At 34.3% G+C, this 71,773-nt stretch overlaps 4 protein-coding genes and 2 long non-coding RNA genes across 10 annotated transcripts; all 6 read right to left on the reverse strand.

Moving 5' to 3' along the window:
- Positions 1-3,623: 3,623 nt before the first annotated feature.
- On the reverse strand, positions 3,624-6,147 carry LOC146900342 (uncharacterized). The gene is made up of 2 exons (XR_015024258.1): positions 5,376-6,147; positions 3,624-4,956 (listed from the first exon to the last, which is right to left on the reverse strand). It is a non-coding gene; the product is annotated as an uncharacterized LOC146900342 (long non-coding RNA).
- A 1,400-nt stretch (positions 6,148-7,547) lies between these two features.
- LOC146900343 (uncharacterized) lies at positions 7,548-8,457 on the reverse strand. Its single transcript, XR_015024259.1, has 2 exons — positions 7,849-8,457; positions 7,548-7,719 (listed from the first exon to the last, which is right to left on the reverse strand). It is a non-coding gene; the product is annotated as an uncharacterized LOC146900343 (long non-coding RNA).
- A 321-nt stretch (positions 8,458-8,778) lies between these two features.
- LOC146900344 (F-box/FBD/LRR-repeat protein At4g26340-like) lies at positions 8,779-14,355 on the reverse strand. Of its 3 annotated transcripts, none has more exons than XR_015024260.1 (5): positions 13,779-14,355; positions 12,828-13,276; positions 12,505-12,657; positions 11,677-12,292; positions 8,779-9,019 (listed from the first exon to the last, which is right to left on the reverse strand). XR_015024260.1 is itself a non-coding variant. In XM_085739498.1 (5 exons), the coding sequence occupies exons 1-4, from the start codon at positions 14,260-14,262 to the stop codon at positions 12,029-12,031; spliced, it is 1,350 nt and encodes a 449-aa protein (XP_085595624.1). In that variant the 5' UTR covers positions 14,263-14,354; the 3' UTR covers positions 8,779-9,019; positions 12,005-12,028. The 3 variants fall into 3 exon arrangements, 2 of the variants coding, with proteins under 2 accessions (XP_085595624.1, XP_085595625.1); XM_085739498.1 differs by having other exon boundaries at positions 12,005-12,292; positions 13,779-14,354; XM_085739499.1 differs by lacking the exon at positions 8,779-9,019 and adding an exon at positions 9,832-10,885 and having other exon boundaries at positions 12,005-12,292.
- A 1,485-nt stretch (positions 14,356-15,840) lies between these two features.
- LOC146900345 (F-box/FBD/LRR-repeat protein At4g26340-like) lies at positions 15,841-20,357 on the reverse strand. 2 transcript variants are annotated; one of them, XM_085739500.1, is made up of 5 exons: positions 19,761-20,344; positions 18,272-18,722; positions 17,959-18,111; positions 17,447-17,737; positions 15,841-16,126 (listed from the first exon to the last, which is right to left on the reverse strand). In XM_085739500.1, exons 1-4 carry the CDS (start codon positions 20,255-20,257, stop codon positions 17,471-17,473), a joined length of 1,368 nt encoding a protein of 455 aa, XP_085595626.1. In that variant the 5' UTR covers positions 20,258-20,344; the 3' UTR covers positions 15,841-16,126; positions 17,447-17,470. The 2 variants fall into 2 exon arrangements, with proteins under 2 accessions (XP_085595626.1, XP_085595627.1); XM_085739501.1 differs by lacking the exon at positions 15,841-16,126 and having other exon boundaries at positions 17,160-17,737; positions 19,761-20,357.
- A 6,550-nt stretch (positions 20,358-26,907) lies between these two features.
- On the reverse strand, positions 26,908-32,350 carry LOC146900346 (F-box/FBD/LRR-repeat protein At4g26340-like). 2 transcript variants are annotated; one of them, XM_085739503.1, is made up of 5 exons: positions 31,766-32,350; positions 30,718-31,165; positions 30,372-30,524; positions 29,869-30,159; positions 26,908-27,130 (listed from the first exon to the last, which is right to left on the reverse strand). In XM_085739503.1, the coding sequence occupies exons 1-4, from the start codon at positions 32,248-32,250 to the stop codon at positions 29,893-29,895; spliced, it is 1,353 nt and encodes a 450-aa protein (XP_085595629.1). In that variant the 5' UTR covers positions 32,251-32,350; the 3' UTR covers positions 26,908-27,130; positions 29,869-29,892. The 2 variants fall into 2 exon arrangements, with proteins under 2 accessions (XP_085595629.1, XP_085595630.1); XM_085739504.1 differs by having other exon boundaries at positions 32,030-32,344.
- A 1,771-nt stretch (positions 32,351-34,121) lies between these two features.
- On the reverse strand, positions 34,122-41,831 carry LOC146900347 (ATPase E1-E2 type family protein / haloacid dehalogenase-like hydrolase family protein). Its single transcript, XM_085738773.1, has 10 exons — positions 40,700-41,831; positions 38,427-39,781; positions 37,633-37,743; positions 37,256-37,532; positions 37,070-37,158; positions 36,723-36,831; positions 36,011-36,223; positions 35,683-35,808; positions 35,483-35,581; positions 34,122-35,382 (listed from the first exon to the last, which is right to left on the reverse strand). Exons 1-10 carry the CDS (start codon positions 41,132-41,134, stop codon positions 34,558-34,560), a joined length of 3,639 nt encoding a protein of 1,212 aa, XP_085594899.1. The 5' UTR covers positions 41,135-41,831; the 3' UTR covers positions 34,122-34,557.
- Positions 41,832-71,773: the final 29,942 nt, after the last annotated feature.

The following is a 71,773-nucleotide window of genomic DNA, read 5'->3' on the forward strand; positions in this document are numbered from 1 at the left end:
AACAATGCATACATATATGCCAAGTCTGAGGTTCGAACCCCGGACACCGTAAAAAAAAAATTCAAAGTTTGTACAATATTTTGCCAAACATTTAACTTAAAAATAGCTTTAAAACTAAAAAACAAAGAAACCAAACAACTTTAAATTCTTTCTTAAAGGCTTGTATTTTAACTTTGTTTTGAAGTAACTTTCAGACCATAAAAAACTTTGGTCAAACGGTATCTAAGTTCAGCTCATATGAGGTCATTTTCTTCCTTTTTTCATTGTTATGAGACCATGCATGACTTAAGTTGACTGATTTTATGGCTTGAAGGGTTCATTTTTTGACACAGTTTTAGTTTTTGCTTCATCATAGGTGGTTTTCTTTCTTTTTTCACGATTCTGCATTTTAAGGGGTTTTTTTTTTTAAATTGTTAGTGGATTATGTACCAGAAATTGTTATGTTGCATGACTGTAGAAAAATCTTCCTTTGTTATGTAGAGTATAGTAGAGATCATGATGATTGAATTTTAGCTCATGGTAATGTTTTGACACAATTGTTATTTTAGCTTCTGGTACTGTAGTTGAAAAAAATTGATGCATGTGGGTTATTTTAGTTTTTGTGAGTAATCCTAAAGCTGTAACAGTTTTCATATTTGGTTTATTCTTTCCTATTATATCATTGAGTCGTACGAAAGTTGATTGGTGTAAATTTGTTTTGGTCATATCATTGAGGTCCATAAAGTTGATGATACAGAAATTTGTACATTTAATGAACAAAGGGAATAAAATTAAATGATGTATTATTGTATTTCTATATATGGCTTTCAATGTCAAGGGATTATGACTACATTAAGGATCTCAAAAATGATTTGGACATTTGGAAAATAGGATTTGGAGTGCTGGATTCTTGGATTGTGACTAGTAGTAATGAGAATCAACATATGAAGCTCATTATTTGTGATGCAAAGGTTAGATGAGTTAGTTAAAATTTGTTGTAATTTCCTTTATGATTTATCAATGTTACTTATTAGTGTACATTTTGATTTATTTATATTTTTTGGTTTCTTTCTCAGATTTAGGGTGAACGAGTTCATGTAATAACTCGATATAGAGAATTGGAGCATTGGAAGACTTTGATCGAGGAAAAAAAGACTTATGCTTTATATAATTGTCATGTGTTTGATAATGACATTGCATTTAATCCCTTTAAGGTTGTTTTTGGTTCTGGAACAAAGGTGCAGAATGATGACAAGTTAACTAACGTTCTTACTCATGAGTTTCGCTTTAAGTCATTTAAGGAAATTCAAGATGGAATATTCAAAACTGACGTTTTATATGGTATAGTCATGTGTTTAATTTATTTATGTGTTTTCTCCGATTATAATGTTCTTATAGATGTAATTTTTTTTTAAGAAATCATCGGGCTTCTTCATGAGATTGTCAAGACAACGTCAATTGGGACTGGAAAGAAACCGTGTACGAACATTGTGTTGAAAGATAAAAGGTATTATTTTCTAATTTGTCAGCATTAGATGGTAGGATTTTGTATAAGTTTGATAATGACCTGAAAGATGTATGTTGATGTAACACTAAGGGAAAAATACTTTGTACCTTTATCATTTATCATCTATTTACCTTGAATTCTTTGCTTCTATTTTGTAGTCAATGGCAACCCAAATATATGTAACAATTGGTCAGGTTCGAGGCTGCTCATCAATATTTTGATAAAGATTTATAATGTTTGTGCAAGATTCATTAATTTGCTCATTTTTCCTTCGGAACTACTCTTTAAAAGTTAAAGATAACTCTTTTTTTATTGAGACTTTAATGACAATAAATAAATACTTAAAAAAATAGATTCGACGATAAGTATATTGAAGAATTTCTATCCATATTGTTTATACTACCAAAATAATAAGATTGAAGTCCTACACTTTATCTAAACGTTCTTTGGTTAGACTCTTAACTAGATACCCCCTCTGCTACCGCAAGGGTCATATATAGTGTGTAATAAAAGAAAGCAAGATACAAAGATATAATATTTCTGCTGTTGAAGAAAGTCAAGTACACAATAATCTCAAAGGCTCTCATATGTAGTGTGTTTTATAATAAAGCAGGGGATGACATCAAAAAATATGTGGATGTAGTGGAAATTTCATAAGATACATGTGTTCTTTAGGTGTGAAGCACCAAATGCATGATTCACTCATGGGTGAAGCAAGAACCATAGGCTCTGTTTGGTAACACCAAAAAAGAGCTTTTAGTTTTTAGCTCATAGCTTATAAGCTCGTCTGACAAAAAATAGCTCTGTTTGGTAACGTTTTTTACAACGAGCTTATAGCTTATTTCAGGAGCTTATAAGCTATTTTTCAGAAGCTACTTCAAGTAGCGTTTGAGCTTATAGCTTTTAGCTTCTCATTTTTTCTTCCATTTTTACCCTTATTTTTCAAAGCAAAATTCAACTTTATCCTTTATAATTACTATTTTGGTAATTGCATCTAACCATTGCATTAAATTACTCGATAATTCTCCAATGTTTATTTTTGTTACGATAACGTAATAACATTGTGTATAGATTTTTTCGTACTTTTTTTTGTCTTACGATAACCTTTTTTTTCACGATAACTTAACAACACGTGTTGGTAATTTTTTTTCCTCTTATGAAAGCTACATATTTTTAGATAATATTATTTATAGATAATACATTAGGTGTTATTTATTATGTTTAACATTTTTTATAACGTATAAACACTTAATAGAATATAAATTTTAGCTAAGAAAAATTAATTTATATTATAAATTAAAATGTCCTTTTAAAATAAATTTATATTAATTGATATAGATTTAATTATGATTTTTTTCACAGAATAAATTTTATTATGAATTGAAAATAAATTTATTAGTATGAACTAAGAATGCTCTTTATGTCATTTTACATTTATCAGCTAATTGAACCGCTAGTTTTGCCAAACACTTTAGTTAGCTTATCAGCTATCACTCATCAGTCATCAGCTATAAGCTATCAGCTAGCTTATCAGCTAAAAGCTATCAGCTAGCTTATCAGCTAGCTTATCAACTATCCGCTATTTTTACCAAACAGAGCCTAAATCTATTAGATCATATGAGATTATATTTAATAAAAAATGTGGTATGCCAACTTTTTTTCAAAATTTTACATATAAAATCATAGTCAATTTTCTATGCCATGAAAATATAATCGAGACTTGTATTTAAACTGCAAGAATAACCATACAAACCTCAATTGAAATAAATATTAGCTAGGAGTTAGGACATAACTGAAACTCCTAATGGTTATTAGAGAAAAAAATTGGTATAAATTGGTATGCATGATCCTCACCGTCTAAAAAGACCAGGAATTATGATAGTACACACGAATTAAAATGTTATATTTTATATTACTTCAATGTACAAAAATACTCATATGATATTAATTGCAATTATCATATCCTTTATCTCTATTAGTGATTATACATTTAAAAAAATTTCTGTATAGACAACATTTGTGGGGCACAGACCGGCCAATATGTATATTACAAAAACAAAATATATATTAGAAAACATAGGATGAGTACTAAAAGGTTTCAAAAGTGGCGTTGAATCCCTAATACCATTGAGAAAAATAATGAGGAATTTATTTTTCATTCTATTGATTAAATTACTGTACACTATTATATAGATTTACATGAGTTTAAAGTGCTATTACAGAGAGAGAAAACTGAAGCTAATAATAGAAGGCTATTACAGGGCTATGGCTATAGAGCAAAGACATATACGGCTAAAACATATTTACAACTTACGAATCCAAAATAATTAACATAAAGATAGAATAGCAGTAACTATATTGTGAGAACTACAATAAAAAGCAGTGATAATAACAAAATCCATCTGCAAAACTATGGACTTCATTTGAAGTGGGGATAGGAACCTGTTGACAAACTATTTGGAGTGGTCTGTCCAGCTCTATACATTCAAATTTGGTGCTTAGCTTAAGTAAGCAATCACCCAAAGCTGGCCATGAAAACTAATTCCTTTGTTTCATGCAGCATTGGAATCTAAAATTACGTCACTTGAGATGCCTAAAGTAAGTATCATAGACCATCAAAAGCGTCGGATGTGTGCAAGACCGTATAAATGTGCTTCAGAAATTGGAATTAGCTAGCTAACTCCTGCATGAACAAATAGAACTTATCTTTAACATAAATTTCATTTTTTCTCCCTACAAAGCGTCACACACATTTCATTTTGTCATTGCCAGCATATAATAGTTGTATCTAAAATTGGCAGCAGAATAAAACAAGAGTAAGACATAATCAGCTAGATAATATAACAAAATCAAATCCCAAAAATTTCTTTATTTGTTGCATGAGTAATTGTATGTATTGTAACGAATCTCACACTGAAATGTAAGAATTATATTGAAACAATTGCATTCCTCTTACATTTGCTTCATGCGAAACACCATACCTAGCTAATTTTAGTTCTTTTATCCCTTATCAACGTAGCTACATTTTAAATTTTAACTTTGAAAATTTTCAATACCTCTTATCCAAACAAATTACAATCTATCTAACATTTGCTATCAAATATTTTATCAGTTCTATCAGTTTACTCTTTTCCAAACCTGCAAAAGCTCATAACGATCAATACACGTGCCAAAATCCTGCTAATTCTTAGCAACACCAGTCAATTGCAATCAAAAACTATTAATAGGACCCTACTTACACATTCAGTCAGACATAGGACAGTTGATTGTATTAGCAAAGTACCTTAGTGAGAATACATTACCATACCATTGCCACCGAATGCCCCTTTAGCACAACTGTCGCTTGAACCTCTCACTATAACACATTGTGTAGCTGCTGTAGGAGAAACAATAATCAAAGAAGAGTACAGAGACTTGTGCTCTACATAAACTTTTCATTAGGCTTCTCTGAAAATTTGAGCAACTAATTTCTGAAAAATAACAAAGAAATGACTAAGAAAGTTATACTTAATGTGTATTTAATCGAAACAAACTAAAAAAGAACATTAAAACCTTTAAAATAAAATGCATTTGAGATATTTTTGAAATGTGTTGTTCTCTTCAGATTTAAATCATAGAGTTAAACAAATTTACATAACATTGCTTTTCAAGTTTCAGGAATCACTTTAGCAGCCACATTTGAAACAATATATCTAGTAGACCAAGCAAAAGCAAAATTAAAGTTAGAAGAAGAATAAGAAGCTACGTAAAGAAAACACAACCAAATGCAAAACTCACCAAAATCATGTAAAAAAAGAAGAGATAAAAATCAATTGAAAGCAAATTAGATCTACACACATCAATATAGATATTTTATGTCCTAAACAAACAATTCAATTCGAGTCCACACCTGACATTCTCTATTTCCACCAATCAATTCACCAAAAGTCGAATTCAACGAAATCCCAACATCAATTTTCCTGCACAAAACCTTCAAAATCCTCGTCCTAAACGGCCTCCACAAACGAAATGAAGATTCAGCCACAAAACCTTATATGATTGCATTACAGAACTACATATGCACCTTCAAAACCACCCCGATAAAATTCTGAAGTGCAATCCCTAGCCTCTAGTCGCGTCAAATTCAGTCCATATAATTTATATAGCATAACAATTAAGATCACAAAAGGAACACATGCAAGCTTGCTAGAGTGAAAGAAGATAATGGAGGCAGGGTAGAGAGGGTATCCAGAATTCGAAACTATGGGAGATAAATTGATATAGTCATCGAAGAAATGCTATACTATTAAAAGCAAGGTTTAGTTTCCAAACAATTCAAAGACTACTTCATACAGAACAATTAAAGCAATAAAATCAGATTAAACAGTGAATACAAATATAAAAACATGTATTAATCAGTAAATTAATACTATCACAAAATGAAATATTGAAACATTTCATGAAGCACATTTATTGAAGCAGCCTATAATGCAGTCATCTTGGACATATAGGCACATATAAGAATGAGTAGGGAAAACATGACTACAAGGAAATGTCGGTTGGCTTACAATAGTATCAGGTAGCATTATGTGTGCATTCTAAACAATTAGGCTTGAACCACAGTCTAGTATCTATTTTTCGAGAGAACCTTCAAAGATATTAACTCAAAGAAATCATCGTTTTATGTATAAGATGTAACAAAAGCCAAATTACTACCTCAATAATAATAATTTAATAATCTTAAAAATAAAAAGGAGCATATATTAATATGATAACACGCAAAATACATTGTCTAGATAGTTTAATTTTTATTTATTTTAGGGTCGTTTATTGTGTTTTGTATGTCTTCTGGCTAGTACTTTGATGTGTTTCAGGAACATAAGGTGTAAAAAGCAGAAGTGAAGAAAAAGGAGGAAAAAGAAAGAAATCATGTGTCACAAGCCCAACGACCTTTGACAATTTTTCTGCTCAAGAATTACACTTTAAAAGTTGTGATATCTTTAGCTACCGCAATTTTCAGAACCCTAGTTTTTAAGTTTCAGTTTTATTTTGTTATTTCTTTAAAACTCCAGCGACAGCACAATATTTTTTTTTGACGAACCTTTATTTCTCTGCAATTTTCATTCAGCCCTATGCACTCATTTGATTTCAAATACTATTCCAATTTCAATCACTATTCATAATTCCATTGCCACATCTATTTAATTCCATCGCTACTTAAATATTTGGATTCCCATCATATTGCTGTGACATATATACTTTGATTCCAATTCATTTACTTGTGGCTGCGTCACTCAGTTTACATTTCAATTACTATTTGCTTGCTGCTAGTTGCTGATTGTGTTCAATTAACCAATGCTGCGTGCTTGATGCTATTCTTGTTTTATCATCATTTCATTTGATGCTTGCCGTAACTTTTCTTTTTCTTTAACGTATCCAGCTTTTATACAGGTTCGGTTCCTTTTATTTATTTTCTTTAGTATGAATTCATCGAAGATAAATTTAGAGTATTATTTTAATATGTGTGAGTAGTTAAATTGAGTCCAAAACGAAGGTTCCGTCGTACCGACGGAACTCATGTAATATGCGTGCCTTTTTATTTTAACGAGGATCTAAATATTTGTTTTGAAAATTCTGTTTTGCACTTTAAAAAGTCTACTACGAAGGTAGAGACACAGAGACATCGTTTACGCGTCGAAAGAGCGAAAACGATATCCGACTTAGAAAATTCATATTTTTAACTGAAAAGGTTAAAGCGAAAGCACTTCTTTTCTTTTAATTAAGAATTTATTGAATTAAGAAAAGGGAATTTTTAAGCTTGTAATTATACACTACGAAAGTAGGGAGTTACGCGTCTAAAAATTCCGACAACGTATTGCGAAAGCAAACAGTGTCTTTTGTTCAATACTTTCTACAAAAGTTTTATCTTTCTCGTTACAATTTAATTAGCGCAAAGTTACGTGAGTGACGAAAGTCGTTGAAAACTGTCGTTTTGGTCTCTACCTTTAATTAATTAATTAAAATCCTTTTTTATTTTCCGCGCAATACCAAACTATTTGGTTTCGCCTTAGATAAACATAGAAACAACAAGAAGCGGTACTTGTTAAATTGGTCTCTGTGGATACGATACTTTTTATACTAAAACCGACATAGCCGTACACTTGCGGCCCTGTCATAATACCAAAATTATACTCCCAAGGCGTCCAATGTTCTGGCACATGCATTAGTTGAGGAAGAATGAACAAACCACGTATCTACATTTGAAAAATTAAATTATTATTAACAAAAAACACAAAATTAAGTACAGGATTCAAAGTCTAAATCATATATACATGTAATATATCAATGGGTAAGAAATTAGAAAGAGAATGGTTGGAACGTACTTGGGCTCTTGGGTTTCAAGAATGGGCGTGAAGAACATTAGGCTTAGGGTGTTCCGGAGAGGAAGTGATTTTATCCATGAGTTTGTTAACCTTTGAAATCAACTCTTAAACGACAGAATATAGAACAAACAGCGTTCAGGTGTGTTGTTATCAGATTGACGAAAAGCTTCACGCGAATCAGAACCGTTACCGGAACCAGAAAGCAGCGATTGAAGCGATTTCTCGAGTTTGAGATTGTTTAGTGCTTGAACAGCAGCATCGATGTCAGGTTTAGAAATTCTTGGTAACATTTGAGCTATCTTGGAAAGAAGAGATGGGCCACGTAAGATATTGGAGGCAAGAGCACCGCCCAAATTGACTATTCTCCATATAAATGATGTTGAGAGGATTTGAGAATATGAATGAGAACAGTCTTGAGCAGCACAATTTTAATGTTATTCACGTTTACAAAGGAGTAGTTTCCAATAAGGATATTTTCAATTTTCTTACATTTACGATGCATTGGCAGTGGGAGGGAAATTTGAACTACAAAGTGGAATGCTGATTAGGATTAACATATAGAGAGAGTTAATGCTTGCAAGGTGGAGGGAAAAATTAGGGGGTAAAATTAGGGTATTAGTTGCCGGTTATCTGGATCATGAGTAGGAGCTTTAATTATAGATAATATAACACATGGTTATGCATCATTTTCCTGGATGAAGAACATTACACAAGTTAATGAGATAATCTCTTCAACTCTCATCCAAAAACACTCAAGTCGGTAAGAATAAAAAGGAAGGTCCAACTGGGTTAGTTCCCTTCAATCTGACAACTGTTCACATAAATTGGGATATTAATCAGTTCACAGAAATACTGGGAGGATTTGGAACCAAAAAAGCAAAGATTTTTCATTTTTATTGGTGACTAGATACTTTAATAAGGACATAAAACTTGTAGGAAGTATCAACAGACTTCAAGTAATACATTATTCAACAACAGTAGAGATCATTGTTTTGTTGCAATTTAAACTAATGAAGTTTGCGAAATTATAAAATTACAAATTTTTTAAAACTTTGTCCTTAAAATCCTTGATAAACATTTGTCACTTAAACAATGGCCTTTCGGTGAATACAAAGTTCTAATAAGAAGTAAAGTTCTATCCCCAAATATTTGTCATAGATAGAGAAATTACCTGCATAAGATGATAAGAAACATAACGTTTTTGTTAATATATAACCAAAATCTGTCTAAATTTGAAACCAACAATAGAATATTAAGCACCTGCAGAGCCTAAATCTTGACATATTATGCATACAGGCTTTAGATCTTAGAAATCACATTGTACAATACTACAATATACATATATCTAAGGCTTAATACATGCTTTGGTCCCTTAACTTATTTTTGAATTTCATTTTGGTCCTTTAACTTTAAACTGTGTCAATTTGGTCCCATAAGTATTCCACCGTTTACCAAAGTGGTCCCTTCCGTTAATTTTTTTTTAAAAAAACGTTAACTTTGGGCCAGGTGTCCTTTAAGATTTGTGATCAACGGCTGGATTTAAAAATTAGGGGGCATACCGTGGGCTGACAACATATGATAATTTCTATTTTTCTTAATTTTCCTAAAAATAAAAATTAAAAATCACTATCAATCTTCATCTTCTTTCCTGTTCATCTCCTAACTTCATACAACAAAAACCCAGCAACACAAAAATTCATACAATTCCAGCAACACCTATCAATCTTCATCTTCTTTCCTCTTCATCTCCTAACTTCATCTCCTCTTCTTTTCTCAAAACAATTCCAACAAGATATTCAAGATTTAAGTAAATCCTCTCTTTTCAACAAACAACAACTTCTTCAACATCATCAACAACAACCTTTTCAACAACAACATCAGCAACAACCTCAACAATTTTTACTCTCTCAACCAAATCAAATAACTAAGAGCTTGCTAATATTACAGAATGAATAAATCGGTTACAAAAAATTGATTTATCCATCAACAACATAACCAAATCCAGTATATTACAAAATGAAAAATTATCAAAGATCTTTACATATAATATTCAATATTCATCTTCACCTATATGTATATGAATCCAATTGTCAATACATCAAGAAATTAACAAAAAAACAAATAGAGAAATTAAATGTTTTCAGCATTAGGCTTCACCACAGTACCAAAATTCAACGGATCTGAGATCAGAAACCGGCGGAAGGAACAACGGCAAAACCGGAAGTAGGAGCACAGAGGATGAGGGAGAATGGATTGGTGAGGAGAGAGACAACGAGGATTCCGGCGACGACGGAGTAGTAGTTCACACGGAAGTAGGAGTAGTTTTTGCAGACGCGGAGGGTGGCGTCGGAGAAGGATTCAGGTTTGCTGATAGCGGAGCGGTCGACGAGTTCTGTCCATGTACGACATTGTGCGAGGCCGTTGCGGAGTGATTCAGAGAGGTTGTTGATGAGGACGCGGACGACGGCGGAGTGGTTTTGTGATTTTGTGAGGAAGTGGTTTTAGAGAGAGAGAGATAGAATAGTGGTGGTGATTGATTTTTGGTTTGAGAGAGAGAGATGAATTTGAGTTTTAATTTTTTGATTTTCTGGGATTGTTATATGAAGATAATGGTCAAAGATGAAGAAGATGATGATGAAGAAGAATAGTAGCGAAGATGATGAAGAGAAAAAATCATGTGTTAATCATTCACTGTAGGCTACAATAGACCTACATGATCCAACGGTTTTCATTTTGAAAAAAAGATCAAACAGTTAAAATTAAAAAATTTATTATGTTTATGGTAGACCACCTGCAATGCTGTTACACATTAGACATTTATAGTTAAAATGTAACGGATAGGACCAAAATAGGTAACGGCAAAAGACATAAGGGACCAAATTGACACAGTTTAAAGTTAAGAGACCAAAATGAAATCCAAAAATAAGTTAAGGGACCAAAACATGTATTAAGCCTATATCTAAATATGAGTAAGCTTAATCAAATCTGAACATTTGTTTACACCACAAACCTACTCTGTATTGGCATCCATTCAGACCTACAGGAATTAAATCTTCACACTTTCTAATTCAACATTCATAGTTAGACTCGTAATGAAATCAAAATGGCACAAACAACTAACAAGGTCCCCATCATCAGCAGAACCTAATGTTATATAATTTGTGGCTCGTTAATTAAAGATCTTGCATGAATGAAATCATGCAGACAAATTTGATGATAAAAGATATTAACATAAAGGTAAAGTAACCGGGTTAGGCAACAAATCCTAACAAAAGAAATTAAAACAACTAAAAATTAAGACCAAAATTCAAAGTATTGACCTATTAGATTTAAAAATTTGTTAATAGTTAGTTGAAAAATAGTTATCCATGCCATCTTCTTCTCAAAACCAACTATATAGTTGTTATGAATTATAACATGCATTCCTTTAGTTTCCTTAACCTATGTCTTGCTTCGTGACCTTATAGAGTGAAGGATGCTTATCAACTAGTTATTGAAAAAGGTTAGTAAGGTTGGCTAAAAATACAAACTATGACAGTCCCATGTTTGGCCTCAAAGGAGATTTCTTAGTCCAATGTGTAGTCATCCCATTTGAAAATGGAAGGTTTTGAAGTATAAAAGAGTCCCTGGGGCATGCGCATGCATGCCCAAAGGCACAAAACACCCTAAACTCGAGATTCATGAATACGAAGTTTGTGATCAGCCTATAATAGAAAGACGGTAGTTCATTGACAAAGTTGATTTTGATCCATCAACATGAACACTAATGTCCCAAAATTAACAAAGCTTTAGTTTCAATGATAATAATATCACACAGTAATAACTCACCAAGTTAATTAACGACGACTGGCATCATGAAATCTTGTAGTTTTTCTTTTCAATTTCAGTAATCAGGCAAATATTGTAAATGTCTTCATTGTTATAGTTACAAATCTAGGAACTCTTGCTAAGCATGGAAATTGGAAATACAAGATCAAAGAAAATTTAGAAACTTTAGGTGTATCATGTAATTCAACCACAATATGATTGAAATCTGGTGAAATACATCTAAAAACAATATACAGCAACTAATAGTGCAGATTAAACCCAATGTTAGTCATTTTTATTTGATGCAGTACTAAGACAGAGAGAATGGATTGAGGGTGAGAGTTCACACCTTATATAAATAAGGAGATACAGCTCATTCAAATTTAAGTTGACACATTCCTGAGGCCCTTGGCACTTCAAATAATGTTTTGAGATTCTCGTACTTCTTCTTTAGGTCCAAGGAACAATCAGCAATAATCATTGTCTTTAAAACGAGTCCTTTTTGCAAAACATGCTCAACAAATGACACCTCATCTGGAAATCCTTGAAATCCTTTAAATTGAATAAAGGTCAGGTGGGATATGAGACAATTCGGAACACTTGGCTGGGTAGCCCATCCTAAAACTGGTGACTGTTCCTGCAGGGAACAAAGGACTTGAATAAGATGCAATATTCATTTTTTGAAAAGGAATAAGATGCAATATTCATAGTAATGAATTAATCTTGTTATATATTAAGTGGTATACTGTGCAATAAGATGCAACTTCTAATTTGTGTAATCTATTCATAAAAATTGGTTAATTTCAAATCAAAGTTATATAGACCAAATTCAGGTTGGATTAAACAAACCTTGTCATTCTGAATTATTAGAGCTTGAAGCATGGGACATTTCTGAAGCAAGGTGAGCAGAGAATTTGAGTTAAACCCGGGAAGATTGAGCTCTAGGCGAATCAAATATTGAAATTCTTGAAAAAGTAGATCATGGGGTTCACCAAGCAACCACTGTTTGTACACGTCATCAAGTAGTAATTAGTACAAAACAATATCTATCTATATATTAATAAATCATGATTATTGGAGATTTATTATCAGTTACTAACTAACTTACACTGTATAAATGATGATGTAAACATAAAATAACTTAAAAAAAAATAGAAATAAAAAAACTTAACCTTGGTTGTTGAAGGATTCAACACCAGATGTTTAGTCCCAGAGAGAGCGCCAAGAAGGTTGTGTAAAGGGGTGACAGAACCTAACGATTGGGGAAAGACATCAAGATAGGCTTCCACAACATTGTGTAAGTTGTACATGCTGAAAGCTTGGCCAAATGTGATTCGGGTAATGTTAAGGTACTCAAGATCAGGCGCATTTATTTCAAGGTAAAGCCCAACTTCACCATCCTCATTGGTGATTTCCAGCCTTCTTAAGGAAGATGGGACACAAACTTTGTCCAAGCTTTGCGGATAAAAACTAAGATTCAGAGATTCAATGATGGGGCAGCCACAAAGAAGTGCATTCACGTTAGACACTTCCACATAATAGATGTTGATCAGCAGCGTCTTTAATGATGGCAAACTAACCACCGTTGAGGGTTGGATGTATACATCAATTTCACCAGAGACTGAGAAACAAAGAAGTAAATGTTATATCACATTTCAGAAAGCAAAAAATCAAATATGCTATATTTTTATTTTTTTACTTATAGTCCTCTAAATTTTATTTTATTTTTAAGAATTTAGTCCTCTAAATTTGTTCATGTCTAACTACTGCTTAACTCATATTGAAGGAACTAAAATCAAATATTCTAGTACACACTAGAAGAATCAATTTGAATGTAAACAAATATTTAGGACTATAGCACAAAATTGGTCCGTTGGATTGAGATCATACCATTCATAATTCAAAGTATTTCAGTCAGTTGTTTTTTTTTTTAAAAGAATCATGATATACATCAAAATTAGGACATCTGATCTTGGTCTAACAGCCACATGCAACAAATCCAAATCCCGTAAAATTGCGTTATTATAAACAAAACAAAACAAAACAAAAATACTAGCTCACGTTTTATATACAAGAGAAAATTAAATCAACAAAAAAAAAAAACAATTAATTCAACGTTATACATGCATGCCTGAGTGAGACGAGGTTAGTGGAAGTGAATAGTGTTTGAGGTAGGTTGAAATTGGGTCCTGAAAAATCAGAATATAGATTAAGCTCGAGTTCCTCAAGGTAGGGCCCAATGGCGGCACGAACCCAAGACTTGACCGATAAAGTTCGGCACGTAACATCAAAAAGAGAATGAGCACATTCGAGACTCATCTTCGTAATGCCACGTGGATTACAGAGGGCGAGGAAGACGCTGTTAACTAAAACAGCGAAACTTCTGAATCCATCTAACTGTTCGGATTGATCACGTCCATGAGACTCGTCGGCGAAGTCGAGAACGGAGAGATCCTGCCAGAGGTATCGCCAACGGCCGGTTGTTACGGCGGTTTTGGTTGGGAGGTGTGATAGGATGTGGAGAAGTACACCGTCTGGTAAATTACTGATTCGATCTTCTTCGATTTCTTCTTCTGGTTTTCGTTGTTGTTTGGATTCCGATGCCATTGATGATGGATTATCGTGTAACCACTGTCCCGAACTTTATTTCTTTTCCTTGTTTGCTTTTCGTTGCGTTAAAGGGTTTTTCTCTAAAAGAAAATAAAAAAGTTGCCACTCTAATCGCAATCACAACAGTTTATATATCAAATTTCTAAAATTATAATTTACTTTTTTAATTTAAATTTTGCGCGTAAATAGAAATGATATTTTATATTTTATATAATAGATAAACTACATTGAGGATTCTATCCGCGATGTTTATACTACCAATATAATAAGATTGAATTCCTTCATTTTATCTAAAATGTCTTTGGTTAGACTCAATATTTCATTAATTTAGTGTTTGATGAATTAAATAATTGGTTTGCTATTAAATAATTGGCTTAATTGCAGTTTTAGCTCATTAACTTTTTCAAAGTTGCGATTTTAGCCCCCTAAGAAAAAAAACTACAAAACCGCCCCCTAAGTTTTGCACATGTGGCAGTTTTGGCCCCCAAGCCAATTTTGACTTGGTCTACGCTGACGTGGCACCCTAAGTGAGGTGTCACGCGTTATTTTTTTATATTTTTTTTGGCCTTGGGAGGCCAAAACTGCTATAGTTGCAAAACTTAAGGGGCAGTTTTGTAGTTTTTTTCTTAGGGGGCCAAAATCGCAACTTCGTGAAAGTTAGGGGGCCAAAACTACAATTAAGCCTAAATAATAAGAAAAAAATAATGAAAACAGTTTATTCTCGTGGAAAAAGAGTTTATTATCCTCTCTTATAACATAAATATAAAAAAGAGTTATTCTCCTCACTTATTCTCACCATTTTTCATAATATATTCGTGTTTAATCTTTTAATCTCACTAATTTAAATATAAATTAAAAAAAAAGTAACATTTAATAGAAACAATACATTAACTTTGATATTTTGAAGAAAAAAATTGTGAGTTTTCAAAATTTTATGATTCACCCACGTGAATCGTTCCAAATTTGAAAATATAACTTAATCGTTCAAATTGAAGGATTGATTAATTTACTCCCTCAAATGAAATAGTAAATTAGTCCTTTAAATTAAAACACGTAAATTAATTTAGTTATTTTTATCAAAATATTTCTTTACTAAGTAATTATCAAAATCATTGAAAGACTAACATATTAACTTGATTTTTTTTTATAGCAAACTTCAATAGTTTATTGTTGAATCAAGACAAACATAAAACCTTTAAAATTGAGGAGCTAAATTGAATTACTTTGTTCCACTGAAGAGGCTAAATTATAAATAGAGCTAAATTTAGCAAATGTGAGGGACTAATTTGACCACTCTTACAATTTCAAAGACCAAAACGTTAATTTACTCCCAAAAAATTTTTGAGATACTTTCACAGTTTTACTCCCTCTAGTTATCTGGATTAAGAGTAAGTGCTTTAATTATATATAACACATGGTTATGCATCACTTTCCAGGATGAAGAAGATTAACTGTTCAATCTGACAATTGGGTTGGTTCCCTTCAATCTGACAACTAACTGTTCACAGAAATTGGGATATTAATCAGGTCAGTAATACTGGGAGGATTTGGAACAAAAAAAGAAGAAAATTTTCATTTTTATTGGTGACTAGATACCTTATTAAGGACATAAAACTTGTAGAAAGTATCAACAGACTTCAAGTAATACATTACTCAACAACAGTAAAGATCATTGTTTTGTTGCAATTTAAATAAACAAATGAAGATTGCACAATTATAAAATTACAAATTTTTTAAAACTTTGTCCTTAAAATCCTTGATAAACATTTGTCTCTTAATTAAACAATGGCCTTTCAATGAATACAAAGTTCTAATAAGTATAGCTATATCCCCCAACATTTGCCATAGATAGAGAAATTTCCTGCATAAGATGATAAGAAACATGACGTTTTTGTTAATATATAACCAAAACTTGACATATTATGCATACAGGCTTTAGGTATTAGAAATCACATTGTACAATACTACAATATACATATTTCTAAATATGAGTAAGCTGAATCATATCTGAATATTTATTTAGAAAGTGTTTTCTGCACTAGTGACACCACAAACCTACTCTATATTGGCATCCATTCAGACCTACAACTACTGGAATTAAATCTTCACATTTTCTAATTCAGCATTCATAGTTAGACTCATAATGAAACCAAAATGGCACAAACAACATCAGCAGAACCTAATGTTATATAATTTGTTGCTCGTTGATTAAAGATCTTGCATGAATGAAATGATGCAGACAGATTTGATAATAAACGATATTAACAGAAAGGTAAAGTAACTGGGTTAGACAACAAATCCTAACAAAAGAAATTAAAACAATTAGACCAAAATTCGAAGTATTGACCTATTAGATTAAAAATTTGTTAATAGTTAGTTGAGAGTTAGTTATCCATGTTATCTTCTTCACAAAACCAACTATACAGTTGTTATGAATTATATCATGCATTCCTTTAGTTTCCTTAACCTATGTCTTGCTTTGTGACCTTATAGAGTGATGGATGCTTAACAACTAGTTATTGAGAAAAGGTAAGTAAGGTTGGCTAAAAATACAAACTATGACAGTCCCGTTTTTGGCCTCAAAGGAGAGTTCTTAGTCCAATGTGTAGTGATCCCATTTGAAAATGGAAGGTTTTGAAGTATAAAAGAGTCCTTGGGGCATGCGCATGCCTGCCCAAAGGCACAAAACACCCTAAACTCAAGATTCTTGAATACGAAGTTTGTGATCAGCTTATAATAGAAAGACCGTAGTTCATTGACAAAGTTGATTTTGATCCATCAACATGAACACTAATGTCCCAAATTAACAAAGCTTTAGTTTCAATGATAATAATATCACACAGTAATAACTCACCAAGTCAATTAACAACAAGTGGCATCATGAAATCTTGTAGTTTTTCTTTTAAATTTCAGTAATCAGGCAAATGTTGTAAATGTCTTCATCATTATAGTTACAAATCTAGAAACTCTTGCTAAGCATGAAAATACAAGATCAAAGAAAATTTAGAAACTTTAGGTGTATGGTATCATGTAATTCAACCACAATATGATTGAAATCTGGTGATGTACATCTAAAAACAATATACAGCAACTAATAGTGCAGATTAAACCCAATGTTGGTCATTTTTTATTTGATGCAGTACTAAGACATAGAGAATGGATTGAGGGTGAGAGTTCACACCTTATATAATTAAGGAAATAAAACTCATTCAAATTTAAGTTGACACATTCCTGAGGCCCTTGGCACATCAGATAATGTTTTGAGAATGTCGTGCTTCTTCTTTAGATCCAATGAACTATCAGTAATAATCATCATCGTCTTTAAAACGAGTCCTTTTTGCAAAACAAGCTCAACAAATGACACCTCATCTGGAAATCCTTGAAATTCTTTAAATTGAATAAAGGTCAGGTGGGATACAAGACAATTAGGAACACTAGGCAGGGTAGCCCATCCTAAGATTGGTGACTGTTCCTGAAAGCAACAAAGGACTTGAATAAGATGCAATATTCATTTTTTTTAAAAGGAATAAGATGCAATATTCATAGTAATGAATTAATCTTGTTATATATTAAGTGGTATACCGTACATTGTGCAATAAGATGCAACTTCTAATTTGTGTAATCTATTTCATAAAAATTGGTTAATTTCACATCAAAATTATATAGACCAAATTAAGGTTGGACTAAACAAACCTTGTCATTCTGAATTATTAGAACTTGAAGCATGGGACATTTCTGAAGCAAGGTGAGCAGAGAATTGAAGTTAAACCACGGAAGATTGAGCTCTAGGCAAAGCAAATATTGAAATTCTTGAAAAAGTAGATCATGGGGTTCACCAAGCAGCCACTGTTTGTACACATCATCAAGGAGTAATTAGTACAGAACAATATCTATCTACATATGAATAAATCATGATTATTATCAGTTACTTACTAACTTACACTCTGTATAAATGATGATGTAAACATAAAATAACTTTAAAAATACAAAAATAAAAAAATTTAACCTTGGTTGTCGAAGGTTTCAACACCAGATCTTTAGTCCCAGAGAGAGCGCCAAGAAGATTGTGTAAAGGGGTCACAGAACCAAACGATTGGGGGAAGACATCAAGATACGCTTCCACGACATTGTGTAAGTTGCACATGCTGAAAGCTTGGCCAAACGTGATTTGGGTAATGTTAAGGTACTCAAGATCAGGCGCATTTATTTCAAGGTAAACCCCAATTTCATCATCGTCATTGATGATTTTCAGCCTTCTTACGGAAGGTGGGACACAAACTTTGTCCAAGCTTTCCGGAGAAAAACAAAGATTCAGATATTCAATGATGGGGCAGCCACAAAGAAGTGCATTCACGCAAGATACTTCCACATAACCAATGTTGATTAGCAGCGTCTTTAATGAGGGCAAACTAACCACTGTGGAGGGTTGGATGTTTACATCAATTTCACCATAGAGACTGAGGAACAAAGAAGTAAATGTTATATCACAGTTCAGAAAGCAAAAAATCAAATATACTAGTTTTTTTTTTTTTTTTTTTTTTTTTTTTTTTAATATTTTGGACTTATTTTATTTTAATCCTCTGAAATTTGTTAATGTGGAATGTCTAATTATCATTTCAATCTTAGTGTGACCCATATTGAAGGAACTAAAATCAAATACTCTACATACTAGAAGAATCAATTTCAATGTAAACAAATATTCAGGGACTATGGCACACAATTGGATTTGGATTTAACGGGGGCAACAACACTCATGCAGTCAGCATGTCATTGGTGACCGTTAGCTCGAGATAATACGATTCAAATTTCAAGTTCCATGTTTTAGTTTTTTATAGATTCAAATTAATTAGGACGCCTACTGCAGACTGTGTGGATAAGTGGAATTCTTGACAACAACAATTTCAAATCCCAAAAAAGTGCATAAACCAAAAACAAAAACAAAAATTCCAAACTAAAAACAAAAGTAATATATTTGAAGCAATGAAGCACAAACACAGGCACCAAACACGATACAAACAATAATTTGAGAAAATGACATAATCCAATGCAATCACATGTGTCGGTGTCACACACGCCTACGATCAGCAAGTGTGGGTTCTCAGGGCTGGCCCAATAATTTATTTTAGTAAGAAGGGCCTAAAGAAATGTTGAATATATGAGGTCTTTTTTGTTCAAATATTCTTGTCAAATATGTCCCTCATGGTCGGTCGCCTATGCACCATAGGTGGGATGACATCCTAATCAACCAATGTAATGTAGGCTTTCTTCGTTAGATAAGTCAGGTTCCCTAACGCCTATGTCTTTATGGTACCGGCCTCATGGTACTATACATAACCAACATTGAAAGAACTAAAATAATCAGACCTAACAGCAACAAATCCAAATCTCATAATAAAATTGCCGTTGCTATAAACAAAACAAAACAAAAACACAACACTCCGGACTTATATATAAAGAGAAAGTAAGTAGACAAAAAATAACGTATTTAGTTCAACCTGAGCGAAATGAGATTAGTGGAAGTGAATAGTGTTCGAGGGAGGTTGAAATTGGGTCCAGAATAATCAGCAGCATAGAGAGTAAGGTCGAGTTCCTCAAGGTAGGGTCCAATGGCGGCACGAACCCACGCCTCAACCGAGTAGGCACGGCTCTTATCATCAGAAAGAGAATGAGCACAGTCGAGACTCATCTTCCTAATGCCACGAGGATTACGGAGGGCGATGAAGACGTTGTTAACTAAAACAGAGAAACTTCTGAATCCATCTAACTGTTCGGATGAATCAAGTCCGTGAGATTCGTCGGCGAAGTCGAGAACGGAGAGATGCTGCCAGAGGTGTCGCCAGCGGTGAGATAGACGGCCGGTTGTAACGGCGGTTTTGGTTGGGAGACGTGATAGGATGTGGAGAAGTACACCGTCTGGTAAATTGCTGATTCGATCTTCTTCTTCTTCTTCTTCTTCTTCTGGTTTTCGTTGTCGTTTGGATTCCGACGCCATTTTTTTTTTGCTTTTTCGTGAAACCACCGTCCCGAACTTATTGCTTGTTTGGTTTCCAGTTACTGTATACCAAACGTGATTGTAAATGGGTATTAAGGGTGTGTTTGGTAAAATCAATAGTATATATATAAAGTAAGGTTTTTTTATGCCACGTGTCACTTCCATGTTTATTCTCAATATTTTTATTATTTTTTTATATTTTATTTGACATAAATATCTCAACAAACTTTTGATCTTATCCACTAAATATTTTATTTAATTTTATATTTAATTTCTAATATTTTATGTAGCCAAAATATCTCAACAAACTATATATAACACTTTCAATGTTATCCATTAAATCTTCCTTTTTTTTCTTCTTTTTTTTAGGAAAAGAAGTTTCAATTAGTTATTATAGAATCTTTTAGCACCATATTATTCAATTAGTTTTTTCATTGAGGAAAAAAAGGCTTCGATTTGTTTTTTTTAACTATAAATAAATGAGATTTTGTTTTGTTAATCACCAAAATCACATATTTTGAGCAGAAACCGATACTCAAACATTCTTTTGATCTAAACTTTTTCTTTCTTCATGTTTGACAAATACCTATACTATCGTTTCTTCTACTTATGCTTAGATTTTTATTTTTATATATATAATATAAGATGGAACTAACATCTACGAGTGAATTTACTGATTGTTTTTTTTTTCTTTCAGGTCATTGAACTATTGTTTCTGGTATCCATTACAAACACCTACGAGTTGCAGGTCCTTGAACTAACACATATACTATTGTTTTCTGTTTTAGGTCCTTGAACTAACACCTATACTATTGTTTTTTTTTTTTCCGATTCAACAGTACCGCTCTTCTCTCCATTCTTATTCATAATTCATAATTGAGTTTGTGGCATCCATTCCTATTTTCTTTTATTATTATTATTATTATTATTTCACCATTCGTAGTTTAGAAATAGGTATTTTTTCTTATGTTGATCTTTTATGTTGTTTTGTGCGTGAACCCAGTATAGCGGACATTCATAATTGGTGCGTGTCGTTATAGCAATAGGTATCAATCAATCAATCAGTAGTATCAATCAATCAATATTATATATATAAAATAAGGTTTTTTATGCCATGTGTCACTTCCACATTCATTTTCAATATTTTATTATTTTTTCTATTTTTAAAAATCAATATTTTATTTAACATAAATATCTCAACAAACTTTTGATCTCATGCACTCAGTATTTTATTTTTATTTTTATTGAATTTCTAATATATCAACAAACTTTTTATTGAATTTTTTATTGAATTTCTAATATATCAACAAACTTTTAAATTAATAAGGTTAAAATTGGAAGAGATTATAAAAAGCTACTAGCTATAAGCTAAAAAGCTACTTGAAATAGCTTTTCAAAAAACGCTATAAGCTAATGAGAAAAACTTTTTACCAAACACGTCTCATTCTTTCAAAACAAGCTTATAAGCTAGTCCAAGAAACTATAAGCTAGCTTTTTTGTGTTACCAAACACAGCCTAAATCAAGAAATCGCAGTTCACACTTGAAACAATGCTAGAAAACACCGTTAAATGACCTAAAAGCCCCTTGGTAGTAAACTGCTGAATGAACTAACCAACAGTTGTTAACTGCCACAGAGTTCATCAGTAGCTAATTGCCGATGCGATTTCTGCTACAAATTTCAGGCAGAACCAACATTACGCTCTCGTCCATTATCACTCTCAACTCAATATCTCTCAAAATCTCATCCAAATTTATTCAACAAAATCACAATTAAGTAATCATAATGCTATTAACATACATTTTAGTTGTTATAATTGTTTTTCTTTTTTTTATATTTTACTTTTAAATTGATTTAAATTTTGTTGTTTTTCTTTTTTTTATAATTTTAGTTTTAGAGTAGATTTACAAGTAAGATATTATGATTCATTTTTAGAGTACACAGGCAATTGGGTTTAATCATCTCTCTCGTTGCATAAGTCAATTGGGTTGTCCTTGACATTCTCTGGGGCATTTGTTTTTGGTTGAGGACCAGAATAACATTTTCTTCCGCCCCGTCTCATCTTGTTGAAATTGTACACGGGCACATTCGCCTTGCTTTTTTGTCCGGTTCCTTCACATTCAATTTTGTGTCATGTCGCAGTCTATTCTGCTTTCTTCTTCTCACCCTCCTTTTTCAATTGAACATCACCCTGATTTTGAGACATATCTACACAATGCAAATATTGGAGATCAAAACCCATACTAATCCTCAAAATTATACCACAAATACCTAACAATTTCAAACAATTCCTAACAATTTATACCACAATTCAATCAATTCTACTCTAATCAACATCTAATGATTCAATCAAATCATAAATATCTAACCCTATACAATAAAATAAAAAACCTAAATAGGTGACAATTTATCCAAAAAAAATCTAACAATTCGATCAAAAAAAAGCCAATGCAATAGGATAATAAACATTTGCTTGATTTTGTGATTGTAATTAGCGTTGAATGACTTAAGGTTGAAGAAATTCGCAACAACGGAGCTCAAAACCGCAACAAAGGAGTTTTGGACTCCTATGTGTTGTTTTGTTCTTATAATAGAGCATCAACAGTTAACTACCAAAGGAACTTCGGTAATTAACTGTCGCCGGTTCATTGCTTCGGCAGTTAACTGTCGAGGGGGTATTTGCATCTTTTACAGAGGTTTTTCAGCCTTAAATGAAGTGTGAACAACAATTTTCTTAAAACAAAGTGTTAAGTGTATTTTTTGGGCCCTAGCTTTCTCAATGTTACGATTTTGGGCTTGTAAAAAATAATAAATTTAGTCTCCTATGAATTAGCACATTTACAATACTCGTAATTTTCGACAATTTTAACTTATTCAACGTAGGTGTGACATCTCATTAAACCACGGCGCCTCTTTTTCTATCAATCTTTATAAGTCTTATCCAATTACTAGCGTAAAAATAAGCACTAACATGTCAATCTTTATATATTTATTGGAAATGGATAATAAAATACTTAAAAATAATAAAACGAGGAGTAACTTTAAAAGAAAAAAATATTACACCAAAATATAGTTTCTTTTATATAAAGTAAAATGAAGATTTTTGATATTATCCAATAATATTTTTTTTAAGAAAAAAATAATATTGGATAATATCAAAAACCTTATATAAACCTAAAAAAATATCAAACACCTTATTTTAATTAATAAATTAAATAAAAATAATAAAATAGTTTAAATGAAAGGGTAAAACTAAAAGAAAAAATTCATTCTAAAAGGATGCATTCCCTTTTGGCCTGAATCTTTTCTTCTAATTTTACCCATTTCCTTTTTGACATATACAATGATCAAGTATTTTTGGCAAATAAGAATGAAATTAACTCTTTTTTGAAAATGACATCATTCTTGTGAAGCTATGGAAAAAGATTCCTAGTTTGAGTTCAATTATAGCATCTACATCGCGGGGAACGAAAAATTTATTCTTAGCTACTAAATTGTGGGCCCAAGTATGCCATGTAGGATTTCACAACCGGTGAGTTTTTTTTTTCTCTCTAATGCTAGAACTCAACACACTTCCTATTTTACTTTATGTAGACCCCACATATTTCTTCTCGCATTTTTCATTATACCTCTTCTCTCCTCTTTTCTTACTTTTTCTGGTGAAGCCACTGCTAGAATGTGTTCCGGTGGGAGAACTTTTCTCCACGGTGTCACCTAACTCATTGATTTTCAATGCATGGAACATAAAAATATGTTTTTGTTGACTAAGAACACTAAGAAAGAACATGTGTTGAAGATGCTCTTAATATTTTTGAAAAGAGAAAAATATAATTTTTTATGGAAGTGTTATTTGAGTCAAAATCTTCTCGAACTTCAATCCATCATTCTAAATTTTACTCATTAATTTTATAAATTGTAGCGGTAGCATTAAGCATTGTTTTAGGTTTTAGAAATATTTGTGTTATTTGAATATGGTTGTGGTATTACCTAAAAAACTATAAAAAAATAAATAATAATAGCTTTGTTATTTAAATATCAAATTTTATACGATTCCATTCCATGTCTTATACACCATGCATCTTATACACCTACCATACGGTGATTCCAAAATACTCCATATGAACAAGAGACGTATTCGATGTCTTTAAAAAATCTGATCAATGATACCAACATATAAGTAGTCGTAATATAATAATATTTGTCAATCCAACAAAAAAAAAATCATCGAATGGGAAAAGAAGCACAAAAGACAATGGGGGAAACAAACCTTCAGAGTGTCCAGGGAAATCTCCAAAGAAGATTAGCTCGCATTTGGTAAAAAAATATTGATCTTAGTTTTGAAGTTTTCAAATTGATTTAAGCTCAATCCAAATTTTAAGAGAAACAAAATAAAATAAAAGATCAAAGATTTATTTAATTGCACAAAAATGAAATTCTAAAGAACAAATGATAACAGTTCTATTCTTTTATACAAAAGAAAAGGGTTTTGCTAACAAGTGCCCTTAGAGCATCCACAATGGTAGTTTCCTAACAAGGACTCCTTAAATGGACCCCATGTGACACATCACTTATTTATAATTTTTTAATAAAAGTACCTATTAAGGACTCAATGACTCCAATGGCAATACACTAATAAGGACTCCAATGAAAAGTATTTAAATATGTCCCATTATCTTTACATATTAAACAAAAATAATTTATCTATTACTCATTTTTACAAGTGGGACCAAGTAGTACACATTTTATTACTTCTTTATGCAAGTGGGACCAAGTAGTACACATTTTATTACTTCTTTATGCAAGTGGGACCAAGTAGTACACATTTTATTACTTTTTTAAACGTGGGACCCGTTAGTTACTCAGGAGAGAGAGGGTCCTTATATAGTTGTCTGTTCCTTAACGGGGACTCAATTTTTCTTCCTCCAATGGAGGGTCCTTAACGGGGAGTGGTCCTTGTTAAGTAAGGACCCCCCATTGGAGATGCTCTTAGGGCACTTGTCAAGGATTCAAAAAATGGAAACAATTGATAACTTTCGTGTAGGAAAAGTTGCTTTTTGATTTTTCAATGTGTTGAATGCACAAATTACAAGATGAAATTTCCATTTTAAACTTCTTATCAAGTGCCCTTAGGGCACTTGTTAGCATTTCCCAAAAGAAAATAGCTCTATCCCACCCTATAAATAAATAACTCATATATATATATATATATATATATATATATATATATATATATATATATATATATATATATATATATGGTTATGATAGAAGACACCTTTTGTGAAGGTGTCTTTTATCAAGTTACTCTATGGGCATTTGTTAAAAGACACCAACTACTTTTTATGAAGGTGCCTTTTATCAAAGTTATAACTAAAAAAGTGAAAATCACACCTTGAGGTGTGACTTGATAAAAGACACCACACTACTTTTTATGAAGGTGTCTTGTAACATAACCCATATATATATATATATATATATATATATATATATATATATATATATATATGGGGCATATCACGTGAGAATGTCTTTTGTATACGAGAATGGTGCGAATAAATTACAGCCATTAGATTAAAATTAAGGGATGAGATTAAAACACAATTAAGTGAGTGCAAATCATGTGAAAACTCTCTCATTCCTTCTTTCACGAGTTCTGCATTCTGTCTACTTCAAATCTTCCTCATCCTCCACCATATCTTCCGGCAAACCACCATCTCTTCCGACGAACCACCGTCTCTTCAACACTTTGATTTTTATTTTCGTGTTTCAATTTACTTCAACATCTTAACCCATCTTCATCAGAATCATCATCCAATCGAAGATTAATCTTCCGATTTCGAAAATATTCAATCAAAACCAGTTTAGATTAAAAATTATTGAAATTGGCATCATGAGTTCCCAAATTAATGAGAACGACGGCGGCCATATGCTCATGACGGCAAACGATGACGGCAAGAGGTAAGAAGATGAGTGGTCGTAACTGAAGAAAACCCGAAGGGCTGACAACCTACAATGGAACGAGTGATCTGACACAACCAACAATGGCGTTTAACTTCAACGATAAATCAATGGCGTTTGAATGCAACAACCAACAATAGAAAGAAGAAATGTATAAATTGTAATGTAATATGAAGCTACAGTGGAACGAGAGATCTGACACATTCATAGCTTGATTTTTGTTGTCTCTTAATATTTCTTTCCCAGAAAAACATATCTCTCTGTAGTTGAATTTTTTTTAACATTCCATTTTCCATCGTTGATTAGTTTTCTATTTTTATTGCTTCTATTTCATTTTCTTGGTTAATTTACTCACTGGATTCAAAAATTGAAAAACTTAAAAAAAATCCCCAATTCATGAAAATCGATTTTAATCCAACACAGTAAAATTTGATTTCAACACGATACACAAAATGAGAGAGAAGGAATACAAAATCTGGTATGAAGAACCAACGCAGAGAGAAAAGGGATTTGGAATTGGGGAGGAAGACAAAGAGATGAAAGGACAACGTGACCTTTTAAATTTGGTGTTTTCATCTCATTCATTCATTTTGATCTAATGGTTGACATTCATTCCTATCATTCTCACATAAAAAACCCATTCTCACTTGATATGCACCCTATATATATATATATAGGAACTGCATCAATCTATAATAGAAAGGTATATGAATCCTATTTAACTTTAAAAAAGTCAACCTAGATATACAGTCTTATTATTCTTCCCAACTTCAAAGTCAAATGTTGGTATAATGCACCATACAAATTGCAAGCTCGAGAAATGTGTTCATCAGACCATCCTCAAGTGCAAAAGTGATTTTCAATCAATGATTAGAGCAAATGCCTGATGAAAGCTCCCTGCAGCACCTTCACATATCTGAAAGATGAATCAGTTAAAAAATATCAGGATACAAATTTCCAAATCTATATAGTATCATTACAAGTTTTAAAGTTTAAAAAGCAGATAGAAAGAAATAGAAAAAAGAAAAAACTTAAAGCAGCATACAAAGGTTAAATATAAGATGCAATATCAAACAACTCCGTATACAAAGAACTGCCAAGCTAATTCAGTTACTGTAATTCTACGTCAAAATGTCAGCAATATAAAGAAGATTAAGCAGTGTCCATTGTTATCAGTATCTAGCGATACCTGCCAGTATCTCAATTCAATACAAAATAAATTCCAACTGATACAAATCTTTAGTGTGAGTATCTATTTTGAACATGAACCTCATCTTGAGATCCAATACATTAATCTAGTCAACTTAGTGCCTAAACTTAATGCACTGAGCCATTGTTTTTTGTCAACTTTGTATGGCCAAGTAATATTCTTTTGTCTTTTGGTTTATGACGTGATTATTAAATTATTTTGATGATATATTAGGCTATAATTTTGTTATGTCAGCTGTTATATTTGTGTTGGTAATAATACATCTTACGGTTCATAATAAGATTCAATTTGTGATTAGAAACGTAGGTCATCCGATTCACAATTTGAATCTCGTTTTGATAACCATGGCTGTGTCAACTACAAGATATACCACTGGAATATTTTCATCGAAGAAATTGTGTTAGCCAGCAATAATAATGTTGCATGTCCTAGTGAAGTCTTATCTAAGATTTCAATGAGCCATAAATGGGGTACATATTATAAGTTATCCAACAAATGTGACTGGCTAACAGTAAACCGAATTCTAAAATGTGTTGCGCCAGTTTTCAGTACTTACAATTTTTTGACCAAAGATTTTTTATTTGGAGGTTCTCCAAATAAGCATTATCACCTTCTGGCAGTGGTGAAAACTCATTATTGCCATCAATTCAAGCAGTTGTAAAATGATTTTGTGACAAAAGGTGTTTGGCATTTGAGATAATTAAGGTTCAACTTGTGTGTAGGGACTAGGGACCAAAAAAATACATCCATATATATTAACATAAAGCATCATGCATACCATGCAAATGTGAGGGACTAATTTGACCACTCTTACAATTTCAAAGACCAAACCGTTAATTTACTCCAAAAAAAATTTGAGATACTTTCACAGTTTTACTCCCTCTAGTTATCTGGATCATGAGTAAGTGCTTTAATTATTTATAACACATGGTTATGCATCATTTTCCTGGATGAAGAACATTACGCAAGTTAATGAGATAATCTCTTCAACTCTCATCCAAAAACACTCAAGTCGGTAAGAATAAAAAGGAAGATTCAATTGGGTTAGTTCCCTTCAATCTGACAACAGTTCGCAAAAAACCCTACACCACTATGAGAGATAATAGGGAAAGGAGGATTTAGGGCCGGAAATGGAAATGGTTTTCTGAAATTATGTGTTGGGTCACAAATTTTGGGACTCAACTGCTCATGGTATATAAGAAAGTGATATATAACAGTCTACATTTTCCTCTGTTCTACATTAAAGAACAAGGAATTCACTAGGCCAACTAGCTGCATTGCTCTGAAGCATGGGTACTCCAAACATGGAGAAGTACCGGTACCAGGTACGCACCCGTACCGGGTACGCGTATGGTACTCGTAATTTAGTACCGAACCGTATCTATTTTTATTTGGTTATTTCGTCGTAGTTGGTGCAGCAAAAAGCGTACGGGCGTTGAAAAAATAACCAAATTATCTTGCTTTTGATGAAAATAGTAGAGGGGATGCACAAAAAAAATAAAACTCTCAAGTAACATGATGATAGAAGTGTAGTAATTCACTTGAAAAATATTTTTTTGATGTTTATACCAACGTACCCGTACCTTCATTTTTTAAAATTTGACGTATTACGTACCGGTACCGGTACCCGTACCGGGTACCGTACCCGTACCTATGCATCATGCAGTGCATTGGTATATATAACAAGACCTTGTGCACCATGTGGTGATATTAATTTACCAAAATACATAGTAGTTGCCACAAGACTTTTGCACCTAATGAAATGCATAATACATATATACCTAATGAAATGCAAAATATCATGTTTTTAGTGAATCCCAAATCATGTTAGATAACAAGATTCTGTCAATGCAAATGGCAACTTCCAAACATAATAAAGAAAAAAGTTACTCAAATCTCATTCACAATTAAGACTGGATAACTCGAATTTACAAATGTCTATATATGATGATATATTATGCTACAAAACTCACTGTCATATCTAGTTATTATTGAATAAACAAAACTAAAGAAGCAAATTAAGAACGCAACTCACACAAAACTGTTTTTGTGCATCTTGCACTTCTCGTCGAGAATAATATTAGTTGTTTAAAAAAAAAAAAAAAAACTCATACAAGACTATTTTCTTCTAATTTTAGATTGTCTCAAAGATCAAACTCATATTCATGAATACAAAGTTTGTGATCAGTTTATAATAGAAAGACTGTGGTTCATTGACAAAGTTGATTTTGATCCTTCAACATGAAAATACATGATCTAAGAAAATTTAGAAACTTTAGGTGTATGGTATCATGTAATTCAACTACAATATGATTGAAATCGGGTGAAATACATCTAAAAACAATATACAACAACTAATAGTGCAGATTAAACCCAATGTTAGTCATTTTTTATTTGATGCAGTACTAAGACAGAGAGAATGGATTGAGGGTGAGAGTTCACACCTTATATAAATAAGGAGATGCAGCTCATTCAAATTTAAGTTGACACATTCCTGAGGCCCTTGGCACATCAGATAATGTTTGGAGAATGTCGTACTTCTTCTTTAGGTCCAATGAACTATCAGCGGTAATCATCATTGTCTTTAAAACGAGTCCTTTTTGCAAAACAAGCTCAACAAATGACACCTCATCTGGAATTCCTTGAAATTCTTTAAATTGAATAAAGGTCAGGTGCGATACGAGACAATTGGGAACACTTGGCAGGGTAGCCCATTCTAAAATTGGCAACTGTACCTAAAAGAAACCAAGGACTTGAATAAGATGCAATATTCATTTTTTTGAAAAGGAATAAGATGCAATATTCATAGTAATGAATTAATCTTGCTAATATTAAGTGGTATACTGTGCAATAAGATGCAACTTCTAATTTGTGTAATCTATTCATAAAAACTGGTTAATTTCACATCAAAGTTAAATTGACCAAATTCAGGTTGGATTAAACAAACCTTGTCATTCTGAATTATTAGAACTTGAAGCATGGGACATTTCTGAAGCAAGGTGAGCAGAGAATTTGAGTTAAACCCGGGAAGATTGAGCTCTAGGCGAAGCAAATATTGAAATTCTTGAAAAAGTAGATCATGGGGTTCACCAAGCAGCCACTGTTTGTACACGTCATCAAGTAGTAATTAATTAGTACAAAACAATATCTATCTATATATGAGTAAATCATGATTATTGGAGATATACTTAGTTACTAGTTTATTATCAGTTGCTTACTAACTTATACTCTGTATAAATGATGATGTGAACATAAAATAACTTTTAAAAAAAATAGAAATAAAAAAACTTAACCATGGTTGTTGAAGGATTCAACACCAGATGTTTAGTCCCAGAGAGAGCGCCAAGAAGGTTGTGTAAAGGGATGACAGAACCAAACGATTGGGGAAAGACATCAAGATACGCTTCCACGACATTGTGTAAGTTGTACATGCTGAAAGCTTGGCCAAATGTGATTCGGGTAATGTTAAGGTACTCAAGATCAGGCGCATTTATTTCAAGGTAAACCCCAACTTCATCCTCATTGGCGATTTCCAGCCTTCTTACGGAAGATGGGACACAAACTTTGTCCAAGCTTTGCGGAGAGAAACTAAGATTAAGAGATTCAATGATGGGGCAGCCACAAAGAAGTGCATTCACGTTAGACACTTCCACATAATCCATGCTGATTTGCAGTGTCTTTAATGATGGCAAACTAACCACCGTGGAGGGTTCGATGAATACATCAATTTCACCATAGAGACTGATTAACAAAGAAGTAAATGTTATATCACAGTTCAAAAAGCAAAAATCAAATATAGTAATTTTTTATTTTGTACTTGTAGTCCTCTAAATTTTCTTTTATTTTTAAGAATTTAGTCCTCTAAATTTGTTCCTTACTGTTGAAATTTGGGGTCTAACTCATCTTTACAAAACCGACTTATAATGTGAGAAGTGTCTCCTCTTTATAAACTGATGTGACACTAAATCCACCCCCTCAAAGTCAAGCCAAACAAGGAAACTAGAGGCAGATCACAATAAAGGTGGGATTACCAACAATTTCTAATTATTATGTAAACCGACTATGGCCCCATTTGGATTGAGCTTATGAAAAATATGGCCTCATTTGGAAAATAACTTATGCAAATAAATAAGTTTTTATATTAATTCATAAACTCTCACTGATGAAAATATTTTCATAAGTTTTTTTCTTTTTCCTTCCATAAAATACGGTAAAAGCTTGTTTATCTGCATAAGCTCAATCCAAACAGGGTCATAATCGAAAAAAACACTCACTCCAGATTTATATATGAGAAAATAAAGTCGACGAAAAAACAATTAGTTCAACGTTATGCATGCATGCCTGAGTGATACGAGGTTAGAGGAAGTGAAGAGTGTTTGAGGTAGGTTGAATCCAGAACCGTAATAACAAGCATATAGAGTAAGCTCGAGTTCCTCAAGGTAGGGTCCAATGGCGGCACGAACCCACGACTCAATCGATAAAGTTCGACACTTATCATAAAAAAGAGACTGACAGTTGAGACTCATCTTCCTAATGCCACGTGGATTATGGAGGGAGAGGAAGACGCTGTTAACTAAAACAGAGAAACTTCTGAATCCATCTAACCGTTCGGGTGAATCAAGTCCGTGAGATTCGTCGGCGAAGTCGAGAACGGAGAGATGCTGCCAGAGGTATCGCCAGCGGCGAGATAGACGGCCAGTTGTAACGGCGGTTTTGGTTGGGAGACGTGATAGGATGTGGAGAAGTACACCGTCTGGTAAATTACTGATACGATCTTCTTCGATTTCTTCTTCTGGTTTTCGTTGTCGTTTGGATTCCGATGCCATTGATGATGGATTATCGTCAAACCACCGTCCCCAACTTTATTTCTTTTCCTGGTTCGCTTTTCTTTGCGCGTTAAAGGGTTTTCTTAAAAAATAAGTTGTCACGCTAATCACAATCACAATAGTTTATATATCGAAATTCTAAAATTATAATATACTTTTTTAATTTAAAATATACTTATTTTTTTTATCATAATAAGAGAAAATTTTAGAATTTTTTTTGGTAGTAGCCGAGGTTTGAACCCCGAAAACCCCAAACCTTGCATATTTTATACATTGTCCCAATTGAACTAAGCTCACAGAGTTTAGATACATTGAAGAATTAGAAATGATAAACAAACACAAAAATATAGACACAAATAGGACACCGTATTCCACTGTTCCCTTGTACTCCCTCCGTCTCACAATAATTGTCTTTTTACCACTTTTTCTTTTTCTCAAAATAATTGTCACTTTAGAATACCAATGCAACATTTATTATTTTTTTCCATTATTATACCCTTATTTATTGAATTTCATCCAACTTAACTACTCCACTAACTACAATTAATAAGGGTGTTTTAGTAAATGATACCAATTTTACCATCAAAATCAACACAATTAATCATTTCCTTAACAATCGTGCATAAACCTTAAACGACAATTATTTAGAGACGGAGGGAGTACTATTTTGTTTTTTCCTCATCCTCTCACATTTGTGCATCTCTCTTCCACTCTCTCATCAAAACTGTTTCCTCTCCCTTACCTTTCTCGTTCTTCTCATCAAACAATGTTCCCTCCTGCAGCTCTCTCTTTCTTTCACCGATGCCGATCTACTAATATCACCGGTGACCACTCTCTCACTGTGTTTTTGCAACTGAGCTGCTCTCTCACAGGCCACGACTTCATCAAATCTGTTTTGGAACGACGGATCTTTGGGCTTCGGTTGATGCAGATCTGCCTGACGACGGATTTTTGAATTTCAGTAGGCGGTGGTTATAGATTAGACGGTGGTTGTAGGTGGAGAAGATGAGATCTGGACGGCGTCAGAGAAGTCTAATGACGGCGTCGGAGAAGTCTAATGGCGGCGACGACGTCGGCGAGGAGGATGGTGTTGGTGAGTGACGGTTGGACAATGGTGTTAGTCGTAGGAGGATGGTGAGTGAACAGTACCAGAGATTGAGAAAAAAACGTGAAAGCAATTAACAAAGAATAAAGATACCCCTAGTTTTCAGTTAAAATAAATTTTGCCATTGTACTTTGAAGGAAATTACCAAATTATCCCTGATGTCGTATTTGTGTCTAGATTTTTGTGTTTAGTTATCATTGCTCGAAGAATTATTATGATTACAACTTATTTATTCAAAGACTTTTAATACTGACATTAATCTTTATATAAAGATATGATAAAGATTATTTTGAATAATAAAGTGCACAATAAAGTACTATTTTAATATGGCAAATGTTAACTTGTGCCCTCAAGGGCACATGTTAAGGAACTTATTAAAGAAATATAAGTATGAAAAGCCGTGCATTCAACTTCTTAAAAGTCAAAATGTTATATTTTCCAATGCAAAGTTACTTCTTTTAGGTTCCTTAACATCTGCCCTAAGGGCACAAGTTAACATGACCCTTTTAATATTTAGATACAAATTATTGTAACTACTACTACATACACATTCAAGAGATCAAAATGACTCTTATATTATATTTTAAATATATTATTTTGACAAAAGATTTTAATTAACTTGTTTTTTTTTGGTTGAGAGGAGATTTTAAATAACTATTATTTTGCATATACTTGTAAAGATATGTTTGAGTAGGTATTTTGAAAATTAAATGATACTCCTCTGTCCCGTCCCAGATTAAGTGAGTTATTGTGAAATATAAATATATAAAGGTACAAAGAATTATATGATGGCACTAAAATGAAATTCTCAAGAACACATGATAACACTGTTCCATTCTTTACAAAAGAAAACAGCTCTATCCCATCCTATAAATAACTCTTGCTTTTATATATACAGCAACTGCCTTCTATCTTTGACCACAAAAAAAAAGTAACTGTTCCTATCTGTAATGCAAAAGAAGGTATATGAAACCTATGTAACCTTAAAAAAGCCAAACCAGATCTACAGTCCTACTTTCCTTAGAAAAGCCAAATGTAGGTTCTATGCACAATGGAGGGGAATCCAAGCAGCATATTCTTCTAGTTGGGATGAGCCGGCAAGAAATTCCATCATGACTATGTGCAAAGACAAATAACATTTTCATGAGCCTATGCACAAACTACGTGATTTCAAGACCAAAACAATAATATATCAAAATATATTATCTGTGTTTAATGATTTTGTCCGACAATTGGTTTGCCTTGGCAGCTAAGCGAGCAGTTGAACCGACAGTCATTGGCTGCAATGATATTTGCTGGACCATAGCACAATACTCGGGATCCTCGGTCTTCCCTTTGTACCTTATCCACTGTACCATTTCATGATACATCGGAAAGAACCGCATCTGAATTGCTTTGTATGAGAAGTACGGTATAAGAGTTGAGATCACCACAAAGAATGTCACTATCCAATAGGAAGACGAAGGAGCAAGAGCTTCAACGAAGACTGCGTAAGCGTTTTCCGAAATCCTTGGAGGAAGTGATCCATAGATTATGAGAAAAATGTACCAGAAGAAAATGGAACCCCAGATGAAAATATGTTGGATCAAGGTGAAGTAACTTATAGATAGTGCCATTTGCAAGTTTACAACCCAAACTACGCAAGTGTACATGGTTGTTCCAAGTATTTCTCTCCCAGCAGTTCTTCCCTCGTGATCGAAAGCTTGGAGCTCCATTGCTTTTGTGCAGAAGAAGAAAATTAATAAGGCGCTAAAGAATCCGTTAAGCATCCAGCTCAGTACCCGACGCCAGCTGAAAAGGACATTTTGCACTCCTTCTTGATATAACAAAGGAAACTTGAGGCAGTACCGAGCAGATACATCTTGGTCAAATACACCAAGAGCGACCACGGGAAGTGATGAAAAGAAGACATTATAGAGAGCTAAAAACCAGTCGTTGTATGCAGGTTCTCCGGAGAATGATGCATAAACCTCATACAAGAATAGAGTGAAACCAAATGTGACATTCTTGTAGAAAAAATAGCATATCTGTCAGAAATAACAATAAAAAAGTTAACAGAATACCGAACAGTCAGAGGAACTTCACTATAATCTAGAGATCCAATTATAGGCACAGTACTATTAATACCATCGATGAGATCCTCCGGTAACACCAATGGCCGTGCACCAGAAGTAATCGCTCCAAATATCGGAATTGTGCAATTGCAATATCACTAGACATAACAGCCTGTGGAATTAGAAGGGGATAAAATATCATGTTGTTTAGAATAACGAAAAAAGTAAAATTCAATGAAAAAAACATGAATATTGTGTGAATTTATGCAGCACCTGCATTCCTTCAACGCCACTTATACCAACGCCGATATCAGCTTCTTGAAGCATTCCAACATCGTTAGCTCCATCTCCAATAGCTAATGTTGTTTTCCCAGTTCCAGATTTGACCAATCTAGTGACCTTTAAGATAAAAACTAGATAAATTATTTCCTATGAAGCACTCACACAGACACTGGACACAACCTTGACACCGGTAATAATTTGAAAAAAGAGAATAATTATTTCTAAAATGTAACCATATTTTTTATCAGGATCAACATATAAACACAGGATCTTTCATAAAAAAATAAAATATATGAACACATGGTAGACTGAAAAATACCAGCGCCTTCTGTTTTGGCGATGAACGACAACAAATAACAGACGCACAACGAATTGCAAGCTCGAGAAACATGTTCTTCATATCATCCTCAAGTGCATAAGCAAGTGACTTGCCATCAATAATTAGTGCAAATGCCTGCTGAGAGAACCCTCTGTGTGCACTAAGCTGTGCAGCACCTTCACGTAACTGAGAGAGGACACTTTGCCTTGATGTCTAAAAGATGAATCAACGAAAAAAATATCAGGATACAAGTTTTCAGCTCTATACAGTATCATCACTAGTTCACTAACATACTATGAAATCATAGTGAAAAACTTAAATCAGCATAAAGGTAAAATATACCAACTACCAAGCAATATAAAACTACTGAAAGTATACCAGCTTGCACTGTCATCCTTGTATCCTTAGAAATAGAAGAGTAACGCTAAGCTTACGCAGTTACAGTAATGCTTAATATCACTTTACTAAACTGTTTTGTTCAGAAAATCAGAATGAAATCTTTTTTTTAGAAGAAACCAGAATGGAATCTAAGTTCAAAATGTCAGCATTATAAAGCAGATTAATCCGCCATTTCTACTATAAGATATGTTACTAGAATACTGCGATGTTTAAGAGAATCAACTTATCAACACGCTCACTGAAACTATACATTATATGCTCTATATACAAGCTACACCATGTTAGATAAAAAAAGAGATGAAGGTTTTTTTACCTTGGTAATAGCTATTTTGTCCCCATCTTTCTCCAGTGCTTGAATTTCTGGATTATCCAAATGAATTATAATCTGTTTCATTCCTTGTCTAAGCAAACTACAAGCAAAGCTGCAATGGAGTATTTGTGTCAGTTAACTTGAAAAGCAGATCTCATGGGGTGAAGCCTATGTAGCACTGACACTTCACATTGAAGGTGTGTCCTGTATCCAACACCGACACAACATGACAAACGTGGTTAGATTCGACTATAACTGGCATCGATATGTCAGTGTCGTGTCCAATGTTTGTGTCATTGCTTCATAGGGTGAAGCCATAGTTCAAACAATAATAACATTAAATATAATACCCAATATTGATCGCAGTTTCCATTTTATCCCCAGTCAAAACCCAAATCTTAATTCCTGCTTGGGCAAGCTTGTCAATGCAATCAGGAACCTTGCAAAAAAAAAAAGTACAATATAGACATGATTACTAGTTCCATACTAATAATAATCTTCATAAATAAAACATGATTATTTTTATTATAACTCACCCCATCTTGGAGCTTGTCCTCTACAGCAGTAGCACCAAGAAGGATTAGGTTCTTCTCAATATTATTCGATACTTCCTCAATCAATGTTTCCCGATCTGCACTAACTAAATTCTTGGCCTCAGAGAATGTGTTATCAAACTCCTTGTATTCCTCTGCTGCAAGTTCACGATAGGCGAGTATAAGGGTTCTTAGACCTGCATCGGCATATTCATGCACATGTTCCATGGTTTTCTCTTCAAACTCCCTTCCATTCTTGGCAAGTCTTTCAAACATGACACTGCATGAAATATCAATTAAGGCTGGACAATGAGTGAAAATCAAAGGACATAAGTAAACATTCAAAATCATTTAAGGGTACAGATCGATATATCACAAACCTATCGGCACCTTTGCAGAGTAATAAAATTTTCCCTTCACCATCTTGTACTATTACCGACATTCTCTTCCTTGAGCTGTTGAATTCTAAAACATTGAGAATCTTGTACATCCTGCAAATTGAAAGTAGTTACCGAAAAACTGTATCATTGAGACGAAAGAAAATTCCAAAAATTGTGGCTTTAACAACATTTTAGAAGTATAAGCATCAGTTAGCATGTATAAAGTGAAAATCTTAAATTCCAAATAGCATAGTTATGCAGGAAATAAATAAGGTTTGGAAAACAATTGAACCGTTTTTTTCTCTCAAAACTTAGTTCTTTAAAACACCATAAAGGTGTAAGCCAAAGGTCGAAAGTTTACAAACTCACCTATTCTATATGCAGCTATAGGACCTGTTTGGGTTGGCTTTTTTGAATTTATCTACTAGCATAAACACTTGTGAGACTGTTTGGTAGAGCTTATGAAAACAACTTATCACCTGTCCATAAGCTGTTTTCAGCTTATTCTATAAACTCTCTACGAAACATTATGAAAACAGCTTATCATGTACATAAAAACAGTACGACTTTATTTTATCTATTATTAAATAAATAGCTTATACAAACAGTTTCGTCTACTTCTTAATTAAGTTGTTTATCCAAACAGGGCTGTCTAGTTCTTTTAATTGAAAAGTTCTTATTGTCATTAGATGATAAGCTGTTATAAAATGCATATCCGTCCTAAAGCTGTGTTTCCATGTGCAAGGAAAATTGCAGCAGTAGCAGTAAAATTCTTAGCAATTGAAACAACTAACCTTTCAACTTTCTTGCCTGATACTGGATCCAACTCGCATGTCGATAAACTGGTCTGAGCCCTTTTGAAGAATTCAAAACCAATTTCTCTTGCCGCAATAACAAATGCAGCTTCATCCGGAGATTCAGCCTCGTAGGAGACATTTCCTGTGTCTTGATCTATTTCTGGTATGGCTGTATGACAAACGGCCAATAGACGAAAAAACTTCTGGATAACATCTGCATGAGGCTCATTAACCCAGTTACCATTCATTATTCTTTCATCAGTAAAGTTAAAACTTTTAATGGCTGCTTTTTTATCGAGAGAACCCCTGATGTCATCTTCTTCAGATATATCATGCCCGTGAGCTAATGATGAACCTTTTCTTCTACTCATGGTTTTCTCAACTTCTGTAACACCACGACCATAAGCTACACCAGCGATCGAACATTTGATGAATTCCATCGAGTTGCAGGTCAAAGTTCCAGTTTTATCAGAAAGTATTGTGTCAACTTGACCGAGCTCCTCGTTCAAGTTTGAAGTGCGAGCATGTGCCGGTTTGTCTGCTTCCTTGTAGTACATATGGATATCTTGATTGATGAAAATGCTCTGAAGGACTTTTACAATTTCTATTGACACATACAAAGAGATGGGAATAAAGAAACCATATAACATTAAGGCTGTCAAACAATGAAATACAGCAGCAGCGGCTGGTCTTTCTGGATCAAAGAAAATTGTAGAGTCGTCAGGCCTTAAATACCATCTTTTCACTGAATCGTTGTGCAAGTCGTCTTTAGTTATAAAGCCAAAGAAAATAGATCCCACGGATGCCATTAGAAACAAAATACAGAACAAGAAGTAGATGACTCTATCCATCTTCCTCTCCACTCGGCTTCTTTTTGAAGGTGGGTCGGTAGAGTTCTGAATAACCTTAGTCTCATGACCAGTGAAGATAACAGCTCCAAAAATATAGTCTGTATTGCGAAGTTTAGAGTCTCGCAGAAGAAGTTGCTGAGGGGAAAGGGCATAGTTTTGGTTTTCAAACTCCAAGCTCCCAACAAACGAGTACAGATTTGCATTTGGATCTTCACATTTGACGGTAGCTTTAAATTTTTTGAAGTTGAGATCATCATGTAAGGAAGAAGTTACCTCTAAACCTTGTTTTAGCTTCAAATTTGTCTCACCGTCCAAGTTCATGGTCTCAACATAACAAACTGCATCCTCATAACTCGACGAAAGCAATAAGAGATCTGCTGGGAAGAACTCATCCTTCTCTACCTTCACTATATTTCCTACCTTCAGATTCTTCCATGCAGTATATTCAAAAACGCCATCAACTTTATGAACTTTAACTCTTCTATTGTTCACCTCAATATCCTGCAGGAGAATCATATATGTCACAGATGAAATAAAAAAAAATGTAGTAAAACCATATTACAGAGACCAAAAGCATTACTAACTCTGTATTTTATCATATGCAGGGACAGCTAAATAATATAAATCAGTATTAGTAACCATTGATTAAAAATAACAATTTAAATTTTCACATAATACAAGAAAATCATTGGCTCCCTCAAGTTTTTTAGGGGTTACAACTAGCATTTTACCCTATAAGTGCACCCTGCAACTTAGCAGATTCAAATATTGAACATATATTGGAGTCATATGAACAAATAACTAAGTAACTGCAGTTCTTCCTTTCGAAACAATACTGAGAAACTAAACAGAAAAGCTACAATATTCCATAAGCTGCCTGCGACAATTTTACCTTTTGGTAAAGAACTTCATGGCCTTGTAAAAATACCAGAAAATTTTCAATTATTTACTGACTGATATTCTTTAAGCCGTTAAGTTTGGATCGAATTATTTGAGCTAATCTACAGGCATAAACACCCGTGAGACTATTCGGGAGAGATTATGGAAGCAGCTTATGACTCTCCAGGATAGCTTATATGAAAACAGCTTATAGCTTGTAAGGAAACAATTTTACTTTATTTTATCTTTTGTTGTAAAAATAGCTTATACAGAATCACTTATATGATAATAACTTATGCTATAAAATGCACAACAAAGTTGTTTATCCAAACAGAACCTAAATAATTTATCTCCCTTATATTTTTTTAACAATAAGTTAAAAGATACTCATATGTATACAGAATATTCTGATTCATATGGAATCTCTCTCTCTCTCTACACACTTGTACTGCAGGATAGAGAAGAAGGTAAAAAGTTTCAAAAGTAAACAGAATCCACAACAGAAAGAGTTGGTAGTTAGATAGAATATAGTAGTAGTACCTGCTTTTTCCTACGCCAATCTTCAATACCTTCTTTCACAATAGTTGCTCCAATAACAACAACAAGAGGAAGAATAGCAGTAACAGCTCTATAAGGAGCAAGTTTTGTGAAAGCCAAAACACCAGTAACCAAAAAATAGAAATTTGCAACTCTCCTAAACTGTTCAAAAAGTGATTTTGGAAGGAAAGTTGCAGCAGTATATTTTGTAGATCTAACATAATTATCTGCAAAATTCCTTATCACAACTTCCTCAGAAGCCGTAGCAGTAGTCGTAGTAGTAGTAGTAGTAGTAGTGTCGTGTTCATTGCATAACACCACCCTTGAATAACCTTTACTACCAATTTGTGAATGATCTCCATCAACAGAACTTGCTTTGAAACAAGTGAATGAATAAATCTTGCTTAAATGTAGCTTCCTATTTTTTCCACCCCTCATTCTTAAGTCTTAACCACCCTTTTTTCAACAAAATGAAATTCAATATCAAGAAACATAAATTAAAATAAGCTGAAATAATAATTGGTTTTTCAAATTCCAAGTGTCACTGCCAAACTAGACTTAGTCAAAATGGTAAATTTCCATAAACCCAATTTCCAAAGTATGGTCACACTGACATGAATTATATCCTAAAAATGCTGAGAGCTTCTTCAAAAAGCAACAAAAAGCAAAAAAAAAAAAAAAAAACTACCAATTCCAACAACTACACAATGCTATCATATCATATCACAAACACCTCATAACGCTAACCAATAGCAGAAAGACCCATTAAACAAAAAAACAAATAAAGTAAAAGATGCTAAACCCCAGAAAGGTTCCAACAAGAAAATGCTCAAAAACCCTTAATTTAATCAAAAAAAAAAATCAAAACTTTAAAACTAGTAAAAATCCAATCTTTAAAACTACCAGGAGAGAGAAAGAAGCGATACACACAACTATGAACCGAATTAGGCCTGCAAAATTGTGAAATCTACAATGAAAAACTGACACAAGACCAAAACATAGGATAGTGTCGGCAACAAAAAGTTCTAGAACAGAATGAAAAAACAATACAAAAACTGCAGATTTGAATGATGACAGTATTGTCTCAAGAACAAGGTTTGATCAAGCATTTTGGGTATGGAAAAGACAAGCATTTCATTTTCAGAACATAAACTATTCATATTTAGTTCAGTGTTTTTTTTTCTCGAAAAAGTGGAAAAAAAATACACTTTTTTTCCGGGAAAATAAAGTGGGAAAATGCTAACACAGATTTCCACGTAATACAGATAGAACAAAGTTTCTTTTTTTCTCTTTTTCTTTATCTTTATTTTCGCGGGAAAAAGCTATGAATGAAGCTTTTTTTTTCGTCAATGGTGGTCACCGAGAAGAAATAGTGTCACTCTCAATTTTTATTTGTTTTTATTTGTTATTTATCCAAAAAAGAAAATCACAATTAATAAACCAATAAACACGACGACATTTGAATGAGATGATAAGAAATCTCTTTCAATTTAATAAAAAATTTAGATTTCAAAGTGTTAAATCTTTTAAGAATTTTTTTACTAATTTCTATAGTCCTATCTGATTCGAGTGGTCAGTTGAGTAAATCGATACTAGTTAAGAGAGATAAAAAAGAAATAATTTTTTTATAATAAAAACTTATGAAAATTAGTGTCGTGGCAGATCAAAGTAATGAGAGAAAGGACCATCTATAAAAACATGTAATAAAAGGACAGAAAGTGATATGATTTTTATTTTATTTTTGTAAATACTACTAAAAAATGAAAAATTCTTACCAATTCACCTATTGATTCAATTTTTCAATCTTAGAACTAGAGAGAGGGTAGCACGTATGCACATAGACAACAACGATGTTTTCTTTATTTAAAAGATTAACAAGTGTGGAAGATTTAAAGCCGACAATACCTCATAAACACAATATTGTTGACTTGAGGTTGGATCCAGCCGAAACGATTAGTCTTTCACAACACGATGATTTGAATTCTGATCAAAAAAAATACTCATATATAATGTCCGACAATACATTAAATAAAAATTATAAGGACGGATGTTTTTATTATAGGTAGTTGAGTGTGTTGATAAACATGAAATGCGCCGTCATGTATTGTGTACTCTAACATGGTCATGTTGTTTTTTGACTAGTCATTTGAGTTGTTTGGGAACCAAAACATGTTCTCTTGTGTTCATGTTTTCGTACCTAGTACCATTTCCTAAATAAATTTTACCCATTTTTTCGCTACTTTACCTTTACTTTTTTTTATTTTTGGTATCAATTTTTACCCTAAAATGCTATCGCTATTAATTGTTTCATAAAGGAAGGCTCTTAGAAACTCACTAGTTAATTTCCATAAATATTATTATTTTTTTGAATAATTTCCATAAATATTTTAAATAACTCATTATGTATCATTAATTATATGGAACCAATCAGTGACAATTTTGTTGATAAATTGACCTAACATTAAGGATTATTTCAATTTTCAAAAAATTGAAAAAGGAACACATTTTTATTTTTTATTAAAGAAGTGATGAAAAATAGTGTCGTGACAAATCGAATTAATGAGAAAGGACCGACCATCCATAAAAACATGTAATAAAACGACAGAAAGTGATACACGGGTTTTCCCTTTTTATCAATAAATAAATATGGGTATTTCCTTTTTATCATTAATAAGTATGAATGAATGAATAAATAAATAATGAAAATAAAAAAAAATATGAATCCCCCTTTCAATTCAATTTTTCAGGAGCAGAGAGGGTGAAAGAAAACATATGCACAGGGACAATGATGTTTCATTTTTTCTTTTGACTCAATAACAATATTAGGACCAATGTGGTTGCATCCAAAAAAAATTAATCTTTTTTAATTTTCTAACATGATAAATCAAAGTTTAAATAAATGGTATGCTCATATTTTTCTTAGTACAACAATGAAAATTTACGTCCGTTCAATGACACTGACGTAGTAGTATGTATTTGATTCTCAATTCTTCTTACATCACACATACGTCTAACAAACCCTTTGATCATGATAATTATGATATGATCACCTTTAATATCCAATAATTCATCAAACTAGACTAATTTCAATGAAAGAAAATAAAATCAAAAATCTATACCAGGACTAGATTTTTCATTCTTGATATAAATAATCAAGATGAGAGATACTATTACAATTCAAAGTAAAAATGAAAATTTACCTCCTTTCAATGACACACGTTATAGTATGTATTTGATTCTCAATTCTTCCTACATCAAACATGCGTCTACTAAACCTCCCATCGTGATAATTGTGAAGCTAGTAATTGACACTTCAAAAAAACGCGCAGAATCCCCACCGTGGATCCAAAGAGGCTTGTAGTATAAGATTTTTTTACTAGTAGCTGAGATGCGCCGTCATGTGTTGTGTTCTAACATGCTCAAGCAGTTTGTTGCCTACTCATTTCATTTGTGTTGTCTGTAAACAAAAACATTTTCACTTGTGTTGTTTTTTTGTACCTGGTATCATGAATAAATTTACCTATTTTTTCTCTACTTTTCATTATTTCACTTTTTGATTTTTGGTATCAATTTATACTCTTGAGATACTGTCATTGATTGTTTTACAAAGGAAGACAGCAGTAACTCACTAATGTAGCACCATAGACAACTCTCTTCACCAATTTTCCGCAAAAAACAATTTGGAGAGGATTTTCCGCAGATTTTAAATAACTCATTTAATATAATTCCCTAAAAAAAAGAAAAAACTCATTTAATAGAATTAATGCACAAAAAAACATCTAAATATCATTAAACATACACAATTAATTAGTTCCTCTTATTCCCTTTCACTGACCATTTGTTTAAAAATATTTTAAAGATAACCAGGCAATTGAGCTCAAGTGGTAAATGATCTGCATCATGGTACTCGTGAGTTTAACTCAGTTGGCAGGGACAATGCATAATATATGCAAAGTCCGGTATCAAACCCCAATCACCACAAAAAATGATATGCACCATGGACGAATTGTTCGGATTTTCAATGGAACAATTGTTAGTCAGACTATCTTTATCTCACAGTCGAACTACATAGGCGGAATTCGAACCCCAACATCTCATTTATTCACTTTAAAAAAGTTGAATCTATGTTCACTAGACTACTTAATCAAAAAAATTAACAAAAAAACATTTCTACTTATTTCTCGATTTTAAAATTCAAAGCAATATTAGTGACTATTTTGCAATATCACTCTTTTTAATGGTGTAGTGAGACATGATATGATATAAGTAAATCATATTCTACTCATATCTTATGTTTGGTGCATCAATTGAACAAGATACATTAATCATCTTTTTAATTGCTCTCTCTCTCTCTCTCTCTCTCTCTCTCTCTCTCTCTCTCTCTCTCTCTCTCTCTCTCTCTCTAAGCAATTATATTCATATGTAGTCAATTCAATTTAATACCAAAAATTGTGTTGATCAAAATAGTCGGCCACAGTATTACATCATGTCGTTGGTTACATCCCCGAAGTACTCAGGAGCAGCCAATTGATAAGGGAAAGGAACCAGTACATTCACAAAAACCAAAGCAAGGATGGAAACCGAAGGATAATGCAGAGGGAATTGGTTCCTCGAAGGCTTTTGCAACTGTGGCGCCCATTCAACACAATGATACAATTCATGCGACCACTATTTTGGCTGGTGCTACTGCTGTCCCCATTCAGCAAGATGATTCACGCGTAGAACCCTGCCGTTTAGCAGCTTCTCATCATGATGACAGAGATGATTTGGAAGGTGCCACGGTTGTTCCAACTCATCACAGGGAAACACATGATGATTCTTCATAGTTGGCTGCATCTCAGCCTATTGACAATGATGTTACTGCCGCCATTTTCAGTATTGAATTACAAAATGATGTTGATATAATTCGCAAGGACCGGCTGCCTAGTACATCAATTCATATGCTGGAAAAGATCTCTGATGAAGCGCACATTGACGTGCAATCTTTTGTTGAGTACGATGACGTGCAAGGTACTACTACTGCTGATTTTGAGTCCTCAGACATGGAACATAGCGCACCATCAACACCTTTTGACACGCAGAAGCTACTAGCAACACATCTCAGGTTCCAATTGCACAACACGAAACACATCCTAGCAAAAACATTCAGAGTGATTTGGAATTATGGGCTAGAATCAGCGAATACGACCAACGAACCACTACAGAAGGATTAACGCAAGTACTCTCAAAGAAGCAGCAGCAAGCTATGAAAAAAAACAAGTCCTCGGTAAGCCACATTATAAAACCCGTGCAAAGGGAGGTCATCCTCCAACTGCCCAATGAATCTGTTACATTGGAATGTCCGAGTTCAGGGTTCTGTTTGGTTAGACATGCTTCCAGCGGAGTTGCATATGGATTTCTATCGAGACAGAATTGGCTTGCCTAACTATAGATTTCCATAGTCGTTTTTTTTTAGGCTTAAATGTGTAATTAGTCCCTGCACTTTCATCAGTTTTTGGGATTGGTCCCTGCACTTTTTTTTGTTTGGTTTAGGTCCCTGCAGTTTGTAAATAATTTGTTATTGGTCCCTCAGTTAGTGCACTGTTTAAAAAAAAAATCAAAACTAACAGAGTGCCACGTGGCCCAATTATTTGCCGCCACGTGGCACACTACAAGACAAAATTTTAAATTATTAAAAGAATTCAAATAAAATAATTGTTTTGTAATTATTAGTATTATTATTATTATTTAATTAAAAATATAAACAAAAAGGAAGACAAGCCACGAGTGAGAAGTAAAGAAGAAAGGGAACGGCGTGAATGAATAATTCTGCAGATTGATAATAGATTTCGACATCCATCATCAAGTTTCAAGTCTGTAAAAAAAAAAAAAAAATCTGCAGATAAAAAAAGATGGGTAAGAACCAATATGAATATGTAGGGCAAAAACAGTAACTTGAGAAGAAGATGAAAATTTAGATGGATTATGATTTAAAAGTGAAGAAGTAGACATGGTGTTTGTCATTTAGGGTGGGCATGTATATAACTTTGTTCTTTTTGGTGTTTAGGCTTTATTTGCCCCTCTGTTTGTTGCACTTATTTTTCTGCATTTTCCCTTACTGCTGCTGCGTTAATGACAGTATGCAGGGGTTTGTTTTTCAGTTGCATCAGCTTTGCCAATTTGCACTTCTTGTGCTTGGCTTTACAATATATGCCGATTAAAAAAAAAAGACATGGTGTTTGTCAATGGTGGTCGTGATGAATTTTAACGATAAAATGGCTCACGATTAATTTTGGATGAAGAAGTAGATTTAATTTTGTTTTTTTAATTAAATCTAAACAAATATTATTTATATAAAAAGGAAATAATATAACAATTATTTTATTTGAATTTTAAAGTTTTATGTTTTGTCAGATGCCACGTGGCATGAAATAATTGAGCCACGTGGCACTCTGTTAGTTTTAGTTTTTTTTTTAACAGTTGACTAACAGAGGGACCAATAACAAATTACTTACAAACTGCAGGAACCTAAACCAAACAAAAAAAAGTGCAGGGACCAATCCCAAAAACTGATGAAATTGCAGGGACTAATTACACATTTAAACCTTTTTTTTAATGTTTTGGATCGTCATAATATTCCTAAAAGCCTTAGAGACCCTCAGAAGGACTCTTTGGCCCTCCTAAAGGCCTCAACGCCCTCTGTAAAGCCTAAAACGCCCTTCGGATGGGCTTTTAGGCCCGAAGCGCGTTCCGGTTCATGACGCCGCCTTAGGCTGCTTCTAGAAGGCTCTAGACGCCGCCTAAATTACTTAACTAACCCAAGTACTTGCTGACCAAGTAAACACTAATTCGGCTCATAGAGGGTTATAAATACAAATCTTGAGAGCCTTCTCAAGGCATGACCAATATAAGACTAAACCCTAATACGATTATTGTACTTTCTGCAAGTACATGTTTCCTTTTTGTTTTTTCTCTGAGGGTTTTGGCCTAGTCCCCCCTCCTTGTATATATTTTTTTCTCCCTTTTTTTAATAAAATTTTAGAGTTTGGCGGACATAGGACGGAGGCTTCCCAGGGTGCCAACCTAGTTGAGATGTTGATGTGGCCTCCTAATGTCTGTCTTTCTCCCTGCTTAGCAAAAAAAAAAAAATGGAACAAATTCTCGGGAGGGATAGTTTGAAAAATACAACAACAACAACAACAACAACATTTTTAAAACATTTAATACGACTAGATAATTTTTTAATAGATTTTTCTAGATCACTTTTTTAATAGATGTGAACATTTTCATTATTTGTGCTTATACATTATAATAGAAGGAGTTTTTCTAATTACACCCTCTTTAATCCTGCTTATACCCTAAAATTACAAAATTATCCTTCCATAAAATTTAATTTTCAAAAAGCCTTTTCCTTCTTTCTTGGTTTACACCCCAAAACCATTCTTCAGTTTAAGTAGGTCATGTAAACTGAGTTTAAGTGTACATCTAAAAGTCCAACCTTGTTCAATGATTCTACGTAATCTCATTTTAAGTATGTACATGTAAACTTAGTTTAAGTAGGTCATGTAAACTGAGTTTAAGTGTACATACTTATACTAAGTTTAAGTAGGTTATGTAAACTAAGTTTAAGTAGGTTATGTAAACTAAGTTTACATGAACCTACTTAAACTGAATTTAAGTTAACTTCAACAATGTAAAAAATTTAAGTTAACCTTGATGACATGCTGTCATTACGTAATTTTTAGGACTTATTTTGACATTTTGATAGAGTTCTAAGCAACATTAAGTGTCCAGGAGCAGTTAAAAGCATCAAATATGGAAGAACTGGAAGAAGCCAATCGTACTGCGATTTGCTAATCGCAATACGATTTCTTGAAGTCAGAAAGCATGTTTTTTGAAGAGTTGGATCGCAATACGATCCATACCATCGTGATACGATTTCAAGGAGGGCTTTAAAGGAAATTAGGGTTCAAAGTACCAATCGTGGTACGATTTGTGCCATCGTGGTACGATTTTGGGCGATCAGAACTTGCCTATTTAAGCTGAAGTCAGTCTCAAACAAAGGGGATTACGATTTTGGAGAGCTAAAGTGCGATTTTAACACCCAGAAGGCTGCAGCGGAGAGGATTTCATCATCTCTAACCCAGTTTATGTATGTTTTAATTCTTCCATTGATTATGCTATTTGTAAACTCAATTATGAGTAGCTAAATCTCTTAGAGATTAGGTCGGAGATGAACCTATGTAACCCTAATTGATCATATGTTGCTGTGAAACTCTATTATTTATTAATGAATTTCTAGTCTTTATTCAATTCAATTGTTCTTAATGCTTTTTATATCCTGATCAAATATAAACATGATTTTGTGAGATCGAATGACTACTGACCATAGCTTTCGACTTAGACCTAATTGAATTGTTCTGATAAACATGGTTAGTCTAGGAATAGATAATCGTTTGTTAGTGATATTAGGTTAACGTTCATAAAACCTTCAAGGATTATTAGACCACCTAAGGAATTAGGGGCTGTAGTTTAAGAAGAGGGTCCTAACTCAAGGGATTGATTAGGGCTAATTTGTTAACTATCGTGAAACTAGAAAATCATTAGTAATAATAGGTGCAGTAACCAATTAGGGGAAACATAGAGGATTCGAAGACCTGATCTCATCTCTCTCCATATTTTCTTAATCAAATCTTATTCTTTTATTTGATTTCATAAAATCAAACCAAATCTACTGCCTAGTGGCAAACAAAAATAAACCTTTATACATCCTATTTTTATAACGCGATTGAATTATTGAAGTTAAAAACAGTCCTCGTGGGAACGATATTTTTACTACTTCGATAGTATTTGGTGCACTTGCCAGAGATCTATCAAGTTTTTGGCGCCGTTGCCTGGGACTGTTGAATTATTTCAACAAGGCAATTACGTTATAATTTAGGGTTTTTCGCAATTTAATTTTCTGTTTTTAATTTTTATTTTTCTGTTTTCATATTCACTTGATTACTTTGCGTTGTGCAGTGCTACTAAGGTATTTTGCTGTTTATGCGAGGTAAACAGAGCTCAGACGACTTAGAGTACGATCCGGAAATTGAAAGGACTGCTAGAGCACTTCGGAAAGCTGTCCGATCGCAAAGGTTAGCTCAGTCCGTTCCACCGGGTGTTCGAGAACAAATACCGGAACAACTCTCAAGTGAATCTGAAACAGTCTCTTCTCCTAAATCTGCAACTATGGAAGGAGAAGGAGTTGTACCACCGAGACCTAAGCTAGGAGACTACGGGTTAGCCACTCATCGTGGTCAACTGACCCACACTTTTCAACCAGCTAACCCCGTAGCTTTCGACATCAAGACAATTGTCCTCAACGGTTTGAGGGACAAGCAATTCGATGGGACTGAAGCTATGAGTCCTCATGAACACTTGAGCCGTTTTGCTGAAACCTGCGAGTTTTGTGTGCAACCAGCCACCGTGACTGAAGCACAAAAGAAGCTAAGGCTGTTTCCTTTCACCTTGACGGGAAGAGCAAAAGATTGGTTGCTAACAATACCAAACGGGACTGTCCAAACATGGGAAGAGTTAGAGCTGAAGTTCTTGGAGAAATATTTCCCTATGTCTAAATATTGGGAAAAGAAGATGGAGATCTCTAACTTCAAGCAAGGAGAAGGTGAATCATTGTATGATGCTTGGGAGCGATTCAATTTGCTTCTTAAGAGGTGCCCTAATCATGAGTTCACTGAGAAACAATACCTCCAAATCTTCACCGAGGGGGTAACACCAAACACTAGAATGTTCTTAGATGCTTCCGCGGGAGGTAGTCTCAAAAGCAAAACTGATCATGAAGTTCAAGCTCTAATTGAAAACATGGCTGGCAATGAGTATCGTGATCAAGCTAAAAAGAAAGAAAGAGGAGTGTTTGGGGTGAGTGAACAAACTGCTATCCTTGCTAACCAAGCAGCTATGAACAAACAAATTGAAGCTCTAACTAAGGAGTTTCAAGGCTTCACCTTGGCTCATAAGCAACAACAAGTGGCTGCAATTAAGTGTGACTTATGTGGTGAAGAACATCCCAACGGTGAATGTGTTCCGGAAGGATCAAGTGAAGAAGCTAACTTCATGGGAGGTTATCAAAGGCAGAATCAATACTACAATTCAGGCATTAATAAGCATCCAAATCTAAGCTACTCAAATAACAATGCTTTGAACTCTCAGATGCTCACTCCTCCTCAACAACAACAAAGGAAGCCATCAGCTCTTGAGGAAACTATGATGAATTTCATGAAGATGACTCAAGGCAACTTTGAAGAGATGAAAAAGAGTCAAGAAGCTGAAAGAAAGAACAATGAAGCTTCTAGGAAGATGCTTGAAACTCAACTGGGGCAATTAGCTAAGCAATTGGCTGAACAAAGTAAAGGCGGATTCTCAGGTAACACTAAAGACAACCCTAAGAATGAGTCTTGTAATGCTATTGAATTGAGGAGCAAAAAGGTTTTGACACCTTTAGTTCCAAAAGCTCCAAAGAAGGTTGATGATGTAGTTGAGGTGGAGGAGAATGATGTAGTTGAAAAAAATGATGAGGGTGTAGTTGAAAAAGAAAATGATCAGGGAGTAGTTGAAAATGAAAGGAAGAAAAAAATAGAGGGAGAAAAAAGTGAGAAGTTAATTGATGAAGATTCAATCTTGAGGAAGTCGAAGAGTCAAATTTTGAAAGATGGAGACAAACCACAGGTTATTCCATCATATGTGAAGCTTCCATACCCTCACCTTTCAAAGAAGAAAGAAAAGGATGAAGGGCAATTCAAGAAGTTCATGCAACTTTTCTCACAACTACAGGTGAACATTCCTTTCGGTGAAGCTCTTGATCAAATGCCGTTGTATGCTAAGTTCATGAAAGACTTGTTAACCAAACGAAGGAAGCCTAAGGATGATGAGAACATAGCACTTTCTGAAAATTGTAGTGATATTCTTCAAAAGAAGCTGCCACCTAAGTTGAAGGATCCTGGTGCCTTTAATATCCCTTGCTCAATTGGACCGGTAGACATTGGAAGAGCTTTATGTGACTTGGGAGCAAGTATAAATCTGATGCCACTTTCAATGATGAAGAAGCTTAAGTGTGGGGAACCAAAACCAACAAGAATGACCATTACTTTAGCTGATCGGTCAATCTCTTATCCTTTCGGTATACTTGAAGATGTGCTAGTCAAGGTTAATGACTTGGTGTTCCCAGCAGATTTTGTGGTCTTAGATATGGCTGAAGATGAGGATATGCCACTCATTCTAGGAAGACCTTTCCTTGCAACTGGTCGTGCTTTGATTGATGTTGAACGTGGAGAGTTAATGTTGAGATTCCACAATGAGCAGGTAGTTTTCAATATCTTTGAGGCAATGAAGCACCAAGATGAGAATCCCAAGTGTTACCGGATTGACGTTGTGGAAGAAACAGTCGAAGATAAAACCCTTGAATCTCAACCTATTCAATCTACGGAGGTGGAAAATGTGAAATCTATAGACAGAAAAGAAGTGATTGAAGATGTTGGAGAAATAGAGGGTGCTAAGCAACTGGAAGTAAGCAAAGAACGGATGCAACAACAATCATCAGGAGACATCCGTGACAACAAGTATGGGGGATTGACAACTGGTAACAATAAAACAAAGACTACTACCACTGGTCCAGGTGGTAAATTTGCTTATAAGAGGATTCCCTGTGGGATGCGTAATGGGCCGGCTGCTTTTCAATGGTGTATGCTTTCAATTCTCTCTGATACTTTAGAAAGAATTAGGAGGTACTGTGACGAAGGGTTGGCAAGAAACAAACCTGTTGATGAAGCTGTGGACCTAAGGAAGTCTGGTGCACAAGGAACTTATAAGGGTAAGGGACGAAAGCTGAAAAGGTACCGTGAAGGAGGGCTCCCAAATAATGAAGAGGGAGAGACATCAACTGATCCTTAGGGATCATCATCAGTCAAGCTAGTGACGATAAAGAAGCGCTTGGTGGGAGGCAACCCACTGATTTATTTTCAGGTATAATTTATTGCTTTCATCTTTTAAATTTTTCTTTTACAACAAAACACAAAACAGGCAGAGGGTTTTCTAAAATCTTTTTAAAAATATATGCAAGCCCTGCCAGGAAGATTGTAATATAATACTGATGTTGTATCACAATCCCCCTTTCAAAGAATAAGTATTTTTCAAAAGTAGAAGTCCAGAAAAAATTTAAATTTTAAAAATATTGGCATTCTGACTTCACAAAATCGCATTACGATTGACAAATCGTATTACGATGGTGAAGTCAAACACCTGGACTTTGACTTTTGAAATCGTATTACGATTGGGGTATCGTAATACGACTAATGGAAAAATTTTGCACCCTTTCTGTTTCAAACAAATCGCACTACGATGGGAGAATCGCATTACGATGGCATCAAGAATTTGAAAAATATAACCGTTACAAACTGCAATCGTAATACGATTATACAATCGCAGTACGATTTTATCAGGTTCTATAAAAACCCAGCAGTTGCAAGCACAAACCATTCGACCCTTTTTCCTAGTGTTACTCTGCCCAAATTTCTCCAGAAACCCTAACCACGAAATTCATCCCTTTTCTACCAATTTTTCATCTTCCTAACACTTCCCAACATCAATTCCTTCAATAACCTTCATCTTCATCCACATAATCCAACTTATTCATCCTACCCTTTTCACCAAATCATCCAATTTTCATCAATGGCACCCAAACAACAACCACCCTCCAAACCATTGACCCGTCAACAATCCAAGCCTAAGAAAACAACCACCCAACCTTCATCTAGCCAAAACAAACGCAAACGAACCCCCGTTCCACCATCCAATGTTAACCGTTTCATTTCCGATGATGCTCGTGCATGGTTTGATTACTGCAAGGGTTTCGAGGTTGTAGGGGAGAGGCAGTTTGATGTGGTGAATCTCACGAAATACCCCATTTTCGACACAATGCTTCGTGAGAGAGGATGGGAAGAATTGAATAGCATGGTACCGGAAGAGAATAACAAGTCTGTTGTGATGGAGTTCTATTCAAACGCTCGTTTCACGGAAATGAAATATCAGTCGTATGTGCGAGGGAAGGTTATAGATTTTAGCCCTGATACAATCAACAACTTGCTTGGGTTGGTTGCTCCTGAAGAGTGTGCAGTTCGGAGGTTGGAGAGGGAAGCAAAAAGTTGGGGTGATGATCGATGGGCTGAGTTGCTTGCCCAAATGTGTAGGCCAGGGGCTTCATGGAAGAGGGCTAGGATGTTGACATATGCTGATTTTTTGCCCATTCCAAAGGCGTGGGCATCTTTTGTTATTCAGACGCTTGAGAGCACATCTTGCTCTTCTGAGATTCCTCTCAAGCGAGTGCTCACTGTTTCTGCTATTCTTGATTAACAACACATTAATGTTGGTGAACTCATCGCCAACAACATTCATATGTTTGCAAAAGGAAGCAAGTCGGTCTATGGGCATGGGAGCATGATTAATTGGCTATGTGAGAAGAAGCTGGTGCAAGAATTTGAGGGTGATTTGCATACTCCGACCACTAAGCCTATCACGGACAAGACTATGGATGTCTTGATGAAGAAATATGCTGAGTATATGCGGAAGAGAAGCGGTGAACCTGAAGCACCACCACAGCAGCAGCAACCACAAATGGAGCATGGAGAGGGTAGTAGTCATCACGGTTCTTACCCTCCAGTTCATCCTATGGTTCTAGAGTATATGTTCAGTTCTGCTAACTGGATGAATGAAACCTCTGATCTCATGTGGGTTAACCGTCCGAGGTTCTCCGCTGAGTTTGCTGCAGAGGCACAGATGCATAGGAGGCCTATCACCGGGTCTTATGAGAGGTTTGACAAGTCTAGGGAGTCTATGGATGCTTACTTTGATCGCCAAGAGCGATATGCTGCTTTCATGAAGAAGGAGATTACTGATGATTTCGAGGCAGGAGAGAAGGCAGATGCTGATGACTTCTTTGATGGGATACCCGGGACTGCTGGTGATGATGATGTGGATATGGGACTGGATCACTGAGGGTCCAGCTTTGCTTGTTTTATTGTTTTGTTGTAATTTTTATTTTCTGTTGAACAATTTTATTTCATTCCGTATTGTTTGTTTTTTATTTTCTCGTATTGTCAAAAGTCCGTTGAACTAATTTCCCCGTTTGTGATAAATTTGCACTTGTTTATTATTGACGAATTTGTTTGTTATGTGACCTATTCCAGTTTAGTAACAGTTGTTTGATGAAACGGTATTCTAAAAGTTCAAAAGGAGGGGTGACTTGATTCAAAGGCGAAGTGTACGGCGTTGCTAGGTAGTCACATACTCCCAGAAATCTCAGCCATAAGGTTCATTGCCAAATCTTGTTTTTCAATTTACTTATATTTAGATTAGTTTTCCATGCAACTACATTTCTAGAACTTGCATTGTTTCTCTATTATTGATTGGTCTTTGTCAATTACACACTGAGGCAAAAGTGCTTGGTCCTGTGAGCCTTTTTGAAGCCTACCCTGTTTTAATTTGTTGAATTTATCCTTTCTTAACCAATTGTGAGCCGGTAGGATTAGAACTTTTTGTTCGGTGACAAACTACATTACAAGCCTAGAGACTTTTAGGACTTGTCCCTTAATGTATTTTCTGAGTTAAGGCATTGTAGAATGTTGCTAAAGATTAAGTTTGGGGTTGCTATTGGAATTTGCAACCAACTAAGTTTGGGGTGGGGGTACTAGAGAATAAGAGAACAAAAATGAAAGAAAAAGAAATTGTCATGCAAAATACACACAAAAATGGTGTATAAAAAAAAAAAAAAAAAGAGAAATTGAATGATGAAAAAGGGACAAAACATTGAAAATCCGAGTAACTTCAAACTCGAGTGTCCCTAAATGTTAAAAATGTTCTCTAGTACCTTTGCATTGATTGTATTTCCACAAGGTGAATGAATGAAGGAATGAATTTTGTGCTTTAACTTCCGTAGGAATGCCTAACTCAAATTTTGTGTAGCCTACTTATCCAAATATATCCCACCTTTCACCTAAGCCCCGTTATAACCCTAAAGACCTCAAAAGTGTGTAATGATATTGACTTTGATTGATGTTTAGAAACTTTTCAAGCGTATGGTAATATGTAGACCTGCATGTCGACTGGTAGAACCCTGTTTCAATTGAATGCGTGGAGTTGTGAATTGGTGGATGCGAACAAGTCAAACTAGCTCATCTTTAGCTAGAAGGAGAATGAACTTTTGGGTACTATCGTTTTGTCAGGTAACTGTTATTTTACTGTCGTTTGTCACTGTTGCAAGCAAATTCCTTGAGGACAAGGAATGGTTTAAGTTTGGGGTTGTGATGACATGCTGTCATTACGTAATTTTTAGGACTTATTTTGACATTTTGATAGAGTTCTAAGCAACATTAAGTGTCCAGGAGCAGTTAAAAGCATCAAATATGGAAGAACTGGAAGAAGCCAATCGTACTGCGATTTGCTAATCGCAATACGATTTCTTGAAGTCAGAAAGCATGTTTTTTGAAGAGTTGGATCGCAATACGATCCATACCATCGTGATACGATTTCAAGGAGGGCTTTAAAGGAAATTAGGGTTCAAAGTACCAATCGTGGTACGATTTGTGCCATCGTGGTACGATTTTGGGCGATCAGAACTTGCCTATTTAAGCTGAAGTCAGTCTCAAACAAAGGGGATTACGATTTTGGAGAGCTAAAGTGCGATTTTAACACCCAGAAGGCTGCAGCGGAGAGGATTTCATCATCTCTAACCCAGTTTATGTATGTTTTAATTCTTCCATTGATTATGCTATTTGTAAACTCAATTATGAGTAGCTAAATCTCTTAGAGATTAGGTCGGAGATGAACCTATGTAACCCTAATTGATCATATGTTGCTGTGAAACTCTATTATTTATTAATGAATTTCTAGTCTTTATTCAATTCAATTGTTCTTAATGCTTTTTATATCCTGATCAAATATAAACATGATTTTGTGAGATCGAATGACTACTGACCATAGCTTTCGACTTAGACCTAATTGAATTGTTCTGATAAACATGGTTAGTCTAGGAATAGATAATCGTTTGTTAGTGATATTAGGTTAACGTTCATAAAACCTTCAAGGATTATTAGACCACCTAAGGAATTAGGGGCTGTAGTTTAAGAAGAGGGTCCTAACTCAAGGGATTGATTAGGGCTAATTTGTTAACTATCGTGAAACTAGAAAATCATTAGTAATAATAGGTGCAGTAACCAATTAGGGGAAACATAGAGGATTCGAAGACCTGATCTCATCTCTCTCCATATTTTCTTAATCAAATCTTATTCTTTTATTTGATTTCATAAAATCAAACCAAATCTACTGCCTAGTGGCAAACAAAAATAAACCTTTATACATCCTATTTTTATAACGCGATTGAATTATTGAAGTTAAAAACAGTCCTCGTGGGAACGATATTTTTACTACTTCGATAGTATTTGGTGCACTTGCCAGAGATCTATCAAACCTCAACAATGTAAAATTGAAACCGTCGTACAATGCAGTTGAACAAGAAGAAGAATATTAAAACTAGCATTATTGAAAAAGAAGGAGAAATTCATTTACTTGTATGCAATCGAGTATGTATGAAAGATGTTTTGATTCACTCTTTAATCTTTCATAGAGATTGATTGAACATCATGATTGTTTGATCATTTGTGGATAAAAGAGTGGAATCATTTATGAAAGATTGTTTTATAATTTTAGTATTATAAAAATCTTTTAAGAAAATTTGGGTGTAACCAGAAATATACAGGGTGTGAATAGAAAAACTCTAATAGAAGGTGTATTGATAAGAGTAATTTAAGAAAAAATTATGCTCTCCTTCATTTACATCTTCATGTTGCTCGTCATTTTCTTGTAATTTAACCGTCTTTCCTTTAATTTCAGTGATTTAGAGTCTCATCTTTACATTTATATTATAAGTTTGGGTTATGATAGAAGACACCTTTTGTGAAGGTGTCTTTTATCAAGTTACTCTATGAGCATTTGTTAAAAGACACCAACTACTTTTTATGAAGGTGTCTTTTATCAAAGTTATAACTAAAAAAGTGAAAATCACACCTTGAGGTGTGACTTGATAAAAGACACCACACTACTTTTTATGAAGGTGTCTTGTAACATAACCCTATATAGTTTACCTTTTTCTTTAAATGCTTCAATTTTAGTCCTGTTCTTCAAGTCTAATCTCTATTTCTACAAGTACTATTTTTTATTACTTGAGTTAATGTAAAGTTCACATAAGTTAAAAAAAGGATTGCATACATTTTGTAGTGCAGAAGAGGATGGCATACTTAATCTTCAAGTGTTAGCCTATTTAGTATTTCAATAAGATCGTCAATGTGACAACCTAATTGTTTTATAAAGAATGGGACAACCTATTTATAAACAAAACTCATAAAATAAATTTGTTGGGATGCCACATATGTGGCGCTTATTTATTTTATTTATTTATTTTGCATACACCTTGTATGCCAGAGTTTTTTTCTTCTTCTATTCTACAACGTATGCCCTAATAAGTTACAAACTTCAATAAAAAAAAATTATTAGTTCAATTTATTATTTTTCAATTAACATCGTTATCAATGTTTTTAAAACCGAACAATGATCGATCCAGTCAAATCATAGTCATTTGATCATTGATCAAATTGTTGGGTCTTTAGTTGAACCATATAACTTGACCTAATCAAAGACTTTAGTCAGTTAGTGGACACATAGATTTCATGCTCAAAATTATAAATGTATGTTAAGGATATAAATCTTGCCCTCCAAAACTATCTTCCTTTATTTTTTGACCTTCTTCATAGTTAAACTTATATAAACACCAAAATGAAATTCTGAGCCCCGCAATTAGTAAATACAAACAATTCAAAAATCTCGACCTTGTTGTCACATTTGGAGTTATGAATTGGCATGTAAAAGCATGTGGACCTATCATATTTATTTACTTTGGTTGTACAAGCATCAGTGGGATACTCTAACTCTCTAGGGAATATATCATATTGACAATTGAGAATATAGCCAAAATGTCGTTTTTGTCAATTATACGATAATTATATAAGGTTTATCCATATGGCCCTTTTGTCTTGTTTCTCACAAGAGACAGAAATGCTATCGCAATTAGAACATTTTTCTCTTTGAAACTTGGACGGGGAAAGAATAAAATGATGTTCAGATGTAGATATTTAGAGTAAGATATTTAATTTGAAAAGTGACAGCCAAAATTTTATAATGAAAGAGAGTTGTTCAACAAACATACGTAGATCGGATTTTGATCGATTGCCAAATTAATTTGCATGCATCAGCACATGAATGTGAGACAATTGCTCAATGTTAAGAATTAACATATATGTAATGGTAGTGGTTTGCACGAGAGGATTATATAATTAGATACTCTACTATATTGGGTCTTTCATGTTTACAAATCTGTTCATAAACATTAATCAAATTATTTGACCAACTTAACAACCAGCTAATTATGATCAACTAGACAATTCCTTGAATTATAGGATTTAATTAATTGTATTTTTTTTTGGTGGCCAAACCCCGGACTTGCATATATATATTATGCACTGTCCTTACCAACTGAGCTAAACTCAAGATGACTAATTAATTGTAGGCTTAAATATATAAATCGTCCCTGTAAGTTCGCGTGTTTTTGGTTTTCGTCCATGTATCTTTTTTTGTTCTAAAACAGCCCCTGCAAGTTAATAACTTTTTTATTTTCGTCCCTCCCGTCATCTTCTGTTAAAAAAACGCCAAAGTGTCTAACGACGCATGACGTGGCAATCATTGACATGTCATTTGTTGCGTATGTTGTAACGCCCGTCGTAATTATTTAATTATTTGATGAGTTTAGCATATATATATATTATATGATTTATATGTGTGATTTATGTGATTTAAGAATTTAAGTAGTTTACATGATTTATAGATAAATTATGTGATTTTCAAGATTGATGTGGAGTATATGATTTTGTGAAGTTATTATGTTAGTATGACTTATTTTATTATTAAATAAAATAAGATATGAAAATAAAATAAAAATATTAAGAAGTGGGGGCGTGATGTGAGATGAGTAATTTTAGTAGTGAGAAAAGAATAGAGGAGTGTTATAAATAAGAAGTTAGGTTGAGAAATAGTTTTAGACAGAACGTACGCTTTTGGAGAAAAAGGGAGAAAAGTCAGAAAGAGGAGAACAAGAGAGAGAGAGCAGCGATTTCTGCAATAACCAGGTAAGGGTGAGACTCACTTTCAATATTATTAAGGGTATAATTCTGTATAATGAATTTAACATGATTAGGTTGAGATTTTGTGAGAATTGGGAATTTAGGTTTATGATCGATTTTGATGATTGAACCATCAAAAGATGTTAGAATGATGCAAAACCTGTGTACAGACCTTAGATATTACCTAGGGTGATCATTAGATGCTATTTGGATGAAAGAACCATGAGGATAGATGAAAAGTTGTGATTTTTAGGTTTCTGGCCGTACTGACATTGATCGCTCGCAACTGCGAGCTACCCCAGACGCTCGCAACTGCGAGCTACCCCAGACGCTCGCAACTGCGAGCAGGATCGCTCGCCATTGCGAGCTCAACCCAAACACTCGCCATTGCGAGTGAAATCACTCGCCATTGCGAGCTATACCCAAACCCTTCGCCATTGCGAGCAAGATTACTCGCCGTTGCGAGTTAAGCTGTTAGTTGCCCAATTTATTCCCCATGCGATCCTTCCGCACGTGTAGTCATGAGTTGACCTTAGAAGTGAGAATGAGGGTTGTTTAGGATGTTTTTCAGAAGTTCCAGAAGTCTTTTTAGGTGACTGAAATTATTAATGATGAAGCATGAGTAATATTATGATGTTTTATGATGTATATGTTGATGTAATTCATTCCTCCAATGATGTTAATACATTCAAGCACTGTTATATGTTGTAATCTTGCTGTTAATTGATGTTGTTGGCAGTAATGTTTTGAGGTTGCATGAGTCGGTCTAAGTTGTAAAGATTAAAGAAGTTGTCCATGTTTATGGAATTGTAAAAGATGTTCACGATGTTGTCTAAGTTGTAGGAAGATTGAGTCCATTGCATACTCATTAAAGATGGGGGCTTGAGGCCCGACAACTTAATGCTCAAACGACGTTGGGGGCTTGAGGCCCGGCAGCTTTATGCTCACATGTTGAGGAGCCTAATTACGCTCATTTATGTTGGGGGCTTGATGCCCCGAATGGTACCACATGCATTTGCATATCAAGAAGTTTCACGATGATTTAAGTTGTTAAGAGTTGCATTGTCAAGTTGAGTCGCGTTGTCAAGTCAAGTGTTAAGCTGAATATGATGTCTGATTATGATTTTAATGATGAAATTTAATGATGATATTTGATGATGACAATTGATGATGTTATTTGATTATGATTGATATGATGCTAAGTAATAAATGTTGATATGTTAGTAATGATTTATGTTGTTAAATGCATTTTTGATGAATTATATGTTTAATTTATTGACTGTAAAATCTCACCCCTTCTGCTTGAAAATGTTGCCCTTCGTATGGGTAACTTGCAGGTAACAAAGACTAGAGGCGTTCGTGAGTGGACTCCTCACATTGTGTCTAGGTGCTCTGATACGTAACGGGATGGAGCTTGCTTTACTTCTATTCCTTACGTGTCTTTTATGAACCTTTTTATGAATAAGTATTGAACCAAATTATGAGATTTTCTGATAAGGCCTGCGTGCCAAGACTTTATTTATATTGAACTATTTTCCGCTGCAAAGTTTCAGATTTTATGATGTTGAATTTTGAAGGATAATGTTAATTATCCATTTTATGACTTTCAAGTAGTATGTGACATTCCGTTTATGATTTAAATACTCTGATTTAATATGAAATTTTTATGTTGGGAAAACGGGGTGTTACATATGTGGCCTTACAGGTGATCCTTACTATATTACAGGGACCAAATCCAAAACCGAAAAAGAATAGAGGGATGAAATTAAAAAAATGCAAACTTACAGAATTTGAAATTTAAAACCCATTTCTTCATCTTCTCTCTCTCTCTCTCTCTCTCTCTCTCTCTCTCTCTCTCTCTCTCTCTCTCTCCAATTTTCCAATTCTTCTCAAATTACACCATATCAGCTTTGTGCTTGCTCTTTCTGTGTTTGTCCTAACTCTTTTTTGAATCTTGCTTGTTGACATGATCTACAATTGGTAGAGCATTCACAATATCTCCTTCTAGACTGATATCCATTGCCATTTTGTTGGAAGAAGACTTGTTTTGCCTACAAAGGATGGTAAATTTAAAACTATTGCACAAAAAACATTCCAAATTTAAGTAAGTAACACACAACAAAGTAGTGTTCTTCAAACTCTAATAATTTTTTCCTGGTTTATTGTTCTGTATGTTCTTTTGTTTGTAAAGAAAATGATAGCTCAGGGAAAAAAGTAGTAGTTGATGACACTAGGTCATACATCATTTTGTTAGTAGTTTTTGTCCACTTTTAGTTGAGTTCAGATGATTCTACATGAGTTTGAAGCTACAAATAGCAGATTTTATGTTTCCAAGTGAAGAAGAAATCGTGCCATGATTTACATCAATCAGAGCAAGATCTGGAGCAAGTTGGAATGGCTTTTGGTTAGTAAAAAATTGGAATTGAAGTAATTTGAGGGTTATGGAGTTACAAGTTGTGCTTCACTCCAGTAGAATTTATTAACGTGGTGTGAATGTATTGTTTGGGATTGAAAATAGTAGAGAAGGATTAAAGAGAATGTGGGTTTGAAGATGAAGATTCGAGAAGGAAGAATTTTTTCTGCTTTACAATTGAAGAATGATGGATTTCTGGGTTAAGATGGAAGAAGATGAGAAGAGGATGAAGAAAATGAATGAAATCTGTGAAAATTATAAGTCGTTTTCTTTTTTTTCCTGTTTAGTCCCTCTTATAATTTTCGTTTTTGGAATTGGTCCCTAAAACACACACACACACACACAGAGAACAAGGATCTTAAATTTCAAATTTTGTTATTTAGGTGTTTTTAATTTCTTCCCACTGTACCTTTTCATTTTTGGTTTTGGTCCCTGTAATATAGTCAGGGATAATCTGTCATGACACATAAGCATTTTTGCCACATCATCCTTCGCCACGTCAGCCGCAGTTAGACACTTTGGTGTTTTTTACGGAAGTTGACGGAAGGGACCAAAATCAAAAAGTTATTAACTTGCAGGGGTTGTTTTAGAACAAAAAAAGATACAGGAACGGAAACAAAAAACACGCGAAGTTGCAAAGGGCGATTTACATATTTAAGCATTAATTGTATTTCATAGTTAGTTTGACTTCTTGAAAAAAATTAATTGTATTACATTCATAAAAGGGTTTTATGTGAATTTTTTTTTCTCAACTACCGATCTTTCTAGAGGAAGAATTGCTTGAACACACATGCAAATAAAAAAAAGGATTGGACACAGTCACACAAGTAGAGAAAAATAAATGAAAAAAAAATTTAGTCATAGCATTCAATTATTTTTTCTTGGGTTAAATATGTTTTTGGTCCCTATAAATATGTCAACTTTTCGTTTTATGATCATTCTAAAATTTTTCTTCAACTTTTAGTCCATAATTTTTTTTTCCATCTTCACTTTTGGTCCCTCCTTTAAAGTAAGCTCATATGTAGAATTCATATTTTTGAATAAATTTTTTTAGAAAAATTCATAATATTATAAGAATCTCTCCCTTAAAAAATTAGAATTTTTTAATAAAACATGAATTTAATATGAATTTTTATATTTTTGACGGTTAAAAATTCATATTTAATTTATGTTTTGTTAAAAAATTCTATTTTTTTTTTTTACAATATACTACACATTTCTACACAATTTCATTAAAAATACAAAAATTAACTTAAAAATAAGGACCAAAAGTAGTGATTGACAATTTTATAGGGACTAAAAGTTGAAGGAAAACTTTAGAGGGACTAAAACAAAAATTTGGTATATTTATAGGGACCAAAAACATATTTAACCCTTTTTTCTTTAATTTTGTATAATCATGTGTGCCTAAACACTTTTTACTTGTGTCTGTTACCAAGAAAGAATTTCTCACCTTTTAACATGATTTTTTCAATTCTTGACAAAAAAAATTAATCCTTTCTTTGTACCAAAAAGAATAAAGATTTACTTGTTTCTGAATCATAGATTTTTCATACAAAATTATGCTAAAAAATAAAACATTTGTACAAGATACATTTTTTAGTAGTGCGTTGTTTGTTTTGCTTTAATATCTGGTTTCTTTTTAGATATGCTGAGATATTCAGTTTCACTGCGTTTTGGATGCCGCCACCGCACCAATGGTATTGTTTGATTCAAAACCTTGCTGCCGCTATGTTTGTCTGGATGTCGTTTGATGTCTCAAATATGATTTTCTACGATTTGGTTTGCTTGGCTCGAAAGAGTGTTATACTTATTGTGTTGTCTCTGTGGGCTCATGATACGTGAATTGTCCGTGTTGATGGTCGATTCATTCGTCATTTCTTAGAAGATGAGTCTAATGTTTACAAACTCATTTATGGTTCGATAAAATATGCTGCGGTCTTTTACACATTGCTTTCTTTTGCAATCTGGTTTCGTGCCCCGCGTTAGGTTCAATCGGTTGTTGGTGTGTATTCGTCCGCTTTTCATTTGGGTTTTTTATACCCCTTTTAGGGTTCATTATGTGGTGCTCGGTCAGGTGTACGTCCATAACGTTTTGTACTTTTTTTTTTGAAGAGGCTAAAATCATAACGTTTTGTACTTATTTTTTACTAAATCTATTTTTCTATGCTTCAAAAAAAAAATTTACTTATTTTTATTTTATTTTATTAAAGTATCACTATATTTTTTTGTTAAACTCTGAGAATTTTATTGATTGAAAAATATATCATAACCATTGGGACCAAGCCTAAACCCAATTAATTACAAGTAAAACAAAATTAGGTAAACCTTGCTATACCCTAATTTTGGACCTAAAAATACTAATCAATTCTTCCTTTCTTACATTATAAGTCATTTTGAACTATCTCTGATCAATTGCATCTTTCTCTGCATTTTATTTCAATTTTATTTGCAAAATTCACATGGAAGGGTGTTTTAGTCATTTCCTATGTCAAAATTTCTTCCAGTCTTCTAAAATTTTGTTTGAGTCCTTTCAAGGAGTTTGAATAAGTCTCTGTTTCATTCTATGTCAAAGTCTATTTCAAAAATTGCACTTTAGTCATTTTGAGTCAATTTTGCCCTTGGGGGGCATTTTGGTCATTTCACACGAAATTTTGGCAGAGAGAGGTTACTTTAAAGTACCTCATTTAAGCCATTGGTTCGTTTTAGTCCGTTTTGTCAATTTTAATCGTTTCACTTTACGTTTGGTCAAATTTATCATTTTTTTTATCCAATTTTATTTTTATTTTCTTTTAAGTCCTCAAAATTCCAAAAATTGCATTTTAATCCCTTAAGTCACTTTATTTTCTTTTAGGTCCTTTTCTTTATTCGTTTTTTTAAAGTCAAACTTTTTAATTCTTTTTGGTCAATTACACTTTAGTCCAGAATCTTAACAATTTTGCAGGTTAGTCCCTTAAAGTCCAGAAATTGCACAAAGGTCCTCAGGCAAATTTTCAGTCCAGTTTCGAATTAGTTACAAGTCCAGAACAGGTGGCAAGCAATCATTGGCCACCAAGGCCACTTGGCAGCCTATAAAAGGAGCCAATTCATCAATGCAGTGACAGAATCCATACACAACGTGCCAAATCAGCAAAAAACACTTTCTCATTTCTCTCTCTTCTCCCAAACAGATCAAAATCACAACCGTTTCTCAAAAACACGAAGAACACAATGAAGAACCCTAGAATTCCAGAACAAAGGATTGAATCAAATTGAAGTGAATTCACTGCAATTCTCAGAGATTCATATTCGAATCTTCATCATCGAATTGAAAACTGCAATTCAAGCACAATTTCAAAGAAATTGTGCGATCACAGTTCGAAGAAGAGAGAAGAAGGGGAAATTGAAGCAAGATCACAGTTCGAAGAAGAGGAAGATCAAAACACCGATTTATTTTCTGTCTCGAAGCTTACCAGAAGAAGCCGAAGCTTGCTCCAGGATCTTTCGTTCGAATCTCCAAACAAATCCAGGTATATTCAAGAAAAACCTTCTCGTTTTTGCTCATATTCATCATCGAAGGTTTGGAATCAAGAATAAACGGTGAATCGAAGAAAGATTTTGAAAAACACTCGAAGAAATTCGAACGAAACCCTAGAAATGTGAATCGTCCAAGATTCACCGTTTATTTCATCAATTGAGGTTCAAATCCATAATCAGTGAAGAAAGTAGTTCGAATTAGGGTTTTGCTTCAGAAAAATTCAAAAAGAAAGTTGAAACCCTAAAAACCGTAAAGATCCAAAATCAAACCTGTGTAAAACACGTAGATCGAAACGTTTTGAGCATCCTTCTTCAAAGAACGCATAGATCGAAACGTTTCGAACTCTTTCTCTTCAAAAATGTCAAGATCGAACGGTTTGAACCACTTTCTTCAGAAAGATAGCAAGATCGAAGTGATTCATGTTCATTCAGTGTTAACTTGAGTGTTGATTCATAGTTTATAGTCCAAAAATCATGTTTGATGTGTGAAAATCATGAAAGAAGCCATGAGAGAGCGAGAGAGAACGAGAGAGTCTGAAGAGAGGAAAGAGAAACCTAGGTTTAGAATGAAGGTGGACCGGTTTCACCATTTTTATAAGAATGTGAACCAGACCGGTTCACCTGAACCAGTCTGGTTCACCCTCAGACCGGTCCTTCTTTTGTTTCTCACCGTTTGATGTGAGTAGGGATGACGTGGACGATCCTGATGTCTTGTTTCTGTGCGTCTGCATGTTATTACGGTGTGCTGCGTGTTTACGAGCGTTGGATCTAGGGTTTGTGGATCCTGGATCAATCTAACGTTCCTGGCACGTTTTGATAGTCCAGGATCCATATTCCCTTGGGCCTGGGCTTGTTTGTTGCGCAGATTGTCCTCTGGTTTGCTTTTTCTTGCTATTTCACACGTGGTTCTTGCTTCTTGCACCCCTTTCAACTCAAAATCTTTTGTAAACACATCTAAAAATTTCTTGAGTGTTTTGATGTGTTTCTTGATACTTTTATGAGTGTTTTACATATTAAAATTGGTAAAAATTTATATGTGATGTATCTTGTAGATAGTTTGTACTCTTGTTAAATCCTTGCAAGTTTTTACTATGTTTTGGTGTGATTTCTTTGTCCAATTAGTGCATAGGCTTATTGTGTGATCTTAGGATGTGTTGGTAAACAATTTGCATCTTTTCATTTACTGTTTGTGAATAGAAATTGTCAATTTCTTGTCTTGCAAGTAATGAGGGGTTTTCTTGTGAAATTAAAGTACAAAATGTGCTTAAAGTGTGCTATGAGGATTGGCATGGCATTGCTTCATAATCCTTATGTTAGGACTGAATTGAAATACTTTGGGGAGTGTCAAAATGGGAGATTTATAGGTCATGTGTTTGCCTTGTTATTGTGATGAATTTTTAAGTATATTTAGATTTTTGTTTTGCTAAGTTTTTGTGTCATTTTGTTAGGTGCTATCTTGCTTGCTTATAGTTACTATCCTATTATGCCTCATCTTCACTAACACTTTCTTCTCATGTTTCATTCATTCATAAGCATTCCCATTTCATTCCATCTCCATCTTACTTCTTGCAATTTAATTTGTACCAAGACTTAGAATGTAAAAATTTAGGGTTTCTTGTAATATTTTACTTTAATGCAATTTTAATTTCTTGGCAAAGGGGCCATAGAATGTGTCTAGGGTATGATGTAAAGGACAATGGACTCTAATGATGTACACCGACACAAGCACCGACACATGCACACACTTCACTTTAGATATATAGTTAGGATTGTATGTTTAGATGAATGTTTAGGCTTTATACTTAGAAAAACCAATTTTCCAAAAAAACTTGAACAAACTTCACCCAAACCATTTTCAAAACAAACCTTGGGATCAAAATCCCATTGAATTTTCCCTTTCTTTTTCTTAATCAAATTTCAATGAAAATAATCATACTTAGACCATATTTTGCAAATTACTAATTCAACCTCACAATTTCATAATCTCATGCCCTTGAGGCCTCTTTCTATTCTTCAAATTCCAATTTTCAAACTTAAAATTAACCAACAAAAACAAAAACATTTTTGAGAGAGAACTACGGTGGATTTGATCCCTTAAACGGGTACGTAGGCAAGGAACAAAATTCCTTCAATTCAAATAAAATAAAAATTCAAACACTTTCTTCTCCCTCCAATTCTTCACTTAGAACACCTTTAGGCTTAATGACATCTTCCAAAATAGCATTAAAAAATAAAGCGCGCGCGTAGAAATTAAAGACGGTTCCTATAGGATACTATAGTCGTTATGGGTGCCTAACACCTTCCCGTAGCGAAAACAACTCCCGGACCTCGATTCTCAAGGGTTTTGCTTACTTTTTCCCTTCCCAAGAAAAAATAAGATATCACCGGTTTAAAAGGTTCAAACGTAATCAATGTTTGACACCCGAAAACTAAGATAAAACAGCTGGCGACTTCACTGGGGAGATTCGAGAGTTACGCCTAGTCTTTATTTCCACGCTTGCGCTTTCATTTTTACTTGCTTCTTTTACTTGCTTTCCTATGTGAATAAATGTTTAATTACTTGCAAACGTGTGGGGTGAGAATATCAAAAGTCCTGCACCCGGGCTGAGTGAACTTAGGATTTAGGAGGGATATAATCGACAATTCATTTCGGGGGTTGCCTCGTGTTTTGGATTATGCGATCAATCCCACATAGCTGAGGCATTTTGGGGGTGATGTTGTCGGCGCGTGTTGTCGCGTTTAGGCACTTTACTTCTAATTGTTCTATGACGCTATGAACCGTAGATAACCAAACCCATCCATGGCCATTTTCTAGGATGTAGTGCGGAGGCTAAACCGAGTGTTGTCTCGAGTTTTAGTCGTCACGCGATACTACACTCAAGTTAGACCTTCCACGGATAATCATGGAGCGAGTGTTGTCTCGTGACACCGTGATATACGTCAGAGAGGTTGCAACTTGGGCACCTTTATAGAACCCGGTTACTACTTCCTAAAGCCCTAGATTCACCGGACATCGTGTCCACCCATGACTCCTTGACTTTGAATTTCAACCCACCATGTTTTCTCCGAACTTGAACATAATCATGCATTCATGCATACATGCATACATGCATAAACTTTTTCCCATGCATTTATCAGAGGACTTAGACAAGTCATCTTTTGAACATCACGGATGTGAACACCAAGTGATACCATCTCAACTAAACTTCTAGTTTTGCCCAAGATCTTCAAATAAAACCGTGTCTCTCCGTGATGTTCACAGCCACTTTGACAAGTCCTCTGACAAAAAAAAAAAGAGAGTCTTTTCGCATTTGAATATCATGCATCATATGCATCATTCATCGGTCACAAATGGCTTCCCGTGCTCATTGTCTCCTGGTTTTGTCCGCCGCAGTCTGAAAGGTGGCTCGTGCTCGTAAGGTTTACCAACCGGCTAGAATTCATCAAACAAGATTGTACAAGAGAAGAAACATGGCTAACCTTGAGGAAGAGAATGCCAGCCCCTCGGGCCAGCCCATTGAAGAGTCTAATCTGGACGAGATTCTGAGGCTTATCAAAAAGAGTGACTATAAGATCGTTGACCAACTGCTGCAAACCCCGTCAAAGATATCCATCCTGTCTCTGCTCATGAGCTCAGAGGCTCATAGGAAAGTGTTAATGAAGATACTGGAGCAAGCTTATGTTGACCACGAAGTCTCTGTGGATCAGTTTGATGGGATAGTGAGTAATATTACTGCCTGCAACAATTTGGGATTTGGTGATGATGAGCTCCCCGAAGCAGGGAAGCACCACAACTTGGCTCTACATATCTCGGTGCACTGCAAGTCTGACATGATATCCAATGTGTTGGTGGACACTGGATCGTCTCTGAATGTAATGCCTGAATCCACACTGAGGCAGTTAAACCATCATGGAATCTCTTTGAGGGGAAGCAGCTATCTGGTTAAAGCTTTTGATGGATCCCGCAAGGATGTTCTCGGGGAGGTAGACTTGCCAATTACCATTGGTCCAGAGACATTCCAAATCACTTTCCAAGTCATGGACATCAACGCTTCTTACAGCTGTCTCCTCGGAAGACCGTGGATTCATGACGCGGGAGCAGTCACTTCTACTTTGCATCAGAAGCTCAAGTTCATGAGGAACGGTAAGATTGTCACTGTACATGGTGAAGAAGCATATCTGGTTAGCCAAGTATCATCTTTCTCTTGTGTTGAAGCAGGGTCCGCTGAAGGGACGTCGTTTCAAGGATTGACCGTTGAGGGCGCAGAACCCCGGAGGGCTGGTACTAGCATGGCTTCATTGAAAGACGCCCAGAAGGCTGTCCAAGCAGGGCAAGCTGCTGGCTGGGGCAAAGTGATTCAGATCTTGGAAAACAAGCGCAAAGAAGGCCTATAGGATTCTCCCCAACCTCTGGAGTTTCAACGGGAACTTTCTACAGTGCTGGGTTCATCAACGCTATTACTGAAGATGCTGCTGAAGGAAGTCACGTGCCTACATTTGTTATACCAGGAGGCACTGTGAGAAATTGGGAGGCCATTGATGTTCCTTTAGTCATGCATGCGTCCATGTAATGTGTCTTGTTGCTCATGTTTTTCTTCGTTTTCAAAATAACAATCCTTTCGCTCTGCCCGAGGCGAAAGTGATATCATTATAAGGGCATGTTTGTTTCGGCATTGCCGTTATCAATAAAAGTTGTCGTTTTTCTCACGACTCTTTGTTTTTTACTTTTTAGTGCCTTTTTCTTGGAAATAATGGTAATGCCAGAAAAAACCAAAACATCTGTATTTTCTTATTAATTTCAAAAATCTGCATAGAAAACATTTTTCTAAAATCATCCCAATCATATTTATGCAGATTGAACCATAATAAACCCGTTGAACACAGTGACCCTAGGGTTCCTCCAAATTTTGAATTCCCTGTATATGAAGCTGAAGATGAGGATGATGATGAAGAGATACCGTATGAGATCACTCGACTGATTGAGCAAGAAAGAAGAGCCATTCAGCCTCACCAGGAAGAAATTGAGCTTATCAACCTGGGTACTGAAGAGAACAAGCGAGAGATCAAGATCGGTGCTGCACTAGAGCCAGAAGTGAAAAAGAAGATCACTCAGCTTCTCCATGATTATCCAGATGTCTTTGCATGGTCCTATGAAGATATGCTGGGTCTAGATCCCAAGATTGTGGAACATCGGATACCGACAAGGCCTGAATGTCCTCCTGTCAAACAGAAATTGAGAAGGTCTCGTCCAGACATGGCTCTAAAGATCAAGGCTGAAGTACAAAAGCAAATTGATGCGGGTTTCCTCATGACAGCTGAATACCCTGAGTGGATTGCCAACATCGTACCAGTACCAAAGAAAGATGGGAAAGTTCGAATGTGTGTTGATTACAGAGACCTGAACAGAGCCAGTCCAAAAGATAACTTCCCATTGCCTCATATTGATGTGCTTGTTGACAGTACTGCTCAATCCAAAGTATTCTCCTTCATGGATGGTTTCTCTGGTTATAATCAGATACGAATGTCTCCTGAAGATAGAGAAAAGACGTCCTTCATCACTCCGTGGGGAACATTCTGTTATAAAGTGATGCCGTTCGGCTTGATAAATGCTGGTGCTACCTATCAAAGGGGTATGACAACTCTGTTTCATGATATGATTCACAAAGAGATTGAAGTATATGTTGATGATATGATTGTGAAGTCAAGTGATGAAGAGCAGCATGTGGTGTATTTGAAAAAGATGTTCGAGAGATTGAGAAAGTACAAACTGCGATTGAATCCTAACAAGTGTACATTCGGTGTAAGATCTGGAAAGTTGCTAGGCTTCATTGTCAGCCAGAGAGGCATTGAAGTTGATCCTGACAAAGTCCGAGCCATCAGAGAGATGCCGGC

The sequence above is a fragment of the Medicago sativa genome, chromosome 8, assembly GCF_051527215.1.
Source record: "Medicago sativa cultivar Bolivia chromosome 8, Bolivia_mono, whole genome shotgun sequence".
In the NCBI taxonomy this organism is placed as follows: domain Eukaryota; kingdom Viridiplantae; phylum Streptophyta; class Magnoliopsida; order Fabales; family Fabaceae; genus Medicago; species Medicago sativa.

What these genes read in the sequence shown, in the direction of transcription:
- LOC146900344 (XM_085739498.1), bottom strand. Translation starts at nt 14,262, where the DNA reads ATGGCATCGGAATCCAAACAACAACGAAAACCAGAAGAAGAAATCGAA. An exon ending in CGTCTCACTCAGGCATGCAT is followed by an intron (nt 13,277 to 13,778) that starts GTATAACGTTGA and finishes TTTGTTTCTCAG; the next exon opens with TCTCTGGTGAAATTGATGTA. An exon ending in TGAATCCTTCAACAACCAAG is followed by an intron (nt 12,658 to 12,827) that starts GTTAAGTTTTTT and finishes GTGTACAAACAG; the next exon opens with TGGTTGCTTGGTGAACCCCA.
- LOC146900345 (XM_085739500.1), bottom strand. Translation starts at nt 20,257, where the DNA reads ATGGCGTCGGAATCCAAACGACAACGAAAACCAGAAGAAGAAGAAGAA. An exon ending in ACTAATCTCATTTCGCTCAG is followed by an intron (nt 18,723 to 19,760) that starts GTTGAACTAAAT and finishes TTTGTTCCTCAG; the next exon opens with TCTCTATGGTGAAATTGATG. An exon ending in TAATAATTCAGAATGACAAG is followed by an intron (nt 17,738 to 17,958) that starts GTTTGTTTAGTC and finishes TGTTGCTTTCAG; the next exon opens with GAACAGTCACCAATCTTAGG.
- LOC146900346 (XM_085739503.1), bottom strand. Translation starts at nt 32,250, where the DNA reads ATGGCATCGGAATCCAAACGACAACGAAAACCAGAAGAAGAAATCGAA. An exon ending in TGAATCCTTCAACAACCATG is followed by an intron (nt 30,525 to 30,717) that starts GTTAAGTTTTTT and finishes GTGTACAAACAG; the next exon opens with TGGCTGCTTGGTGAACCCCA. An exon ending in TAATAATTCAGAATGACAAG is followed by an intron (nt 30,160 to 30,371) that starts GTTTGTTTAATC and finishes GGTTTCTTTTAG; the next exon opens with GTACAGTTGCCAATTTTAGA.
- LOC146900347 (XM_085738773.1), bottom strand. Translation starts at nt 41,134, where the DNA reads ATGAGGGGTGGAAAAAATAGGAAGCTACATTTAAGCAAGATTTATTCA. An exon ending in AGGACAAGCTCCAAGATGGG is followed by an intron (nt 37,159 to 37,255) that starts GTGAGTTATAAT and finishes TTTTTTTGCAAG; the next exon opens with GTTCCTGATTGCATTGACAA. An exon ending in ACAAAATAGCTATTACCAAG is followed by an intron (nt 36,224 to 36,722) that starts GTAAAAAAACCT and finishes TTCATCTTTTAG; the next exon opens with ACATCAAGGCAAAGTGTCCT.